This window comes from Tubulanus polymorphus, chromosome 3, assembly GCF_964204645.1.
Source record: "Tubulanus polymorphus chromosome 3, tnTubPoly1.2, whole genome shotgun sequence".
NCBI lineage: Eukaryota > Metazoa > Nemertea > Palaeonemertea > Tubulaniformes > Tubulanidae > Tubulanus > Tubulanus polymorphus.
This window is the reverse complement of record NC_134027.1, coordinates 16,946,423-17,009,208: the sequence shown is the minus strand read 5'-3', so window position 1 is coordinate 17,009,208 and position 62,786 is coordinate 16,946,423. Positions and strand designations below refer to the sequence as shown.

General features: G+C 28.9%; 1 protein-coding gene across 1 annotated transcript; it reads right to left on the bottom strand.

The window, feature by feature from the left end:
• Positions 1 to 22,808: 22,808 nt before the first annotated feature.
• LOC141902132 (uncharacterized) lies at positions 22,809 to 28,301 on the bottom strand. Its single transcript, XM_074789771.1, has one exon. It carries the CDS (start codon positions 28,299 to 28,301, stop codon positions 22,809 to 22,811), a length of 5,493 nt encoding a protein of 1,830 aa, XP_074645872.1.
• Positions 28,302 to 62,786: the final 34,485 nt, after the last annotated feature.

Genomic DNA, 62,786 nt, shown 5'->3' with positions numbered 1-62,786 from the left:
AATATCAAATATAGAGAAATAACTATACATAGTAATTATAGTAATAAGTGTGAGTGAAATAATTCGTATTGGAAACAGTGAATATTTATATTTTGTTTAAGTAGAACTTATTTTAATGACAGTTTTGTTATAACAATGAAGAAAGAAGAAGAACCCAAATTCAAAATCGAAATCAAAGAAACTAATAACTTATTTTCATTATTTAACATTGAAAACTATATCATTAAATGAAACATATTTAATTACTGAACTAGCCCTACTACATGGTGGGTACTTTAACACGTCCTCCACGGACAACTGCATTGACATCTGCGACATCTTCGGCGAGTACCCCTATTTCAACCAGGTTCATTTCAGTAGTAGTAGAAGAGCCGACTCAACTCCAGAACAGGTAAAAGTAGATCTGTGTGTCCAACATTTTCACTGAGAAAAGTATTAATACGCGCAGATCGATAGAAGGGGGCACGTGAAGTAATGTTCAGAAGTCGCCAATCGGCAATCGGCAATCAGAAACCTGATAATCGACCCTTTCTCGGGTCGATAATCGGCAATCGTTTCTGCAAACATGGCCTACTGTACTCTTTGAAGCGATACTCGCGCGCAAACAACGATAACACTCAAATAAGTTGACGATGCCAGTAATTAAGATATTTATTTCATTACACCTGAAACGATCGAATCCAATTTCAACATACCAAAAAAAAAACTGAGCATAATTAGCGACGGGGCTGGTTATTTTTTTTGAATGATAGTTTCTTCATTGTATACGACTAATGCACCATGGGAAGCTAATTAATTCGGTATTAGCTTCGGGGATATATACAATTTATTCATTTTCCTTAATGAGCTCGGGTAACCGCTCGCGGCCAGCAGACATGGTTACGCAATCGTGTTTAGACGTCTGGATTAACTTGCGCCATCACTTGGCGATTCGTTGTCGAGGTCGAAGTCGAGGTTGTTTGGTAGGGTCTGAAAGACGGTCCCGGCCGCCGCTGCACACGTCTTAAATATGGCCGCGGCTGCTCATTTTGTGTTTAAATGGTCAAATGAAAGAAAAAAGAATATAAGAAAAGGAAAGAGATTTTCTTCTATCTATCAAAGTTCAAATCTAGACTATTTCAACTTTGAAAGGTTAAGCTTCAATCGACTCATTTTGGCCAAACGAGATGACTAAACCAACTAATCTTGTTTTGCGAGCTATCGATAAAATAATACAGTTAGTTAGTATGAGTTTTTTTTACGTTGTGCCTATAATCTCAGTGGGAAGGCAGGAATATGGGCTCGGGGACCATCCCCTAAATCTGCCCCTTGGCCGCAAAAATGGTTTATCGGCCGATATCAGATGACACAGACTATTGTTATGCGACCCGAAGAAGGAAACCGTTGTTATGCGACCCGAAGAACGAACCGAAATATCTTGGGGGAGCGTATCCGTCCTCAGCTCCGTACAACGACACAAATTGGATTTTGACCCGAGACCAAAATAAATAAACAACTTATGTGTATATATTCCGTAATCTAGATACTCACAACTATTTTATTATTCGTGTTTCCTAAGTATCGACACCATTTACAAATCTTTGGCTCCTAATTTATCGAGTGTGTGCTCTCCGACTAGTTCAGCTATGTCTCTTATTTTTATACTTTTCAAAATTTGGTTTCCAAGGAACTATTCTCGTGACCAACGCCACCACATTTGGGGAGGGCCGACGACCAACCTCGGGACCTGATTCGCCCACCAGGCCCCCAAGAATTAATCTTCTTAGCGACCAAGGCTGGGTTTCATAGATATGGAATAAAAATAGTCCCTGGGAAGATCTTAAAATGTGTCAGTTATAACCATGTTTTCTCATTGTAACTATGGTGGTTGTCACCCAGATCGAGGATTTACCCCTAGGGATAACTTTAATACTCAGTCTATGAAACCGGGCCCTGGTTAAGAAACAAGCCCGGAGTTGTCTCAGTTCCCAAACATGTTTTTCGTAAATCGATTACGCATGAAATATCAAAAATTGCCTATCATAACACTATATTGACATAACTTGCTAAACCTAAGATCCATTAACTTAAGATCCCTAAATAGGGCCTATAGTTACTTTACCATAGTTGAATGAACCCTTAATATTACGTTCGCCAGACTGGCGGCGATGTTTTGCTGTCCGTTTATCTGTTTGTTTGCGTAAGAGTAAAATTTTCTATATTAGCAAAACCCTAAAAGGTTTGAATTTCTATGATTGTTTCATAGTTTCAAGCTAAAGGTCGAAGGGTCGAAAAATAAATTCTCGCACACTCGAATTTATTTTCCGACCCTTCAACCTTTAACTCGAAACAACTTATTCCCTATTACTCTTAAAATATTCATATATATAAATAGGAATGACTTCTAAAATCAATTTTAATTAAAAAAATTGTTATTAAAATGGAGAGTAAACAAATACACAGTGAATTCTTAGATAGAGTCAAAGATACTTCAAACGTAAAATCTGTAGATTATAAATTCAAAAAGTTAACAGAATTAACAATTCATAAGAAATATCTAATTACAAATATTGATACAGTTACTAATAACTATGGAGATAAATTAGTTATCCACTTAGAATATGAAGGATTAAAAGGAAATGAATATAAATTCAGAACATATTTACCAGATAGATTTCATAGATTATCAAGTGAAGATTTAGAAGAATTATGTTCAGGTGATTTCCATTTCATATACAAAGGTAAGAATGAAAAAGGGCACCATGAAATAGATTTCGAATAAGAAAATATGTAAAATAAATGGTGGAATGAAAAAAATACAGAATATTTGTTGATTCAAGAAGACTTACAAATTATAAATCACATAATTTACTAGTAATATTAGAGAATTTAAGAATTGTGTAGATTTAAAATTAGTAAATATTAGTTTATGTAACTCATTTTAGAATATATCGAATAAAACTGTTGAACATAGAGGCTTTTTAATTTGTAATAAAAATGAAAATGAATGGGCCTATATATATTTAAAACCAGGGTTATATAATTTAGATACATTGGCACAAGAAATTAATAGAAAAGCCTGGCACAAGTCAGGTATAAATTCCGGGTTTAATATTAGATTTTTAAAAAGTGAGAGTTCTGACAAAATAAAGATAAGTTGGCTGATATTGGAAAACATAAATTTATGATAAAAAAACCTATAGCTAAACTGTTGGGAATTCCTCCAGATAAATCTTTTACAAATATTGATGCTACACCAAACTTAATACCTTTTACACACTTTTATATTTATTGCAATTTAATCGATCCTACAAAACATTCGAAGCAACTAAAGATATAACTTGTAATTCTGGTTTATTAAACATTTAACCATTGAAGAATGTTAAAGAATTTGGAACGCAAACAAATTATAATTTAACAGAATGTGATTTCAAACCATGCATTCCTCAATTTAATAATTTTAGATTAGAAATTAGAAATCATAATGGATATTTAATTGATTTGAATAACTTTCCTGTGATATATGAATTAGTTTTAAGATGTAGAGAGTAATTTTTTCAAATATATAAATGAATATAACTGTTGGACCGAGTATATGTTTTGGGTTTGATTTTAAACATGGTAAAGAAATGAGAATTAGACTAAATGATGTGACTACTGATATTAAAAGTAAATCATTTAACAATGCATCAATGATTAATAAAGAAATTTATAATATAGATAAAGTAATTGATTTAATTAAAACGCCTTTAGAATATTATGAATTAAATCAAGATGGAATTATCGATGATATTAAAGATATATTATCTAAAATATATGATAATCATAAAAGTAGTAATGAAATAAATGTTGAATTAATCATTAATAAGATAACTAAATTTAACTATTGATTATTTGGAAAAACAAAAATATATTCCTCCTATATAAATGCATATTTTTTTGCTAAATAAATGGCTTATGCAATTATAACTATAATAGGATCGGCAATTGTTAACGCTTTAGCATTTACTGGTGGTGGTTATTTATTTAAGCATATTTATAAAAATGGATCATTATCAGAACAAAAAATACATAACTTAGCACTACAGAAATACAATAAAGCAGCAGAAGAATATAGAGAAAAGAGGCAAAACTATATGGATTACATCAATAAAGAATTATATGATCAGAAAATTTCACATAGAGATTAGTCGATGATGCAATGAGTTTATATAACGCAGTAACAAATAAAGAAAAATTACATCTATACAAACCTAAATTATCAGATTATTATACCCCATTTTTTATTTCTAAAATGGAAAATATATTTAATACATATGAAGTTACTTTTACTCGAGATGAATATCATATATATAAAGTAAAATCTAATATGAAATATTGGCAGAATCAATTAAATTCTGCTGTTTATTGTGCAACAACTGGTTGTGGTATAAGTTGGAATGATCATTTAAATAACTTAGATAAAAACTTGAATTATTCTGATTTAAAATTAATTCACACAATATTTAGATTTCACACATATTTTCAAATCAGAATAATATTAAATGAATTAGAATGTCCTTTTCCCGGATCTAAATATTTTAAAGAATTGGATAATAATATTAATCCATCTAAGTTTTATAAAATATGTAATGAATTTGATATAAATATTAATTCCGATTTTAGAGCGCATGGTAAATTGCAAGGTATTGGTGAAGAGTATGAAATAAAAAGAATTGATTATATACATAGAATTGGAGCTTATCATAATTATAAAATTGATAATAATAATGGTTTGATTAATTTTATTTTAGAAAATAGTGAAGGTTTTACAAAATCAGGTATACAAAGAATAAATCAATCAATTAGAACTTATTTGATATGTATTTTAGGTGCGCAAGTTGAAACAAGATCACCAATAGTTGGAAATGATAAAACTTCATTTGATACACAAAAACAATTCAAAGTATTATTTGAAGATTCCATTCATAATGATAAAAATAGATCGATTCCAGAAAACATAGTTAGGTACCAAAATTATCTAGATAAATCACATATTAGATTAAATTATTGTATAGGCCCTAATCTATTGATTATTTCTAATGATTTGGTATTAAAAATGGGAAATATAATTGGTTATAATAATTTGATAAAAACTGCAACAATAAATAATTCATTTGGATTGAATGATATAGATAAAAAGATTATTACTGCTCCAAAATTAATGGAAGGTGAAAAAAATTTAAAAAACATATTCAATCAACAGAAACTAAAACTAAGAATATCAAATTAAATAATGATTCTAAAATAAAAGATAACAATACTCCAAAAAATGGTGCCGTACGGCACCCACACGGTGATATAAAAACTGATATTATTCAACATGATATAACTAAAACTAATAATGATAATAAATCCCATGAAAATACTAAATTAGCTATAACTTGTATAGGAATTGTATTAAGAGGAATATTATATTTTGAATTTTAATTTTTTTATTATATAAATGGAAGAAGATATTCCAATGGATACTTTTGGAGACGCCCCCGGTATAAGTGATGAACCACAACCTGATTTTAATGAAACTAATATTGATAATGATGATGGATCAGCGTATAATTCTAATTTAGCAGATAGTGGTTCTAAAGCCACATCAACAGACGAATTTAATAGAAGAACTAAATCGAAAATAAATCCTGAAAATGAAAATCCAGATTTATTTTAGAATATAATGAATATATTTATAATTTGAAACCTATATTTGAAAGATCGGGATATAGTATAAATGATAGAGACACCAGACTTTTAGTAACAGAATTAAAATCTTTAGATGGTGAATATTATTATCATTTGAAAGATGATTATTATATTAATATCACTTATAAAAATCAAAACAAAATATTAGCGGAATCAACTTTGAGTAATTTAGAACCATCTTGAATTAAAAGAATAAGTAATAATAGTAATGAAATAGAAAATGTTTCACAAGAAGAAATAAATCAAAATAAAAGAGTATTTAAAGAAAGAATTAATGAATAATTTTAAATAATCAATGATAATTTAGAAACAGAAACAACTTCTGAACAGAATATAATTTCCAAAAAAAAGTAAACTTAAATCAAACGAAGTTCAACTGAAAAACTTTTACCGAATGGATTACTTGATGCAACAGATCAAGAAATAGAAGCTTTAAGTATGTTTTCTGAAAAAAACAATTAGATAAATAATAACTTTACGAAATGAACCCGATAAAATTGCGCGCGAAAAAAATATTAGATATAATAAAATTAAACCTTTTGAAAATAAATTATTTGACACCAGAAAAGAATTAGAACAATTAAAATTAGATAGAGAATTTAAAATTATTAAAGAAATTGAATTTAAAAAAAGAAATGCATATTTAGAAAAAGAAATTGATGATTTAGAATATAACATAGAATTTCAGAAAGAAAAAATGAAATTATTATTAAATCATATGATTATTGTATTAATAGATTAAAAGTTGTTGTTAAAGAGTTAATAATAAAACCAAATTCTGAAATATCATTGAAAGACAAAATAAAATTATTATTCAAGTTTGAAGGTATAACAATTCTTTCAATTCTAACAGCTGTAACTATGGTATTTACAACAATAGGTTTAGCAATATCAAATTCATTGAAATCTACACCAAGTCCGAATAAACCAGATAAACCCCCAAATGATAATAATTCTATAAAAGATAAAGTTAAGGATGGTTTAAAAAAATCAGCAAAATATTTATGGGAACTATCCAAAAAATCTGCTGCAGTTATTGCATCGATTGTCGGATTTGTTTTAAAATCTGCTGGGAATATTCTTAACTTTGCTGCTGCACATATAATCTTATTTTTAATTACAGTTGTAAGTGATATTATTTTTGGGTTAGTGAATATGATAGAAAATAAATAATTAATTTTTATGTTGAATAAATGAGTGGGAGTTATATAAATACTTCTAAGAATCCTAGAATATCTAATGCTATTAAAGCAGAAAGATCTCATCATATAACTACTCATAACCCTTCTAATATTAATCCTAATGAAACCTTATATGTTAGAATCACTAGATTAACACAAAATAATTTTTATGTTCCAAATAGTAATTATTTATCAGCTGATATAAATGTAACTGGTAATAATAATAATTATGTAGTTGATAATGTTGGAAGATATTGGATTAAAAAATTAACTTTAAAGATTGGTCAAGAAAAGTTTTTTTCATTAGATGATTATAATTTATTTATGCATTATTAAAATTTATGGTTAACTAAAGAAAATAGAAATAATATGACATTTCAAGGCATCCAATCAGAAAACCAAAAAAATAAATTAAGATCTGAAGCCAATAATGCAGTAGTAACTAATGACGTAGATAATTTGATCAAAAAGATTTATGGAAGCAAATATACAATTCCATTAGATTTTGAATTGATGAAATTAGAAGAAATCGAAAGAAATAAAACGTGCCAATATTGTAATAAGAAAATTGAACCTGTTGATGAAAATACTCATTATAAATCAAAATTACATCTAATTAATGTTTATAAAATGGTGAGTATGATACCATTGTTAAATAACCCAAAGAAATATATCAAATATTTTAATCCTAAACTAAACAATATTATATATTCTATAAGTTGTTATTTGATAAATTATTAGCTTATGCAGAATATAATCCTAAACAATGTATATATTATTATATTTTAGAAAAATAGATTTAAGTTATCTGATAAATAATTTTAGATATCATTTTGATTTTTATTATGATGATTTTGATAAATACTTTGAAAAATTAAGAAAAGAAGCTAATATACCTACTTATTATCGTTTTAAGAATCATGGTGAATTAGATATAAACAAAGATGATTATATAAGTAATTAGAAAAGTAGGCTTTCAGATCAGAGTACGAGAGTACGAGACACCACTCATCACCACAAGTAATTTTTTTTCCTAATAAATGGGGGAGAATGAACACCAACTAGAAAACAATAATGTCAATAAAAATCAATATTATTGTCAATATTGTAAAAAATACATCGATAAATCTAATAAATCTAAACATGAAAAATCTTCAAATCATATAAAAAATGTTATAGATTTTGAAACTCCAGAAAATTCCAATGAAAGAAAAGAACGATTAGAAAATATGAATGTGGATGAAATAAAATGTGAAGTTTGTAATGAATTTATAGTAAAAAGGAATTATAATAGACATCTCGAATCACAAAAACACCATCAAAATTTGAGTAATAATGTTTTAGGAGAAGATTATTTTGATAATAAACCTCAAAAAGTAAAAGAATCAACTTCAAAAACTAAATCCATTTCAAATAAACCTTACATGGAAAATGTTAGAAATTATATTGATTCACTAGAAATAAAAGATACAATTGAAATCTTAGAAACATTACATAGTAAAATTGGTCCTGCAGCTATTATATTTAGATTCTTTAAAGGTACAACAATAGAAGATTATAGTAAATTTAATGAAATAATGGAAAAATACTAGATTTGATAACAGATGTTGAATATCCAAAAATTAGTATCTCTGGGAAAGTAAGTTTTATAAAGTCAGAAGAAAAAATGAATTATAATATTCAAACACACTCTGAAGAAATAATTTCAAAAACACAAATAAAAGAGAAGTTAGAAAAAATATTAAATGAATTTAAATGTCATATTGAAGAAAGATATTTTGAGGGTTCTGGCTTAACATTGAATGAAATTATATATTTAGATTTAAATGTTTATAATACAAAAAGAAATAAAACATCAAAAAGTAATAAAATGTTTAAAAATGATTCAAACTTTACAACAGAAAAGGATATTAAAGCATCATCTTATATTAAATTACCATTTATAACAAAAGCAGTAATAAATGTTCAAAATGAAGATAATAAATGTTTTCTATGGTCAATTATTAGTTGTTTACATCCAACACAGGAAAATGTTTGTAGAATAACAGATTATCGGAAATATGAAACATTATATAATAAAGATTTTTGTAAATTAATAATGCCAACAGAAAAAGATTATAAATTGAAATTTACTAATCATAAATTTAAAAATATTGTTCCATTTGTAATTTATGGGGATTTTGAATCGTTGAATAAAGAATTAACTGATCAAGATAGAAAAGAAATATATAACAAAAAGCAATTATTAAAATCAATGGATAAAGGAAATGAATTAAATGAAGACACAATACAAGACCCACCAATTATAAATACAATTGAAAAAGTTCATCAAAGAGCTGCTGCTTATGGAATTTATATAAAATCAAATTATCCCGAATTATATGAAAGTCAATATATTTCTTTTAGAGGTGAAAATGTAGTTAATGATTTCTGTGATAAAATGATTAAATTAGAAAGTGATTTTGCAAAATTATTAAACAAAAATAAAAGAATAGTTATGATAAAAGAAGATGAAATTGATTTTAATTATGCAACTCATTGTTGTTATTGTGAAAAACATTTTTATTCATTTGATAAAAAAGTTAGAGATCATGATCATTTGAATTCAAAATATCGTGGAGCTGCTCATGAAGATTGCAATTTACAAGCTAAAAAAGTAAATTTCGTACCAATATTATTTCATAATTTATCAGGATATGATACCCATCTATTTATAAAACAATTATCAGAAAATTGGGTGCAATTAATCAAGAAATAGAAGAATATAATGCTATGAATGAAGCAAATGTAAGAAAATATGATTTTAAACTATTAGCTAAAACATCTGAAAATTATATTTCATTTCAATTTGGTTGCATTAGATTTTTAGATTCTTATAGATTTCTAGCAAGTTCATTAGATAATTAATCAAAAAGTTTAGTTGATAATGATTTTGTTATAACTCGATATTATTATCCAAATGACCAAGATTTTAAATTATTGAGATATAAAGGCGCAATGCCTTATTCATTTTATAAAACACATGATGATTTTAATGTAACAGAATTATTAAAAGATCAATTTTATGATAAATTAAAAGAGGAGTATGTGAAAGACGAAGTGTTTAATAGAACATTAAATATTTGGAACCATTTTAAGATGAAAAATCATGGCGAATTAGTTGATTTATATTTAAAATCAGATGTTATGATATTGGCTGACATATTTGAAAAATTTAGAGAAGTTAATTTGAATCATTTTAATGTTGATCCTTGTTATTGCTACTCTAGTCCTGGTTTAACCTGGCAATGTGGTTTAAAATATACAAATGTAGAATTAGATTTATTAAAAGAACCAGATATGGTTTTATTATTTGAAAAATCAATTAGAGGTGGAATTAGTGGTGTTATGGGAGATAGGTATTTTAAAGCAAATGATGAATATAAATTATTATATATTGACGCCAATAATTTATATGGTTGGGCAATGATGCAACCTCAACCATATAAAAATTTTATATTAACAGAAGTTGAAAATGGTGATAAAACTGATTGGGAAAGCGCAATTATTAGTTTAAAAGATGAAGCACCAATTGGTTATTTCTTTGTAGTTGATTTAGAATATCCTGAAAATATAAAGTTTAAAACAAGAAACTTACCTTATTGCCCAGAACATTTAACTGTAGATGATAGTTATTTAAGTGAATACCAGAAGAAAATAAAACCGAAAGATCATGTTTTACAGAAAAATTAATACTTACTCAAAATAATAAATACAATTATATTGTTCATTATAGAATGTTAAAATTTTATCTAAAACAAGGAATGAAAATAAAGAAAGTACATAGATATATTGAATTTAATCAATCGAAGTGGTTAGAAAAATATATAGATTTCAATACTCAACAGAGAACCATATCAAAAACAGATTTTGAAAAAGATTTCTTTAAATTGATGAATAATAGTTTTTATGGTAAAACATGTGAAAATATTAGAAATAGAAATGATATTGAATTAGTAAATAATTCTGAACGATTGAGACACCTACAATCAAGTCCTAGACATTTAGGAAATAAAAGGTTTGAGGATTATTTGACCGCGGTAAAATTAAAAAGAACGTCAATGAAATTTAATAAACCTATTTTCATTGGTTCAACAGTTTTAGAAATATCAAAATTACTAATGTATGATTTTTATTATAATGTTTTGCAGCCACTTTTTGGAGAAAAGCATATAGAAATTCTATATTTTGATTCTGTTACAGCAGACACCCCAATATTATTAAAATACAATAACCAAATATTAATTAGAAGAATTTCAGAAATAATTCCTAATCAAAATAAATCTTATATTTCGTATGGTGAAAAAGAATTAATACAAATAAATGGATTAATGGATGTTTGGACGAGAAATGGATGGAAAAAATTAAAGAATATAATTAGACATAAAACGAATAAGAAAATCTATAGAGTTAGAACTAAATTAGGATTTGTTGATATTACTGAAGACCATAGTTTGATTAAACAAAATGGTAATAAAATAAAACCAACTGATATAAAAATTGGAGATGAATTATTACACAACAGATTTTACCCAAGAATGAATCATATGTCATTTGATGAAATAATTGATAATATTTATAATATAGAACCCGAAACATTGGAAGAAAAAGAATATTTTATCAAAGGATTTTTCATGGGTGATGGTTCAGCAGGTGTGTATAATTATGTTAGTGGAACTAAATATTGTTGGTATTTATGCAATCAAGATTTGAAATTATTAGAAAGAATAAAGAAATTTTGCGAAGAAGTTAATTCAAATAAAACTTTTAAAATCATGGATGTTATGAAATCATCAGCAGTTTATAGAATACTTGTAAATAATCCTAAAGATTTTGCTATAAAATACAATAATGAATTCTATATTCATGCAATAATGAAAAGTAATACTTCAACTAAAGAAAAGATAGTACCAGATTATGTATTAAATGCAAAAAATAATTTAAGAAAATGGTTCTTCATTGGATTCTACGCAGCCGATGGTACTAAAAGTTTCAAAAACCGCAAAACAATATCTTTAGCTCAAAAAGGAAAAGTTGCTATATCAGGATTAAATATATTATGCAATTCATTAGGTTTTAATATGAATATTGGATTGATTAAATCTAAACCAAATTGCTTTAATATAAGCCACACAGAAAATGAGTTAACTGAAGAAGTTAAAGATTTATTTGAAATATATAACCCAACAGATTATGTTTATGATTTATCAACTGAGGTTGGTACATTTAACTGTGGATTTCCATTAATAGCAGTCAATACTGACGCCTACATACTAAAAATCAAGACAAATGATATAACAAAAGACTTAAAAACATTAAAACATCATTTTGATTTTGGCAATTATCCTAAAGATCATGAACTATTTAGCAATGATAATAAAAAGATTCCTGGTAAATTTAAAGATGAATTAGGAGGTGATGAAATGATTGAATTTGTTGGGATAAGAAGTAAAATGTATAGTTACAGAACAAAAGATCATGAAGCTAAAAAGTTAAAAGGAATAACAAAACATGTGGTTGATAAACATATAGAATTTCAAGATTATATAAAGTGTTTATATAACTCAATTGTAATGAAACACAAGATGAATTGTTTAAGATCAGAAGATCATGAGATGTACATTAATGAAGTTGAAAAAACTAGTTTAAATCCATTTGATGATAAAAGGCATATTTTAGATGATGGTATAAAAACATTACCTTATGGCCATTAAAACATAAAATCAATATCATCATACTCGAAATCACTATTAGCTTCTTCATTTTCATTTAATTGTTCAGGTTCTTCTTCCATTCCATTTTTCTCATTTAAATAAATTTCTATCTTGTTCCACATTTCATCTCGCTCTCTTTGTTTCTTTTTGTTTGTTAATTCATCAAATGGAATTATAATATCTAGGTTTAAATAATTTACAATCTTATTTAAAAAGAATTCATAATTTATTGAATCTGTTATTCTATTTTCCAAATGATACATTAATATTTGTTTAAATATTTTTTTTATATTTTCCATATCTTCTTCTGTTAATTTAGGTTTTTCATAATAATCGTTAAATAATAAATATAAATACATTTTCTTTTGTTTTGTGTTAAATGTTGGTGGAATAATTGTTTTTATAATATCTTTTTTAGTTATTTCACCATTTTTATTTTCTATTATTTTCATTTTTTCAAGCCATTGCATATATTCTGGTGTATGATCTTCTATAGAAAATATTTTAAAAATTTCATCTAGATAATTTAATTTTGGTTCTATAAGAAAATCTCTAGTTTTTTCTTCACCCCATAAATTCCTTTGCCATCCACAATCAACACAAAATAACACAGTACCTTCTTGTCTTAAGGTCGTATAATAACATTGTGGGCATTTTTGTTTATAATTTACTGGTAATAGATCTTCATTAAGCTCTTGGTATTTTCTTACGTTTTCTTTATGTTTTATTGTTCTATTATGTAGATTTGAATTACTTGTTGTAATAATCAATTTACAATATTTACAATAATATGTTTTTCTTGTTAATTCATTATATTGTTTTTTTAACTTTTCAACTGTTTCTTCATTATCTGGTAACGTTTTCTCATATTTTATTTTTTCTAATAAATTATTTTTTCTTGCATTGAATTCAGTTTCAAATTTATTAGAAATTTTATCTGTATGTACTTTACGAAATTGATGATTCTCCCAATCTTCTATATTTTCAGGGTTATATTTTATTCGACAAGGCTCACAGAAATGATCTTTTATATTATCCTTATCATAGAATAAGAAAGGTCTTTTCCAAATAATTTCAGGTTCAACTTCAACAGAATTATTATTACTTTCGTTACTGTCAACATTAACTATTAAGTTATTATTTTTACACTTCTCTAAATGTTTTTTGAAATAATTTCTAGAGAATGTTTTATTACAATTTGGACAGTTTATTTTAGGGGGTTTATAATTTTCATCATGTTTTTTCATATGTCGAGCCATATTACTTTTTCTTAGAAGTTCACCACAAATTTCGCATGCTATCTTCTCATCCATTTATTAAGGAAAAATTTTATTAAAATTAATTTTTAGTAATGAGCGGTAATTTTTTTATGTTATAAATAATGGTAGAATTAAAAGAATACAGAATATTTATTGATTCTAGAAAACTTACAAATTATAAATCACATAATTTACTAATACAATTAGATAGAGAATTCAAGAATTGTGTAGATTTAAAATTAGTAAATATAAGTTTATGTAACTCATTTTATAATATAACAGCTAAAAGTCTTGAACATTTATTTTTTTCAATCAAGAGTAAGGATAAATGGAATTATCTATTTTTAAAACCAGGATTATATAATTTAAATACATTAGCGCAGGAAATTAATAAAAAAGCTCGGATCAAATTAGGTAGTGATGCTGAATTTAACATTAGATTTTTGAAAAGTGATAATTCTAATAAAATGAAGATAAGGTTAGCTCATAATGAAAAATATCAATTTTCAGTTAAAAAACCTATAGCTAAACTATTAGGAATTACACCAGATAAATATTATTCAAATGTTGATACTACACCAAATATAATGCCTTTTACACATTTTTATATTTATTGCAATTTAATCGATCCTACAAAAACATTCGAAGCAACTAAAGATATAACTTGTAATTCTGGTTTACTAAACATTTTACCATTGAAGAATGTTAAAGAATTTGGAACGCAAATAAATTATAATTTAACAGAATGTGATTTCAAACCTTGTATTCCTCAATTTAATAATTTTAAATTAGAAATAAGAAATCATAATGGATACTTAATTGATTTGAATAACATTCCTGTAATTTATGAATTAGTTATAAGATGTAAAGAGTAATTTTTCACCTATATAAATGAATATAACTGTTGGACCGAGTATATGTTTTGGATTTGATTTTAAATGTGAGAAAGAAATGAAATTTAACATTAATGATGTAATAACACATATCAAAAATACTGCATTTTCTAATGAAACAACATTTGAGTATGAAACAACAATAGATAAAGAAACTTTAAATGTAGAAAAGATTACTGAGTCTTTAAGATTTTATGAATTAGATGAAGATTTTATAATCGATGATATCAAAAACATATTAACCAAAATATATGATAATCATAAAACTAGAAATGAAATAAATGTTGAATTAATCATAAATAAGTTAACTAAATATTTTGAAGATAGTAATTTTTTTGATTAATAAATGAGTGATAATAAGTGGATAATAACTGGATTATATAATGGCGCATTACTATCAGTTGGAACGGTTGGTTATTCAATGGTATTAAAAAAAGTATTCAAAATGGGAAGTGTTAATGTTGATAGATTTGATATAAATGATATTTTAAAGTTAACATTAGCAGTTACTTTATCTAATTTAACTATTGATTATTTGGAAAAACAAAAATATATTCCTCCCATATAAATACATAATTTTTTTTGCTAAATAAATGGCTTCTGCAATTATAACTATTATAGGATCAGCAATTGTTAACGCTTCAGCATTTACTGGTGGTGGTTATTTATTTAAACATATTGATAAAAATAGTTCATTAGGAGAACAAAGAAGACATAACTTAGCGTTAGAGAAATACAATAAAGCTGCAGAAGAATATAGAGAAAAGAGACAAAACTATATGGATTACATCAATAAAGAATTATATGATCAGAAGATTTCACATAGAGATTTTCAATCAGTTGATGATGCAATGAGTTTATATAACGCAGTAACAAATAAAGAAAAATTACATCTATACAAACCTAAATTATCAGATTATTATACCCCAAGTAAAGAACAACAGAAATATGAAATAATATGGATTTTAGGTGGAACAGTTATTGTTATATTTGTTGCTTATAAATTTACTAATTAGTAATTTTTATTCTAAATAAATGGAAGATAAAGTTGATAGTATTGATATTATTCCTCATGATATAAATAAAACTAAATTAAAAACATATTTAGAAAAACAAATATTAGAATTTGAAAGTGACTTAAAGATAAAAAAGAAAAAATATTTAAAAAGTAAAATTATATATTATTTGATTATAAGTGGTTCGGTTACAATTAGTTCTGTAATAACATTTCTAGCAATATTCAGCCCATTAACACCTTTAGCTATATCAATTGGTGTATTAGGATTAAGTTCAAGTGTTTTAACTGGTATAAGTTCAAAATTAAATATAAAAAGTAATAAAGAAAAAATCAAAACTAATATAAAAGAAATTAATAAATTAAAGAACACATTAGATTATATAATAAGTTTAAATGGTCATATAACAGTTGAAGAACAAGATAAATTATTAAAAGAATTAATAAATTATTAATTTTTTAATTATATAAATGGGGTTTCCAAAAGCTTTCCAATATAATAAATCACATGAATATTATAAATATAATACTCCAGCAATAGATTTTAGTAACATGATAATATATAAAAATTTAGTTTTACCTTCATTGATTAATTTAGAAATTTATGTTACTGAAACAAACTATTTTATTTCTAAAATGGAAAATATATTTAATACATATGAAGTTACTTTTACTCGAGATGAATATAATATATATAAAGTAAAATCTAATATGAAATATTGGCAGAATCAATTAAATTTTGCTGTTCATTGTGCAACAGCTGGTTGTGGTGTAAGTTGGCATGATCACTTGAATAACTTAGATAAAAATTTGAAATATTCTGATTTAAAATTCATTCATACAATATTTAGATTTCATGTATACTTTCAAATTAGAATTATATTAAATGAATTAGAATGCCCTTTACCTGGATCAAAATATTTTAAAGAATTAGATAATAATATTAATCTATCTAAGTTTTATAAAATATGTAATGAATTTAATATAAATATTAATTTCGATTTTAGAGCGCATGGTAAATTGCAAGGTGTCGGTGAACAGTATGAAATAAAAAGAATTGATTATATGCATTGAATTGGAGCTTATCATAATTATAAAATTAATAATAATAATGGTTGGGTTTATTTTATTGAATCTTATAGTGAAGGATTTACAAAACCCGGTATACAAAGAATAAATCAATCAATTAGAACTTATTTGATATGTATTTTAGGTGCACAAGTTGAAACAAGATCACCAATAGTTGGAAATAATAGTACTTCATTTGATGCGCAGAAACAATTCAAAGTATTATTTGAAGATTCCATTCATAATGATAAAAATAGATCGATTCCAGAAAACATTGTAAGATATCAAAATTATTTAGATAAATCACATATTAGATTAAATTATTGTATAGGCCCTAATCTATTAATTATTTCTAATGATTTAGTATTAAAGATGGGAAACATAATTGGTTATAATAATCTAATTAAAACTGCAACAATAAATAATTCAATTGGATTAAATGATATAAATAAAAAGATTATTACTGCTCCAAAATTAATGGAAGGTGAAAAAAATAAAAAACATATTCAATCAACAGAAACTAAAACTAATAATATTAAATTAAATAATGATTCCAAAATAAAAGATTACAATACTATAGAAAATGGTGCCGTACGGCACCCACACGGTGATATTAAAACCGATAAAATTCAACATGATGTAATTAAACTAAATGATGATAATAAATTCCATGAAAATACTACTAAATTAGCTATAACTTGTATAGGAATTGTTATAGGAGGAATATTATATTTTAAATTTTAATTTTTTTATTATATAAATGGATGTAGAAGGTGGAGAAGATATTGGAATGGATCCTTTTGATGAACCTAACATAACTGATGAACAACCACCTGATTTTGATGAAACAAGTTTTAATGATGGTAATGAACCAGAATATAACAATAATTTAAATATGCCTGATTATATTAAAAATGCTGAATCACAATTAAATCCTGAAAATTTAGACCCATATTTAGTAAAACAAGATTTAGATAATTTAAACAAAATACCTAAATTAGAAGATTTAATTGAAAAATCTAATTTTAACATAAATAATGAAGACGTTGGACTTTTAGCAGATCAATTGAAATTTTTAGATAATGGTAAATGTTATTATCGTTTGAAAGGTGATTATTATATTGATATCACTTATAAAAATAATAAAAATAAAATATTATTAGAATCAACTTTAGAAAAATTAAAACCAGATAGAATTAAAATAATAAGTAATAGTAATGAAATAACTGATGTTACACAAAAAGAAATAGATGATAATATAGATGTATTTAAACAAAGAATTAATGAATTATTTGAAATAATCAAAAAGAAATCAGAAACAGAAACAACTTCTGAACAGAATATAACTTCCAAAAATAGTAAACTTAGATCAAATAAAGTTCCAATTGAAAAACTTTTACCGAATGGATTATTTGATGCAACAGATCAAGAATTAGAAGATTTAGATATATTTTCTGATAAAGCAATTAGAGAAATTATTAGTATAAGACTTGCATCTGATAAAATTGCACATAATAAAAGTATAAGAGATCAAAAAATTATGTATTTGGAAAAAGAATTAACTGATAAAAATAAAGAAATAGAACAATTAAAGTCTGATTTAGATCATCAAGTAATTGATGAAATAGAATATAGGCAAAAAGAATTACGTTTAGAAAAAGAAATTAGTAATTTAAAAGATAATTTAGAAGTACAGAAAGAAGAAATTAAATTATTATTAAAATCATATGATTATAATATTAATAGATTAAAAGTTATTTTTAAAGATTTGTTGATTAAACCAAATTCTGAATTATCATTGAAAGATAGAATAAAGTTATTATTTAAATTAGAAGGAATAACAATTCTTTCAATTCTAACAGCTGTAACTATGTTATTTACAACAATTGGTTTAGTAATATCAAATGCTTTGAAATCTACTCCAAATAAACCAGATAAACCTCCAGGAAATAATTCTATACAAGATAAAGTTAAGGATGGTTTAAAAAAATTAGCAAAATATTTATGGGAACTATCTAAAAAATCTGCTGCAGCATTGCCAGGAATTATTGCTTCAATTGTTGGTTTTATATTGAAATCTGCAGGAAACATTATTAACTTTGCTGCTGAACATATTATTTTATTTTTAATTACAGTTGTAAGTGCTATTATTTTTGGTTTAGTAAATATGATATCAAAAAAATAAATAATTAATTTTTTTGTTAAATAAATGAGTGGGAGTTATATAAGTCCTTCGAAGAATCATAGAATATCTAATGCTATTAAAGCAGAAAGATCACATCAGATAATTACTCATAACCCTTCAAATATTAATCCCGATGAAACTTTATATGTTAGAATTCCTAGATTAACACAAAATACTTTTTATGTTCCAAACAGTATTTATTTATCAGCCGATATAAAAGTATCTGGCAATAATAATAATTATGTCGTTGATAATGTTGGAAGATATTTGATTAAAAAGTTAACAATAAAGATTGGTCCAGAAACAGTTTTCTCATTAGATGATTATAATTTATTTATGCATTATAAAGATTTATGGTTAACTAAAGAAAATAGAAATAATATGATATTTCAAGGAATTCAATCAGAAAACCAAAATAAATTAAGATCTGAAGCCAATAACGCAGTAGTAAATAATGACGTAGATAATTTGATTAAAAAGATTTATGGAAGCAAATATAAAATTCCATTAGATTTTGAATTGATAAATAATAATGCACCTTTATATAAATACGCAATTCAAGAAGATATTATATTTGAGATAACATTTGCTCCTGTAAATGAAATTGTATTATCTAGCGTTGTTAAAGATATGAGTTATAAATTATCGAATATATGTTTAGAATATAACACAATAACTAATGAAAATATTGCTAGCACAATTCAAACTCAATACAATCAAGGATTTTCATTATTATATGATTATATTGATGATGCACTATTAATGCAAATGATGAAATTATTAATGAGAATATTAACTTTCCTAGAAGATCTATTAAAGGTATATTAATATTTTTTACCATTGGAACGTATACTAATGGCGCAATAAATGTTGATAATTATTATAATCCTGAAATAACAAAAGTAGAAATAACTATCGAAGGAATAGCAAATAAAATATTTTGTCAAGGAATGAGAATGAATGATCAATGGCCAGAAATTAGAAAACATTTTATGAATGAAAAAGTAAAATCATTTGAAAATTGTAATATTAATCAAATTGATTATTATACCGGCAATAAATATGCATTATGGTTAGATTTTAGAACAACTGAAGATAATTCATTACATGGTTCTGGAAAAAAAATACAGAACACTAAAGATGGAATACAATTATTCATGAAAAAGAATAAAGGAATCAAAAATTTTAAAATGCACATTTATATTATATCTGACGCACAATTAAATATTGTAAATTCTCAATTAGATAGTATTCAATATTAGAAATATAAAGTTAAAATTAAGGATATATAAATGGGTGGTAAAAAAACTCCTAATACTAAAGAACAATATTTAAGAAATTTATATTACAACCCTGAGAGTTCGGTTGCTTATTCTTCTACTAAAAATATATGGCGTAAAGTAAAACAAGATAAATTAGATAAGATAATCCCACAAAATTTAGTTAAATATAAAGATATAAATGAATTTATGTTAGAACAACCAACATATACAACACATAAAAAAATTGTTAGAAAATATAAAACTCGTAAAACTATGGTAAGTTATGTAGATCAACAGTGGCAAGGAGATTTAATTGATATGAAAAATCTTAAAAAAGATAATAATGATTATTGGTGGATATTGAATATAATTGATATTTTTAGTCGTTATGTATGGAGCTTCCCACTTTATAGAAAAGATGCTGCACAAACATCACATGTTTTAAGAAAATTTCTTTCAGGTGGTAAACTAAAACCAGAAAAAATTCAATTTGATGATGGAAAAGAATTTGATAATTCATTAGTTCATGGACTTTTAGATTTTCATAATATTAAATATTTTTCAACAAAATCGGATAAAAAAGCAGCAGTTGTTGAACGATTTAATAGAACATTAAGAACAAGAATGTGGAAATATTTTACAGCAAATAATACTTTTAAATGGATTGATGTTTTGCTAAAATTGATAGAAGGATATAATAATTCTTATCATTCTTCTATTGGAATGAAACCTATTGATGCTAGAAAATCTGAAAATGCTGAAATTGTTTGGAATAATTTATATGGAGCATTTCTTGTAGATGATTTTGGTGAACCTAAATTTAAAGTTGGTCAAAATGTTAGAATTTCTAAGTATAAAAAGATATTTGACAAAGGATACGATCGAAATTTTACTAGAGAAATATATAAAATAAAAAAGGTAATAACAACAAAACCATATGTCTATAAATTAGAAGATTTAGATGGTGAAGAAGTTGATGGCTACTTTTACGAAGAAGAATTAAGTTTAACTACTGAAAATCTAAAACAAGAATATAAAATTGAAAAAGTATTAAAAACAAAAAGTATTAAAAGAAAAAAATATTCTTTAGTAAAATGGGTTGGATGGCCAGATAAATTTAATGAATGGATATTATCAAGTAAAATTAAAAATATATAAATGAATAAGGAATTATTTATATTTGAGCCTCATAATATGTTAATTTCTGGTGTAACAAATTGTGGAAAAACTTATTTTATATTAAATTTATTAGAAACTGTTTACAAAAACTATTTTGATAATATAGTATTATTTTGTCCAACATATGAATTTAATCAAACTTATGATAGAAATATTACTAGAAATAATAAATTTATTATATTAGATCCTAAAACAGTAAAAGAAAATTTAGATAATTGTATAAAAATAGCAATTGATATTTATAAAGGATCAAATACATTATTTATCATAGATGATTGTGCAAATTTACATGATTCAAAAGTTAGAGAAAGTGAGTTATGCTATTTAGCTTTCTCTGGGAGACATTTTGGGATAACAACTTGGGTTTTAAATCAAAAATATAATTCAATTGTTAAAGACTTTAGAGAAAACATTAGATTACTTTCTTATGACTTGTGAAGATCAACCGATACGTAAGATTCATGTTCCGTGGCAAAAAATCATTAGGACATTTATTTTCAGACGTCACAAACACGGATGCACGATTAACTACAAACAAATAGAAAATTACCATAAATAAATTTGTATAATTATTGACATAAGAGAATATCTTTATATTAGCAATTTACCGTAATATTTGGCTGTCTAAACCTTCAATTTAAATCTTCACCCTTTACTCAAATACAGCAACACAACCTTACAGGTCTAAATCCATATAACAAGTGACCAAAAATCTCAATATCTGATATATCTATTGAACTATACAAATTCTCAGGCTATAGAATTACCATGACCAGAAACCATGAAATAACAACCATAGAAATATATCAAATACAGTATACAGAATACAATAAAGCAGAATTTCAGGAATTATTCCTTACATACCCGCCCCCTAATTGAGAAACTCAATTAACATAATAACGATAATGTCCAAAAACAAAAACCTATTCTTGACTGTTAAGCACGATGAATCTAAAGTAACAAAGAGAATCTAAAGTTTAATTTCATTTTCGACGAGAACGCACAGCTTATCAATAGGACGCTGAAAAATAGTACCCTTTGCCGTTCTTACTGAAGCCGAACGAACAAAACCTTTTCGATCACGATGGACTTCTGAAATACGCGATAGAGTCCACGAGTTACGGATGGATCAATCGACGATGAAGACAATATCTCCAACACATACGTTTCGTTTCGCAGTATTCCATTTACTGCGAATCTGCAGGAGATGCAAATACTCAGATGTCCACCGCTTCCAGAAAACATTCGCAATATGCTGAACTTGCCTCCAACGACGTCGAGTATATAAATCGGATTTGTCAAATAGTCCGGGAGGAAAAGTAGATCCTTTGTGTAACAGTAATAGGTGTTAAAGGTTGTAGATCATTTGGATCATTTGATAACGTAGATATAGGTCGACTATTCAAAATCGACTCGACCTCACAGAACAATGTGGATAAATTATCATCATTTAGATTTGAACCTTGTTCTTTCATCAATGAAAACAAGATTTTACGGACGGAACGAATGAGGCGTTCCCATACACCTCCAAAGTGACTCGCACCTGGAGGATTAAAAATCCACTTGACATTGTTCTGCAATAAGAAATCATGGATTTGGTCCTTATTCCAACAATCAATATTCCTCTGTAGCTCTCGATTGGTTCCAACAAAATTGGTTCCATTATCAGATCGAATTAGACGTACATTTCCACGTCGTGCGATAAATCTGCGATAAGCGTTAATACAACCAGATGTGTCCAGAGTAGGCGAGACCTCCAAATGAACAGCCCTAGTTACCAGGCAGGTGAAGATAACACCATAACGCTTCTCAATACAACGACCCCGTTTTACCTCAAACGGGCCAAAGTAATCTGTTCCCGTATTAGTAAATGGCGGATTGTCAGGCAACAATCGCTCTTGAGGAAGATCTGCCATCTTCTGATTACAAACTTGACCACGGTACTTTTTACATAAAACACATTTCCTCGTTATATCCTTAACCAGTTGATTAGCCCTTAAAATCCAGTAACGCTCGCGCAATCGGGCTAACATTGAGCTTTTACCAAGATGCCCGACCGATGCATGAACACTCAACATTATCAATTTCGACACATGAGAACATCTAGGCAATACAACCGGATGTCGTTGTTCATATTCAAGAAAATATGCTTTTCTCAGCCGACCACCAACACGGATTATATCGTCTTCTAAAACAGGATCTAGTTGATACAATTGACTACCTCTGGGAATCAACTTTCTATCATTTGAACGGAGAATCACTAATTCTTTCCTGAAATAATCTTCCTGTACGCATTTAATAATTGCCAGCTCGGCTCTTTGAAGATCAACAGTACTCAGCTTATTGGTATTCAATCGTTCAGCATTAGCGTTTTCACCAGAAAGACGTTCACTTACTCTCAACAGCAAACAATCTTTCAACCTTAAAAACCATGCAACGGCACGTTTGAGTCTATGCCAGCTTGAGTAGTAGTTAAATAGATGTTTTATAGGATCATCATCAGAAACCGAAAGTACAGCATTAGAAGTCTTCTTCAACTCAACATCATCATCACTCAGGGACCGTAAAACACCGTGTTGACGTGGCCACTCAGATATTGGCTTCCAAAGGAACTCCGGGCCGTGTAACCATACTACTGAGTTTTGTTCTATACAACCCAGTGACAAACCCCTAGACGCATAATCTGCTGGGTTCAGATGACCATCTACAAACTTCCACTGCTGAATACTTGAACCATCTCTAATTAAATTCACTCTATTCGCTACGAAAGTGTGATAACGAGCAGTTTCATTAGCAATATATTTCAGTACTGCAGTGCTGTCGCTCCAAAAATATACATTTGAAACACTGTACTCCAATTCTTCCAACATCATCTTATTCATCTTAATCAGTAATGCAGCTGCAGCTAATTCCATCCTAGGAACTGTCATTTTCTTCAAAGGAGCTACTCTGCTTTTAGCAAATATAAAACAACAATGTACTTGACCATTTTCATCTTCAAGGCGCAAATATGATACAGTGCCGTACCCAACATCACTTGCGTCCGCAAAATGATGCAGCTGACAAGATTTCGAAGAACCATGAAACCATTGAGGTTTGAAGCATCGTGATATAGCCAACTCTTCAAGGCCAGGTAAACCTTCCTGCCATTTCTCCCAAACTTTCAGATATTTTTCAGGAATTTCTTCATCCCATGAAAGCTTCTCTCTACATAAGTCCTGTAGCAGAATTTTCACCGGCAGTACATATGGGGCAGCAATACCCAAAGGATCATAGACTGTGCTGACCGTTGACAAAATCCCTCTGCGTGTATTTGGTTGATGCTTAGAAGTTATCCTGAAGCCATAAGTGTCGTTCTCTATATTCCAGTGGACGCCCAATGCTCTTTCTGTTGGCGAACCAAAATCCAGACTCTTCAACTCCTTGCAAGATTTAGCAAGCTCTTCTTCTGGCAAACTTTCAATTACAGAACGATCATTACTTACAAACTTGGTGAGTCGAAAGCCCCCTTCTTTACACAGAGATATCAGTTTCATCACAAATTCTGGATTTTGACCATCTTGTACACGAGACTTCAAACAGTCATCAACATAGAAGTTTTTCAAGACTGTATTGGTAACTTCTACTTCATACTTGCTAACGTTGTCAGTGGCTGTCCGGCGTAAAGCCCAGTTAGAACAACTCGGGGATGAGATTGCCCCAAATAAGTGAACTAACATACGGAATGGTATGGCTTTCTTGTTCAAATCACCATCCGGCCACCATAAGAATCTCAAGCAGTCTTTATCATCCGGTGCAACCCTTACTCTATAAAACATAGATTCTATATCTGCCATTATTGCGGTTCTTTCTTGTCTGAAACGTATCAACACACCAACCAAAGTGTTAGTCAAATCTGGCCCTTGTAACAATTGAGAATTCAAAGACACTCCACCATAAAGTGCAGGACAATCGAAAACGACACGGACTTTTTCAGGTTTTTTGGGGTGATATACCCCGTGATGAGGTATATACCATATACGACCATTTTCCAAACGCAAATCTTCATTAGGAACCTGTTCCGCGTAGCCTTTAGCCAATATATTGTCCATAAAGACATTATAGTCATGTCGAAACTTGTCATTTTTCAACAGCTTATTTTTCAGATTTGACAGTCGTTTCTCAGCATGCCGAATATTATTGGGAAACCTCAAATTCTTGTCACGCCATGGCATTGGTAATTGGTACTGTCCATTCTCTATTTTTACATTGGACTCCATCATCGTCATAAATTTATGATCTTCAACTGACCATTGTTTTTTATCTTCAGCAATTCGCTCAGGAAAGTCAAAATCTATAGCTTCCTGAACCAATTGATCAAGAGAACTCACAGCACAGCTGATTTTGTCAACAGTGTCGGTAACTATATCATCGTCTTCATCACCAGATCTAATAACATTCCAGGCGACCCATCCTAGTCTAGTTCTGGAAGCATGTGGTGATCCAGCAGGGCCTGTCCGTAACTCGAACGGTGTGTATGCATCCGCAATATTATTGCCAATCAACAGACCAATTTCTGCATCTATCTTAGGCAATTTAACATCACTCATGTGCGACCATTTACGGATGTCATCTTCTGTAGGCACATGCAGTGGTGAAACTGGCATCTGCTCTGTAGTATAAACAGCAGGCATGAAAACTACGTCTTCAGTTTCCAAACCTCTGACTTCTAAACAATGAACAATCTGAGTATCAAGCATTGTAGACCTCGCCATAGTGTCGAGATTCAATCTCACTTTCTTGCCAATACCGCCGATCTGCTTCAACAACGACGAAGTACAAAAAGAAATACTACTTCCAGGATCTAGGAAGGCGAAAGTTATCACTTCTGGAATTCTTCCCTTCACTTTCACTCTAACTGGAAGTATAGCCATAGTACAGAATCCATCTGTCTTCTTTTCACCATCATTTATGGCGCCACAGGGAATTCCATCTTTTACATCTGATATCGTGTTCTGATTCTGATCTCTTCGTGTCATAATTGCTGGGTTTTCAGGAAGTGACCTAGAATCATCATGCAGTACACTTGGATGCAACCGTTTACATATATCACAGTTCATCTTCAATCTACAATTTCTCTTCTGATGTCCAGATCGGAGACAACCCCAACAGAGGCCTTTTCTTTTAAGAAAAGATATTTTTTCTTCAAAGACCACATTAGACAGGTCTTTACAATCATTTAATACATGATCGCCAGCGCAGTATATACATGGTTTCTTCAATGCAAGATTAAATGAGTTTTGTTGATTCGTATGAGAAATGCTCCCCGTCTGTGCAGCAACAGTATTTCGGCTACCCTGTGATATTCGCAGAGACTTTTTGTCTTTCTTCTGATCTAACGCAGCAGCCATCATATCTTTACCAAAAATCGGGTCGTTCACCTTTTTTGACTCCTTCCGTACAAAACTCACTAAGGTATTCAGATTTATAGTATTACCAGCAGAGCGCGTTGTCTGTACTATAGTTCTCCATCTATCTTGAAGCGACCATGGTAATTTACCCACCAACTTCCTCAGATTGTCAGGGTACTCAAGAAGTTTCAATGCATCTATATCTTTCACAGCATTCTCTACTTCTAACAAGAAAATCGAGAATTCGTCCAAGCCTTTACTGTTGTCTGACTTAATCATAGGCCAGTTTATAGCTTTCTTTAACAAAGCATTTGCAATGATCGCCGAGTCACCGTATCGTTCTTCAAACTCTGTAAGAACAGCTTGATATCCTCGTGTTGAACCAATATAGCTAAGACCTGTTACAATTCTATTTGCCTCACCAATTGTGAATTGTTCGAGAAAGTTTAGCCGTTCATCGTCGTCGTCCGTATTCTCAGCAATTCTAGAATTGAACTGACGGATGAAACGCCGGTATTCAAGAGGATTTCCGTCAAATTTTTTTATTTCAACAAACGGCTTTTTGATATGCTTCACAATCGAATCTATACCTCTTGGTTCCGCATTAACAACGCTTCCGACATCAGATGGCATGAACGTAGTAGCACGTGGATTCAAAGGTCTGTAAGAACCATCATTTTCAACTATTTCATTTTTCAGAAGTGTAGGAAATGGTTCAGGAAGGAACGATTTATCATCAATCATTGACTTATTCGATTCCCTATCTAAAAGTGTTTCAATCACGTTACTCTTCGCTTCACTAACTTCCAGCTGCGTATTCAAATCTAAAAACTCTTCTTGTTGTTTCAGCCGCAATTTCTCAAGCTCAAGAGTCTGTTTTTTCTTCATACTATTCAGCAAGACATTAAGCTCAGCTTTTCTCTGTTCTTCTTTCAAACGAGCAGATATTATGGAGCTACCCTTACTCAAATCAGAGCGTACTGAACTAGCTTTTGATCTAACAGACTTCCTTGATTCAGCAGACCGTTTCGATCTTGCGAGTACCGACAAAGTATTTTCAGCCGCCATTTTGACTTGGTTGAAGTATGTATTCATCTCGTTACTTTCGACCGACAAATTCTCTTTTTCTTTAGAACTGAGTAGAAGACAGTACTCATCTGAAACTTGCAAGAAATTCTCGTACGTCTTGATCCAGTCTTTGTATGAATTCTGGACAACATCATAGTCACTGTGCTCAATAACTGACAGAAGAGTACTAGACAGGTTGTTCAGCTTCTTCAGGAGACTTTTTCTATCTTTCAGTTTATTCTCCTTCTGGTATTCGACACCTTTTTCGGTCAGCGACCTACTTCTTGTTTCTTTTGGCCTAACATCTTGTTGGCCAGTTGCTGCTGTAGCCATTATTACGTTAATAAAATGTGAAGATCAACCGATACGTAAGATTCATGTTCCGTGGCAAAAAATCATTAGGACATTTATTTTCAGACGTCACAAACACGGATGCACGATTAACTACAAACAAATAGAAAATTACCATAAATAAATTTGTATAATTATTGACATAAGAGAATATCTTTATATTAGCAATTTACCGTAATATTTGGCTGTCTAAACCTTCAATTTAAATCTTCACCCTTTACTCAAATACAGCAACACAACCTTACAGGTCTAAATCCATATAACAAGTGACCAAAAATCTCAATATCTGATATATCTATTGAACTATACAAATTCTCAGGCTATAGAATTACCATGACCAGAAACCATGAAATAACAACCATAGAAATATATCATATACAGTATACAGAATACAATAAAGCAGAATTTCAGGAATTATTCCTTACAAAAACTATTTTGATAATATAGTATTATTTTGTCCAACATATGAATTTAATCAAACTTATGATAGAAATATTACTAGAAATAATAAATTTATTATATTAGATCCTAAAACAGTAAAAGAAAATTTAGATAATTGTATAAAAATAGCAATTGATATTTATAAAGGATCAAATACATTATTTATCATAGATGATTGTGCAAATTTACATGATTCAAAAGTAAGAGAAAGTGAGTTATGCTATTTAGCTTTCTCTGGGAGACATTTTGGGATAACAACTTGGGTTTTAAATCAAAAATATAATTCAATTGTTAAAGACTTTAGAGAAAACATTACATTTCTAGTTTTATTCTACAATAAAGATAGAAAATCGATGAAAAATGCACTTGAGGAAAATGATATTATTCCACATGATTTACATAATGAATATATGGATGAGTTGAAAAATATTAAAAGATCAAAATTACTATTTAGATTACAACACCCATTTAAATATGAATTTATTTAAATTCAATTAGTTTGTTAATCTAGTTGAATTCTAGTTATTGGTAGTTCTAACAAAAATCAAATAGATTTAATAATATTTTAACTAGCTTGTTAATCTATTTTAATTCTAGTTACATTCTAGTTGAATTCTAGTTGTTAGTAGTTGAAACAAAAATCAACTAGATTTAACAATATTTCAACTAGCTTGTTAATCTAGTTGAATTCTAGTTACATTCTAGTTAAATTCTAGTTGCAACATCACACAATTAATTTTTTTGTTATATAAATGGGAGGTGAAAAGAAAATAAAATCTAAAAATGGTGATGTTTCAATTGAAAAAACTTTAGATGATTTAGGAATAACAGAAACAAAATTAACTCCAGATGATGATGCTTTAAATAATGTTACAACAAATAATAATTATGAATATTATCTTTATTGTAAACATCAATTAGAAATATTAATAGCATCTGGAAAATGTAAAAATTTTGTCGGTAAAAATTTAACTTATAATGAATTAGATACAATGAAATCAGATGAAATTATTAGATTATTTAAGATTTATGAAGCCGCGAGAACAGCTAGAATTAATGACGCGATATCAGAAAATGTAGTAAAAGGTTATAGTAAATTATGTAATTATATACTACCAATTGAAAATGAAAATAGATTATATTCCGATTTAAAAAATGATTATTTAGTTATGACTGAATTAAATAAATGGATTGGATATTTATCATTTCAATTAGGTGGATTTATGACATTATTATCAACCGGGGTTATAACATTTTCAAATATTGAAAGTAAAAATATTTCTATAATAAATGAGCGAGGTGAAAGAAGTGAAGGAATTAACTGTGAAGAAAAAACCGAGAACTCAGAAACAAATTGAATGGTCTCGGCAATTAGGAATTAAATCACAAGAATATAAAAAAGCTGTAAAAGAAAAAATAAGTAATAAAAATGTTAATAAAAATGGTGAAAATATTGTTATTTCTACTCCTTCTAATAGTAGAATATTTGATAAATATTTATATTTTACAGTTGGATTTGTAATTGTATTCATTTTGATTGGGTATGATTGGTATAAGAAATCAAATAAAATTCATGATATTAGTAATTCTGAACCAACTGCTATCAAAAATGAAAGTACTTCTGAAATTCCAAAATTGATAATAAAAAAAATGGATTAATATTTTAGAAAAAAAGCAAAAAAAAAATAATTGAATATCTCACTACTTTTGTCTATCACTGTGTGGGTGCCGTTTATGGCACCATCTATGTGGAGCAATTAAATTGTCCAGATAAGTCATTTCGGATTCTAGATATTCATTATTTTTATTAATTTATTTTGTTTTTATTTGAATATTTGAATTTGAATTTGTTAATCAATTAACATAGTAATTGATTACTAATTTGATTAAAAATTATATCATAATTAAGTTAAAAATACATAATTCATTTATCAGTTTTCATTCTTACATTCTTTTCATTCGGAATAATTTATAATTTCAAATTTCACATATTTTTTTAGCACCAACAACATTTACTTAGGTGTTTTAGCTAAGTATATAAGGCAATTCATTCAACCACTGGAGTAGCTCTGGCCAGCAGAGGCATTTTGAAAATGCACCTTCGTCCACTCTCCGGGTTTCTCCTTCGGTTTCGAATTTCGAGATTGGTAGAAATTACATTAGGCGCCTTTAATATAATGTGATTTCTACCAATCATTGAAGGAGATCCCGGTTGACGTGGGTCTCCGGGGGTGTAAGTAGAAATGACGGGGGATAAGCGTCCCGTGGCGCCTTTCAATAATGGGATGCTTATCCCCTGAAAACTCTGTAGGTCGAGGATAGGGCAATTTTGCTAAAACTTACCGTAAAAACATTGAAATATTCCTTTTAATCACGAGAGAATGATGACTATCCTCCTGTCGTCACGGCTGAGCTAATTTAAATAAACCTCGTTTTCAGCAACTAATGAAAACGTAGTAATTCAATACCAGCTAACTGGCTTGTGTGTGTTGTATGTACTGCGTGCTTATTATATAACAACAACGTTGTGCAACACCTGTTTGATTGATCAATATTCAAATGAAGCACTCTCTTATAATAATATGTAACAGATGTATTGTATGATTGTAGTTGTTTATAAAACGACTAAGGTTATTTTGGATTCTAGATATTCATTATTTTTATTTCTTATTTAATCAACAATTTCTAAATCATGATGACCGTCTTCATTTTTCCCATGATATATTATTTTAAATCCTACTAAATCTTTCAATTCCTCCATACTCAATGAAACCCATTTATCAGGTAAAAACACTTTAAATTCTCGTGATGTACTAACATTACAGTAGCTTAAATTAGCTGATACTTTCTCTCCATATTTAGTTTTTATCTTTTCTAATTTCAATATTTTATGTTCAATTTCTTTTGTAACATCAATTAACTTTTTTATTTCAAATTGTTTTTTTGCTGGTTTTATTCTGTTATTTATTGTTGCTAAGAATGCTTTTCTATCTCCCATTTATTAGGAAAAAAAATTACTTGTGGTGATGAGTGGTGTCTCGTACTCTCGTACTCTGATCTGAAAGCCTACTTTTCTAATTACTTATATATATACAGTTTCAGAATAATTATTCTAAATATAAAGTATATTTATATATATTTGTACCCCTGTGTAAACATAAATTATAAACATAGTTTTAATATATAATTTATTCATTATTATTTATTTCATTTAATAATTTATTTATCTATGTACTAGATGTACGAGTAAGAATCCAAGAATTCTTACTTTCTTACTTTCTTGGCAAGAATCTTGGATTCTTACTCGTACGTCTAGTACATAGATGTATAAATAGTTTCTATAATATTTCAAATTTTATTTTATAAATCTATATTCATATGGAAATTGAAGCCTCAGAAGTAATTTGGAACCTTTATTATTCTTTAATGTATTCATATATTCATCATGTAATTCAGTAGGTATAATTTGATTTTCTTCCAATGATTGTTGCATAGATTTTCTATCTTTGTTATAAAATAAAACTAGAAATCTTATATTCTCCCTAAGATCTTTAACAATTGAATTATATTTTTGATTTAAAACCCATGTTGTTATCCCAAAAAGTCTCCCAGAGAAAGCTAGATAACATAACTCACTTTCACTTTTGAATCATGTAAATTTGCACGATCATCTAAAATGAATAATTTATTTGAACCTTTATAAATATCAATTGCTATTTTTATACAATTATCTAAATTTTCTCTTACTGTTTTAGGATCTAATATAATAAACTTTTTTATCTTAACTATATCCCTATTATATGTTTTATTCATTTCATAAGTGGGGAAGAATAATATTATATTATCAAAATGATTCTTATAAATAATTTCTAACAAATCTAATATGAAATGTGTTTTACCACAGTTGGTTACCCCAGTAACTAACATATTATGCGGTTCAAATATAAATAAATCTTTATTCATTTATTCTTTTAATTTTACTAGATAAAATCCATTCATTAAATTTATCATCATACCCTTTATATTTCACCAAAGAATGCTTTTTTCCTTTAAGAGTTTTTGTTTTCAATACTTTTTCTATTTTGTATTCTATTTCATCTGGATTTGGTACAAGTAATAATTCTTGTTCATAGAAATAACCTAATATTTCTTCATCTATTAAATCTTCTAACTTATAAACAAAAGGTTTAGTTAGTATTATCTTTTTAATCTTGAATATTTATTCAGTAAAATTTGGGGTATAACCTTTATAAAAGGTTTTTCGATATCTAGATATTCTTACATGTTGTCCTATTTTAAATTTTGGTTCTCCGAAATCATGTGTAACAAATGCTCCATATAAATTATTCCAAACTATTTCTGAATTATCTACTTTTCTAGCTTGTATAGGTTTCATACCAATACTTGAATGTTTAGAATTATTATAACCTTTCACTAAATCATCTAACACATCGATATATTTATATGTTTCATAAGCAGTAAAATATTTCCACATTCTAGTTTGCAATGTTTTATTAAATCTTTCTATAATAGATGCTTTTTTATCTGAATGTGTTGAAAAATAGTCTACATCGTTATGAGATAATAGTTTTTTAAATGTTTGTTATAGAATTCCTTACCTTCATCAAATTGTATCTTACCTGAAATAGCTTCTTTGAATATATTCTTAAAAGCATTTGTTACTTCTATACCAGTTTTATTTTTGATTGGAATTGACCATGCGTATCTACTGAATATATCTATAACATTTAATATCCAGAAATATCATTTGTTGTATTCTTCTAAGTTCTTCATGTCAATCAAATCAGCTTGTCATTGTTGATCAATATATGAAACCATAACTTTTCTTGTTCAATAAGTTTTATCCATTTTCTTGTGGATTTGATATGTTGGTTGATTTTGTAACCATGATTTCAATTCACTATATTTTATATTTTCTTTATCAGATTTAATTTTATCCCATAATTCTGTAACACTAGAATATGATACTTCACTCTCTGGGTTATAATATAACTCTCTTAAATATTGTTCTTTTTTCATCTTCTTTATATCCATTAATAATAATTTAGATTTAGTTTCAATGATTTTTCATTTGGCTTACTTTCTGGCATAATAGGTTTATCATCGGAATCATTATTGTTATCATCAGATTTATACTTATATTTATATATTACACCGGAGAATATAATAACTGTGATTAACCCAATTGTAATATATAAGTAATTATTTCTTCCACTATTAGAAGAATCAGATGGATTATCATTCGAATCAATATCAGATAATTTCTGTGATTCATTTATATCAGTTAATTTCTTTTTCTTAGCTTTTTTTTAATTCTGCAGATCTTTTACCTAACCCCCTTGCCCATTTAATTTGTTTCTCAGATGTAGGCTTCTTCTTAACATCAACACTCATTTATTTTAGTTAATTTTTGTTCTGATTCAATATCTTAGTGTGGGTGCCATACGGCACCATCTTCTGATTTATTATCTTTACATACTATAGGTTTGATGTTAGAAAATGTTATAACACCAGTAGAAATTAATGTCATTATTCCACCTAATTGAAATAAAGCGTAAGAATTATAGTATTAGTTATTGTTTTTTTAGTATTTTTTATTTGTGATATAAAGTTTTCTCCTTTTGAAAAGAAATAATAGATTTTTGAAAAAAATAGAATAGAAATAATGGCTTGTTGAAGATATGTAATTTTTAATATATTTTATTTGAAATATATTAATCTTTAACCACTCAATAAAGATTCAACATATTGTTCATTATTTGGATCACTATTCCATTGTTCAATAAATTTCTTTGCCTTTGTTTACTGTTCTAAATATAACAGTAAATCTAGTTTATTAAATTTTATTTTATTTTCTTTCTTTTCAAGAGGCCTTAGATTCTTCCAATTCCAAATTACTTTTTTATTGTATTCATCACTCATGTTAAATTTAGATATTGGTAACACATGATCAATATAAAAATAATCTCCATAATTATTTGTATTCATTTAACCATTGAACTTATATATAATCCATGATTTTAAGAATTCATCTGAACAATCTAGCGAATTATATAGTGTTTCTGAGTGTTTGTCTTTACTGAATAAATTTGATAATCTAGAACTTAGATATTTTTTCAATTTTAAATTAAAATCTGTTCGGCGCCTTTCTTTTTGATAAATATTAATATATTCTTTATAATGTTCACGATTATTATCCCTCCATTCTCTCATATATTGTGTTTTATAATCTCGATGATTTTCTCTCCATTTTTTATTTTTAACTTTGAATTTTTCAATATTATTCATATAATATTCTGTTGAATAATTTGGATTATTTGCTTGATATTGTTTATTATATAGTTTACTACAAGTTTTACAGTAACTTTGCTTACCATCTTTAGAATATTTATCTTCATAATATTCTGAAGATTGTTTATTCAATTCACATTTAGAACATTTCTTATAGTATATATTTATAACCCCAGTATTATTGATAGTTTGCGATTGTTCCGGCTCCATTAATAGTATATATTTTTATTAAAATTGATTAACACGTTAGAATCCTTTTCAATATTTCATTCTCTTTTGTTTCTTCTCTTTTAAATTTAAAGTATTCATCTAAATTGCAACCATTAGCAACTGTGTGTATACCATCATCTAAAATATATCTTTTATCATCAAATGGGTTCAAACTTATTTTCTCTATCTCTTCAATAAACATTTCATGATATTCTAATCTTAAACATTTCATCTTATGTTTTCTAACTTCTTCATTGAATATACAATTGATGTAATCTTTGAAATGAATATTTTTTTCTACTACACTTTTAGTAATTCCTTTCAATTTCTTTGATTCATGAGTTTTAGTTTTATATGAATACATTTTAGATCTAATACCAATGAATTCAATCATTTCTTCACCACCTAATTCATCTTTGAATTTACCAGGCACCTTTTTATTATCATTGTTAAACAATTCATGATCTTTAGGATAATTACTAAAATCGAAATGATGTTTTAATGTTTTTAAATCATCAGTAAAGTTATTAGTTTTTATCTTTAATATGTAACTGTCAGTATTTTTTATTATTAATGGAAATCCACAATTAAATGTACCATCTTCAGTTGTTAAATCATAAACATATTCTGTAGGATTGCATATTTCAAATAAATCTCTAACTTCTTCTGTTAGTTCATTTTCTACATGTGTTAATTGAAATACATTTGGTTTATCCTTTCTAATATTAACTAACATATTAAATCCTAATGAATTGCATAATATATTTAGTCCTGATATGGCAACTTTTCCTTTTTGTGTCAAAGATATAGTTTTCTGTTTTGTATAGTCTTTTGAACCATCTGCTGCGTAGAATCCAATGAAGAACCATTTTCTAAGATTATATTCTGCATTCAATACATAATCCGGCACTATCATTTCTTTAGTTGAAGTATTACTTTTAACTATTGCATGAATATAGAATTCGTCATTATATTTTATAGCAAAATCTTAAGGGTTATTTACAAGTATTCTATAAACTGCTGTTGATTTCATATGATCCACTATTCTAAATGTTTTATTTGAGTAAACTTGTTCACAGTATTTTTTAAATTCTTTCTAGTAATTTCAAATCTTGATTGCATGAATACCAACAATATTTAGTTCCAATAACAAATTTATACACACCTGCCGATCCATCTCCCATAAAAAATCCTTTGATAAAATATTCTTTTTCTTCTAATGTTTCAGGTTCTATATTATAAATATTATCAATTATTTCATCAAATGACATATAATTCATTCTTTGGTATAATCTTTTATGTAAGAATTCATCTCCAATGTTTATATCAGTTGGTTTTATTTCATCACCATTTTGTTTAATTAAACTATGATCTTCTGTAACATCAACAATTCCTAATTTAGTTCTAACTCTATAAATCTTTTTATTTGTTTTATGTCTAATTATATTCTTTAATTTCACCCATCCATTTTTTGTCCAAATATCCATTAACCCATTTATTTGTATTAATTCTTTTTCACCATACGAAATATAAAGTTCATTTTGTTTTGGAATTATTTCTGAAATTCTTCTAATAAACATTTGATTATTATATTTTGAAAATATTGGGGTGTCAGCTGTTACAGAATCAAAATATAAGATTTCTATATGCTTTTCTCCAAAATGAGGTTGTAATACGTTATAATAGAATTCATACATTAATAACTTTGATATTTCTAAAACTGTAGCTCCAACATAAATTGGTTTATTAAATTTCATAGATGTTCTCATTTTAACTGCAGCTAAATTTTCATCAAACATTCTGTTACCTATGAACTTATGATATGTTTGTAAATGTCTAATTCTTTTACCATCACTAACTAACTCAATATCATTTCTATTTCTAATATTTAAGTCTTACCATAGAATGCATTATTCATTAACTTGAAGAAATCTTTCTCAAAATCAGTTTTAGCTTTAGTTCTCTCTTTGGTATTAAAATGTATATATCTATGTACTTTTTTTAGAACCATTCCTTGATTCAAATAAAACTTCAACATTCTATAATGTACTACATAATTATATTTATCTTCCTGAGTTACCATTAACTTTTCTGTATGAATATGATTTTCGGGTTTAATTCTTTTTTGATAATTTGATAATTCTTCATGTGTTACAATTTTATGTTCGGGACAGTATGCTAGATTTCTAGATTTAAATTTAATGTTTTCAGGGTATTCTAAGTCTACAACAAAGAAGTAACCAGTATCTGAATCATCTGCAATATCTAGGATTTTTTTCTTCAAATCAAATTTATCATTATTTTCATGTTGTAAAACTTCACTTATTTCAAATACTCCATAAGGTTGTGGTTCCATCATTGCCCATCCATATAGATTATTTGCATCTATATATAATAACTTATAACCAGGGTTATCATTTACATTGAAATATCTATCACCTAATACACCTGAAACTCCTCCTCTTATAGATTTTTCAAATAATAATAATTGATCTATATTTGTTAACAAATCCATTTTTATATCTGTAAATTTTAAACCACAATCCCAAGTTAATCCTGGTGATGAATAACAATGGCAAGGATCAATATTGAAATATTTCAGGTTTACATCTCTAAACCTTTCGAATATATCAGTGAATAATAATAAATCTGATTTTAAATATAAATCTACTAATTGTCCATGATTTGTTATTTTAAAATGATTCCAAATATTCAAAGTTCTATTATATACTTCATCTTTAACATATTCATTTTTTAATTCATCATAGAATTGTTCTTTTAATAATTCAGTTATATTGAAATCATTATGATTTTTATAAAAACTATGGAATTGCTCCTTTATATCTCATTAATTGAAAATCATCATTATTTGGGTAGCGTTGTTTTAATATCTTTAATTCATTATCAACTAATGATTTTGATTAGTTCTAATGAACTGCTTAAAAATCTATATGAATCTATAAATCTTAGACACCCAAATTGGAAAGATATATAATTCTCAGATGTTTAAGCTAACATTTTTAATTTATAAGTTGGTATTTTATCTTTTGATCTATTTGAATTTAATCTTTCTATTTCATTATTGATTTCTTTTATTTTATGACATAGCTGTTTGATGAATAAATGAGCTTCATATCCTGATAAATTATGAAATATTACTGGAACAAAATTGATTTTCTTAGCTTGTAAGTTACAATTCTCGTGCGCCGCACCTCTAAACTTTCCATTCAAATGATCATGGTCTCTTACTTTTTTATCTTTATAATTAAATATCTTTTCACAATAAAAACATTTATCAGCAAACTCAAATTCTTCTTTATCTTCTTCTGTCATAATTATTTCTTTATTTGTATCTAATAGTTTACTAAATTTGATTTCACACTCAATTAATAAGTCACAAAAATGATTGATAACATTTTCATTTCTGTAATGATAATATTCACTTTCAATTAGTTCTAGATAACCAGATTTTATATATAACCCAAAAGCTGCAGCACTTTGATGTATCTTTTTAATAGCATTTGTTATTAGAGGATCTGAATAAGTAATTATATCATTTTCATTAGAATTTAATTTCTTTCTTTTACGATATATTTCTTTTCTCTCTTGATGAGTTAATTCTTTATTTAATGATTCAAAATCTCCATATATTACAAATGGTACTTTATTCTTGTAATTATATTTTTTGAATTCTAATATTTTATCTTTTTCATTTGGCAAAACTATTTTACAATAATAATGATTTTCACATAATTGTTTATGATTTAATAATGCACTTTCAGTTCTGAATTTAGTTATACATTTTCTACATAGATATATTTTATTATCAAAATCATTTTCTGATTTGAAAAATAAATCAATTCTTTTAATCCACATATAATGTTTCTCATAATATAATATATCTATAACATCATTTGAATCATAATCTTTTGATAAGTATAGAGGTTCTAATGTATAATGTTTTATATTGTTACCTTTTGTTTTTGGTAATTTGACTAAATCAAACACATTTATCTTTATATTATTATCTCTTTCTATTTTTGGGATATTTTCAATTCTAACATGATAATTGTCTATCTTATAATTATTTTCAAATGGTTTATAATGTGTTAATCTAAAACTATGTTGTTTATAATCTTCAACTGGGTGTAAGCAACTAATTATTGCCCATAGAAAACATTTATCATCAAAATTTTGTACATTTATTACAGCATTAGTTTTAAATGGTAATTTGATATAACTTGATGCATTTATATTATCATCTTTATAATATGATAAATTATTTTCATCAATTGGTTTTAACTTATTATATTTTTCGTTTTAAACATGTAAAGTCATAATTATTATTTCATCAAATATTAAACCAGATCCTTCAAAATATTTCTCTTCTATTTTAGTTTTTACTACATTATAACATTTATCTAATTTTTCATCTATCTGTTGTTTTGAAATAATATGTTGTGAATGGGAATTTATATTATGTATTGGTTTATCTTCAGATTTTATAAATTTAACTTTAGAAGATATACTAATTTTAGGGTATTCAACATCTGTAATTATTCTTATAATATTTTTCATATTTTCTAAATGTTTTTTATTTTCTTCTAATGTTTTACCTTTATGAAATTTAAATTCAATTGCAGCTGGTCCAATATCACTTTTGAATGAATCGGTTATTTCTATTTCTTTTCTTTTATCTAATGAATTAATATAATTTATTACATCTTCCATGTATGGCCTTTTATTGTTTATTTTATTTTTTATTCTTTTAATTGTCTTCTGTTCTTATCTTTACCATTATCAAAATAATCTTTCCCTAAAATATCATTATTCTTATTTCTAATATTACTTTCAGATTTTAAATGTTCTTTATAATATCTTTTATCACTGAATGATTGATTACATGTATCACATTTATATATTTCTTTTTCATTCTTTAATTCAGCTAATTTAGTTTCTAATATATCATCTTTATATTCTAATTTCAATTTATTCTGTAAATGTGTTTTAGTTTTATTGTGTCTTGCTTTTTGAGATTTATCTATATTAATTTTACATGTCGGACAGTAGTACTTATTTGCTTCCATTTTAATAACAAATCTTTTTATTAAAATTGATTTTATATTATTCGAAATCTATTTCATGGTGCCCTTTTTCATTCTTACATTTGTATATGAAATAGAAATCACCTGAACATAATTCTTCTAAATCTTCACTTGATAATCTATGAAATCTATCTGGTAAATATGTTCTGAATTTATATTTACTTCCTTATAATCCTTCATATTCTAAGTGGATAACTAATTTATCTCCATAGTTATTAGTAACTGTATCAATAATTGTAATTAGATATGTCTTATGAATTGTTAATTCTGTTAACTTTTTGAATTTATAATCTACAGATTTGACGTTTGAAGTATCTTCGATTCTATCTAAGAATTCACTGTGTATTTGTTTACTCTCCATTTTAATAACAAATTTTTTATTAAAATTGATTTTAGAAGTTATTCCTATTCATATATATGAATATTTTAAGAATAATAGGGAATAAGTTGTTTCGAGTTAAAGGTTGAAGGGTCGGAAAATAAATTCGAGTGTGCGAGAATTTATGTTTCGACCCTTCGACCTTTGGCTTGAAACAACTTATTCCCTATTACTGCCTTTAAATCAAGATAATTGATTTCTCTCAAGTCAGATTTATCTATCAGGTGACCACTCTTGATTCGCCTTGTTTTTAAGTGAGTTTATTCAACCAAGAAACCATTAAAGCCGCGATCACACGAGCATTTTTGGCCCGTGCCAAATTTGGTCCGGAACTACTGTTCACACGGGTGCCAAATGGGCCCGAGCCTGTTTGGCCCGACCAAAAACGTCGGACCAGGCCCGAACCAAATTTTAGCACCAGACAAATGATTGCATTTTAATTCCAAGTGGTAACGGAAATGATCCACTTCGCTTTGTTTCAGCATTGTTTAGTATCGAGTGAATGGTTTGCGTGTGAACGCGCTCTCAGGCCGGTCCCTGATCCGTGTCAATGTGGCCCGGGCCAAATCGTCTCCGTGTGATCGCGGCTTAAGATGACGCTCCGCGGTATAGCAGTAACAGTTCCGGCCACGTAATTTACAGGCACCATTCATAAATTTTTCAAATTTTTTTAAGCATACATGCAGTATTTATGTCTGACCATGGTAGTTGACAGACCGCACGAAGAAGCAGCTCAATATTTCAGGAGGTTGTTTATCAGCACAGTAGATATGATTACGTAAAATGTCTGGATTGCGGATAGCGTATACCTGCACGCCACCTGGCGAATAAGTAACGACAAACGAATCAGACAATTCAATAGGTAACAAGCCTCTAGGGAGGTCGTGAGAGGTCCCCTATCGGTTTTTGGAAGTAATCGATACCAGAGGATGCGTTAAACCATAACGCCGAATCGATTTATGGTGTTTTAGTGGAAATAGCGGCGAAAAAAACATTAGAAAACGCGGCGGCCAGGCACTCTACAATACCATCTTTTTGGATAAAGTATTAGATGAAATATTTTTCTGCTGTTGTGAAAATATATTTATTAAGGTTTCTAACATATAGATACAAAAAAACATTTTCACTGCAATTCCCCTAAACCAGAATTAAGCATTTTCAATTCGAATTATTACCTTAACCGCGCCCAGGGCATTAACCCATTGGCTGTGCGAAAAACTAGCAACAAATCACAAGTCACGCAGTACAATCTCGTAGCTTTATACACTCATATTGGGATGATGACGTAGTAGAAGCTGATGGCTGTCAGAGCCCGGCAGCGATCCAGATAAATACGTAGTTGCAAATTTTAAAAAGAAAGAAATTTCCGAGGATTTCGCTTATTTCACAAAACATTCAACGAATGGTAGAAGATATTTCTGAGTTTAACCCCTTTAGTGTCGTAGTTACAGCCGCTGTTCAGGTTAACGCTCCGGGCTACGTTCGCAGTCAGCAGACATGGTTACGCAATTGTGTTTAGACGTCTTTATTGGCTTCGTCTCGACTGTCGGTCAAAATGGCGGCTAGCACTTAACAACAGGGTTACACAACCACCACATTTACCTGCTGTCTGCAATAGAGTCGAATCGAATAAGTTTCTCAATAAGTAGCCAGCTTCACATTTTAAACCGGGAACCGGGAACGGGCTACTGGTTCAAAATGAATTTGCAACTGACATTCTGGACCCAGTTCCACAGTTGTGAGTTAGAGTTAACTCTGAGTTAAAGTTAGTTCATTTTCAATGTTTTAACCCAGGGTCAAATCTTAACTCAGAACTGTGGAACTGGACCCTGAATAAGATGAAACGGGAACAGTTGCGTAGCGACTGGTGAAACAATTGAAATCGGCACAGACATGGTGGTAATTTAGACGTCTCCGGATTAGCCTGGTGGCCGAAGTCAAGGTTGTGGCGAGCTCTTAACAGCAGACACCATGGTTACGCAATCATCACATTTACCTGCTGTCTCCAATAGAGTCGAATCGAATAAGTTTCTCAGTATGTATCCAGCTTTACATTTGGAACCGGGTACGGGCTGCTGTTTCAAAATGAATTTGCAACTGACATTCTGAATTAGATGAAACGGGAACAGTTGCTTAGCGACTGGTGAAACTATTGAAATCGACACAGACATGGTGGTAATTTAGACGTCTCCGGATTAGCCTGGTGGCCGAAGTCAAGGTTGTGGCAAGCTCTTAACAGCAGACACCATGGTTACGCAATCATCACATTTACCTACTGTCTCCAATAGAGACGAATCGAATAAGTTTCTCAATAAGTAGCCAGCTTCACATTTTGAACTGGGAACCGCGAACAGGCTACTGGTTCAAAATGTATAGGAAAGTGACATTTTGAATTGGGAACCGAACTGGGAACCAGGAACCGGTAGCTAGCTACTGGTTCGACTCCCGATTTAGAATGATTTTGAATTGGGAGCTGAACCGGGAACCGGGAACCAGGAGCCAGCTTCACGGGGGTAATCAGAAACCTGATAGTGGACCATTTCTAGATTCGACAATCGGCGATATGATGATATAGGCAATCAGATTTCTGATTGCCGATTGTCGACGCGAAAACTGGTCGACTATCAGGTTTTTGACGGCAATTTGAAACCGAACCACTCACCTCATTTAAGAAAATCCTCCACGATGGAACTATATTGACCTTTTTTTCTGGAGTTGAACCGAAGAGCCGGAAGACCTAGTGGCCGTGGAGGTGGCCGATAAAGCCGGTATATAGCTTAGATCTCGGTAAGTTCAAATTTTCTATCAGCCAATTATAGGCCCATGTGCATCTAATCTATATCTCAATTTAACATGCTCAGTCAGTTTTAGTAGTAAATACCTCATTTGGCCTTAATAGGACCAACAGAGCACAGATGAGTTGACCTAAAGCATCGATTTTTAGTCCATTTTATTGAAGGATTACCAAATGCCTGGGCAGTTGCTCGAAAATTGCCAGTTTACCAGTAGATATGTTGAATGTACAAAAATCGTATGTTTTTTTGATGCTAATGATATTTATTTTAGAACGTTTCCGCTCCCTGGCCTTCTTCAGCAGAATAAATGAAAAAACAGTACAAGCAGATTTAAAGCAATTCAAATAATTTTTCGACAGTTACCAGGAGTATTAGGGAATAAGTTGTTTCATACCAAAGGTCGAAGGGTCGAGCTCATGAAAATTAAAAACTAAATTCTCGCACGCTCGAATTTATTTTTTTTTACTCACTCGCCCCTTCAACCTTTGATATGAAACGACTTATTCCCTATTACATTAATAATATTCATATATATATATGAATATGAATAACTTCTAAAATCAATTTTAATAAAAAATTCGATATTGAAATGGAAGAAAATAAGAAGTACCACTGTCCAACATGTAAAATCAAAATAGATAAATCTCAAAAAGCAAGACATAATAAAACTAAATCACTTAGAAAATAAATTGAAATTAGAATATAAAGATGATTTATTAGAAACTAAATTAGAAGAATTAAAGAATGAAAAAGAAATATATAAATGTGATACATGTAATCAATCATTCAGTAATAAAAGATATTATGAACAACATTTAAAATCTAGAAGTCATATTAGAAATATTAATAATGATATTTTAGGTGAAGATTTATTTTTATAAAGATATTGATAAGAAACAAAGCAAAATTGAAAGGCTGAATCCAAGAACATGTCTATCCCACTTTTGAGCCCAAACGTCTACTTTTACTTAGTAGCCACTTGAAAACAATAAGCAATTAACGATATCGGCTACTTTTCCTGTAGTATACATTTCAAAACAGTCACTCTGAAATAGTATTCCTTTCAATTCGGTTGGTTTTCTATAGTAACTGTTTCGAAGAGTTTACTATTTAAAAGTGACCATTTTAAAACATCTGGTTTCGATAGTGCACACTAGCAGTAGAGGTGATTGTAAAACCACCCGCCTGTAAACAGTGACTTTGTGATAGTAACTCCTACCGTAGCAGCTACTCTCAAAACACATCGTTTCTAAAAGTCAACTATTGAAAAGTGACCATTTGGAGATGGCATGGTTATTTCCTGTTCAAAATAGCAGCATCTGTTAAAGATTTGCAGTGATACGTGACAGGTTCAAAACCCCATATGCTTTATATACAGAACTCTGTATGCTTTGAATACAGTTCTGTGAATAGAAAATCAAAATTTTTGAGTTGCCAAGAATCCCATACATTATATTACGCTCAACAAAATGGCAATATCCAATAGGAAAACTATTGATTCATATATCATCATCATGGATTAAATCCATTAATACTAAAATATAGTGCCAGTCCTAGAATCTTTAGAATTTTAAGATTTTTGTTTTACATTTCCGATTATAAAACATTCTGGTGCGTTCATAAATCTTTGATTTTGTAGAAAAGAAAAACAAAAATAAATTTGTCTCTTAGGCTTAATTTGTTTTTGAGGGTATATGAGAGAAGAATATACAAATAAAATCATATGTTCATAAAATTAATTATGAAAAAAATGTATCTAAAATACTTAGAATTAACCTTGAATTTATTGTTAATTTCGATACAAACGATTTTTAAGTAATCCATGTGATGTTCACTTTGTCATGCTGTACTCTGCTTGTTCATTGATGAATATTGAATCGTTTTATCGCTTGCTAGATCAAAATCTTATTTCGTAGTTATACGGTTTGGTTGAAATGAAATTACCAACTTATTATAAAAGATCAAAGGATTAGCGTATAAGAGTTGAGTGTTGAGATGTTCACGTAATTTTGAAATCAGCAATTTCATTTGATAGAGAATACTTCGTTTGGCTTAAGAAGTGAAAGAAATGTGATAGGCTGTAATTTCAGTTTCACATACTTTCCTACTTAGAGTAAATTGTTTATATAGGTCATCAAAAACCCAGCAGCAGCTATCGGTCAGCAGATCAATTACACTGGCTAACTAGACAGTGATTGATGAACGAATGAACTAACTGCACTAACCACCAAAAGACTACGAACCAAAAGTAATTACCCCTTAATAGTAATAAACTTAGCACCGCAATATCTCTATGAGACTTTATTTTATTTTTTCTGAATAGATGAACCAATGAATCGCTGAATTATAAGATAATCATCAGTTTCCTCCAACTAAACTCTTTTTCTCAAATTATCATAAACCAACGTTACCAATACTTGAATTTGGAAGCGAATGCGGGCTAGAACCAACAAAGGTACCGGTTTAAGGTGCAGATATAGAGGGTATCCCTCTCATAGGGACCAACACGGTTGTATATCCCTTTTGTGCTGAAACGGAAATAATTTTCGATCTTAACGGCTACAGGACCCGAAGAAGTCGAATGAAATACTCTAAACCGTGTTAACTGTAGATAAATGAAGCTGACTAAAAGCCCTTATCACTAGAAATGTCTACATTCTACCTGATGATGGCTGTTAGTCAACAGTCGAAACGTTGCGGTTTCACCTTTAACAAATTTTATCATATTTAAAATTCTATCACGGGATTTCTTCATTCATGACCCCGGTGACGATCAACAAAGGTTACCGTAATCCAAATGAAATCTTGAATACCATACAAAGTTTCTTTTAAAAGATTTGATCAAATATGTGCTCAATTTAGATGATTTCTTTAGAATGTTTGAAATCAACACGGATATAGCATACTTTGTTTAAAAAAAAAGATCAATGATTTCAGGGAAATTCGAACACTCCGAAATGCACATCTTAAGATGCAGAGACATCCAGGCCCCCATTGAAAATAAACCACCATTTCAATAATGAGAGGTTATAGCCTGAATTGATGATTGCGCTTTTAATCTAAGAATATACTAAAAATAAATGCAGACCTATGCTTGAAAATAGCTGCATTTGTCGGCATTAAATCATATTGCCATGAAAAGAAGGAAATTTCGATTTATTTTAACACTACATAACTATTGACAATTTGTAAACAAATTTAACTCCAATTTCGACTTTTATTGGTAAGAGTTGGGAATCGATCATCACATTTCACATCCTCAAAGAGTATCTACAATATCTTCAGATCTTAACTGAGTCACTCTAAATAGAACTATACCCCAAACTATAGCATGAGTAGAGTTTTCAGTATGTTTATATTGTCACGTATCACTGCAAATCTGAAGCATATGTTGCTACAGTGTATTTATAACAGGGAATCTGGCAAGTGATCTCAAAATGGTCACTATTCAATAGTTGACTTTTAGAAACGATGTGTTTTGAGAGTAGCTGCTGCGGTAGGAGTTACTATCACAAAGTCACTGTTTACAGGCGGGTGGTTTAACAGTCACCTCTACTGCTAATGTGCACTATCGAAACCAGATGTTTTAAAATGGTCACTTTTCAATAGTAAACTCTTCGAAACAGTTACTATAGAAAACCAACCGAATTGAAAGGAATACTATTTCAGAGTGACTGTTTTGAAATGTATACTACTGGAAAAGTAGCTGATATCGTTAATTGCTTATTGTTCTCAAGTGGCTACTAAGTAAAAGTAGACGTTTGGGCTCAAAAGTGCGATAGACATGTTCTTGGATTCAGCCTTTCAATTAAAAGGATAAAAAAATAAATTAAACAATAAATGACCATACATGGAAGATGTTAGAAATTATATTAATTTATTAGATAATAAAACAGAAATAGAGATAACTGAAGCATTTAAAAGTGATATAGGACCAGCCGCAATTGAATTTAAATTTCATAAAGGTCAAAAACGTTAGAAGAAAATAAAAAACATTTAGAAAATATAGATGCAAAGCAGCGATAACGGGTTTTCTGCTGTCTTTGAATCCTGTTCATCGGAGGATTTCGACAAAGCATTTGATAAGGCACAACACCAGCCATTACTAACTAAACACGTTATTAGGAAACAGTATCAATGATAGGTCGCCGAAATGGCTCAGCAGTTTTCTCTGAACGAAAACTTATAGCCAAAATCAACGGAACGCCTCATCTTGGAATAAGTCGGTCTAACTAGTGGAGTCACGCTAGGTAGTATCCTAAGTCGTCTACTGTGTAATGTCCTGACAAATGATATACACAGTAATCCAAAATATACCGCAAATCAATTGTGACAAAGTATTGATGCGAATGACCTATTTAGTTCATCGACCATGTACCGAACACTATTATTGTGCCCCAGCATTTGGGGGTTATTCTACTTGAACCCCAACATTCAATATGTCCACCAGATTCTGGTGATGATAAAGTCATTTTAATTTTTCCGCCAACTTCATTTCTTCTTTCATATTCATCATTAAACATCATTAAGTATGCGTCCCCTTATTGAAATTAGGTTAACTATCTCAATATATCGATGTAACTAGGACGACCTTATTTAAAATGTCGTGATTTTTATGTCGATTTTTTGCGATATTGTCTCAATAAATTGCCATACGTATCGGGACATTTTAGCTAAAGGAGTGATAATTATGTCGACGGTACGCGGTTATGTTGAGATACAGACGTCGACATTGGTGAAAGGCGTGATCCGTATAACGATTTATCGTGATATTAACACGATATATCGACTTAATTATGTCGGTAAATCGCGATATATCACGTTTGTTCGACATAATTTCGTCGTGATAAAAGGTCGCGACGGTTTGGTACGGGTCCCATATATACAGAAGTACGGAAGCGATAAAGGGCCTCGAGTTGTCGCGTTCCAACTCGACAAGTCGCCATATTTATGTCGACATATCGCGATATATCGCGTCAAGTCGACATGAATATGTCGACATATCGTGACGAAATTGCCGGCGACAGAATCGCCCAGTGTTTCCGGGTACGGCGATCAGTTGCCTCGAGTGCTGTATTAACCAGCCAATCACGGCTCTTTGATTTATTAAAGGTGGCGCTAGTAGCTGGTCGTTTCAAAATAAGCGGCGCTGTGCGCCGATTTCGCCGAAATCGCCCAGTGTGTCCGGGTCTGTCGGCGATCAAATCGGTCATAAAATCGGCGGCGATTTCGTCGGCGGACGAAATCGCCCAGTGTGTCCGCGGCTTAACCTAGTATAGGCTACTAGCCTATGTAGGCCTATGTATATGCGTAGGCCTAACATCCGGACAGATTGGTCGTAGGCCTATTGAATAACAACCCACCTAAATATCGTAGACTTTGTTTTGAAGTTCAATCCAATGAGTCCGTTAATAAACGCAACAATTATACTGTGTTTGTTTGAGACAGTAAAGCTCAGTACCGGTAGGCCTAAAGCCGCGTCAAACTCGATAAACACTTCAAGCGACACAGCGAACGATCCCTTTCCCCCACAGCGAACGCTTACTCCGAATGTCAAGTGCGAGTCCAGCATACGGAAAGGATTGTGTTATATACTTGTATTTAGTAAATACCTTGTGCATTTGACAATGATCGGTATGTACTGTAGGAAATATAGAGTATTGATGGTATTGATATAGAGGTTGAAGCCCGCGGCCGAATAAAGTAATATATTCTTTTATTTTGATACCTCGTCGACATAACAGCTTTTCTCCGCTATATCTCTTCGGCGTGTTTCGTTTAGGCCTACGACTCCCCGGTACACTTATGATTTATCTAGTAAATACACGGTTAATTTGATAAAGAAAAATAGGTATTGCTAAACTAACTGCATGACGCCCGCAGCCAAATCACTGGTAGTAATAAATTAATTTGTACTCGATTTGATTCTCATGATGAGGTGAAACTCGCAGCTGATGCCCGGAACGACGATGTAGTGACACACGTCGATTCGTCGATGTTTACGGCTCGACAGTGCTTTTAAAATCTAAAGTAGTAAATTTCCTGTATATCGGTAATACGATTTGATGAGGAAAATGTGCTATTATTAAAATTAGTTTTTAAAAACTGCAACAGAATGTGCAATCTTTGGGTAATAAATTTGTTAATTTATGCTTGAATTGATAATTGATGTGACAAGAAACGTGCGGTAGATTTCGGATAGAGGACTTAGAAAAACATGTCGGCTCTTTGAATGCGGCTCAATTTTCGATGTTTACGGCCCGACAGTGCTTTTGTAACGATGATTCTTCAAAATAAGCACGGGGTATTTGTAGATCGAAGTGAGCTGAATGATATCAGACGGATTGTATCGACAACAGCGGCAAGGTAACAAAGCCTTTGTTCTTTTAGTAAAAATAGTGTGGAAGAAAATAATAATAATAATAATAATAATAATCACGCGGATATCACTAGGGTTTTCTGTGAAATAACAGAAAACCCTGAATATGAAAAATATTGTAAAGATAATTACAGACGTAGAATACCCTAAAATTAGTATATCAGTTAAAGTTAAATTTATAAAATCTGAAGATAAACCAATATATAATATAAATTCTCACTCACAACATATTATTTCAAAACAGCATTTAGATGATAAATTAAATAAATGTTATAATAAAAAGTAAAATAGAAGAGAAATATTTTAATGGATCTGGTTTAATATTTGATGAAATAATATTTATGACCTTACATGTGTACAATACAAAATATAATAAATTAACTAAATCAAAACCAATTGATGAAAAAAATGTATCATATTATAAAGATGATAATATGATTGGGTCAAGTTATATTAAACTACAATTTAAAACTAATGCTGTTATAAATGTACAAAATGAAGATGAAAAATGTTTTTTATGGTCAATAATTAGTTACTTACATCCAACAGAAGATAATACACATAATTTTAGATTAACAAATTATATACCATTTGAAAATAATTATAAAATAGACAGTCATCCAGTTAGAATTAAAGATATTCCAAAAATAGAAACCGATAATAATCTAAAAAATAAATGTATTCGATTTAATTAAATTACCAAATACAAAAGGTAACAATATAAAACATTATACATTAGAACCTTTGTATTTATCAAAAGATTATGATTAAAATGGTGTTATATATATATATTATATTATGAAAATCATCATATGTGGATTAAACGAATTGATTTATTTTTCAAATCCAAAAATTATTTTAATAATAAAATATATCTATGTAGAAAATATATAATTAAATTTAGAACTGAAAGTACATTATTAAATCATAAACAATTATGTAAAAATCATTATTATTGTAACTTAGTTTTACCAAATGAAAAGGATAAAGTATTAGAATTAAAAAAATATGATTACAAACATAAAGTACCATTTGTAATATATGGAGATTTTGAATCACTCAATAAAGAATTAACTGATCAAGATAGAAAAGAAATATATTATAGAAGAAAGAAATTAAATTCTAATGAAAATGATTTTTCAGCCCCGCCAATAACAAATACTATTAAAAAGATTCAATATTGAAGTGAATATTATAATTATAGAAATGAAAATGTTATTAATTATTTTTGTGACTTGTTAATTAAATATGAAATTAAATTTAGTAAACTATTAGATACAAATAAAGAAATTATAATGACAGAAGAAGATAAAGACGAATTTGAGTTTGCAGATATATGTTATTATTGTGAAAATCTATTTAATTTTAAAGATAAAAAAGTTAGAGATCATGATCATTTGTATGGAACGTTTAGAGGTGCTGCGCATGACAATTGTAACTTAAAAGCTAAAAAATCAATTCTGTTCCAGTTATATTTTATAATTTATCAGGGTATGATGCACATTTATTTATCAAACAGTTATGTCATAAAATAGATGAAATCAATAATGAAATAGAAAGATTGAATTTAAATAGATCAAAAGGTAAGATACCAACTTATAGATCTAAAATGTTAGCTAAAACATCTGAGAATTATATATCTTTCCAATTTGGATGTCTAAGATTTATAGATTCATATAGATTTTTCAGTAGTTCATTAGATAATTTATCTAAATCATTAGTTGATGATGAATTAAAAATATTAAAACAACATTACCCAAATAATGATGATTTTCAATTAATGAGATATAAAGGTGCGATTCCATATTCATTTTATAAAAAATCATAATGATTTCAATATAATTGAATTATTAAAAGAACAATTCTATGATGAATTAAGAGCGGAATATGTTAAAGATGAAGTTTATAATAGATCATTGAATATTTGGAATCATTTCAAAATAATAAATAATGGACAATTAGTAGATTTATATCTAAAATCAGATGTATTATTATTAACTGATATATTTGAAAGGTTTAGAGATGTACATCTAAAATATTTTAATATTGATCCATGTCATTGTTATTCTAGTCCAGGTTTAACTTGGGATTGTGGTTTAAAATTTACAGATATAAAAGTGGATTTGTTAACAAATATAGATCAATTTACACTATTAAAGTTATTATATATAGATGCAAATAATCTATATGGTTGGGCAATGATGGAACCACAACCTTATTGAGTATTTCAAATAACTGAAGTTTTACAGTATGAAAATAATGATAAATTTGATTGGAAGAAAAGAATTCTAGATATTTCAGATGTTTCAGATACTGGTTACTTCTTTGTTGTAGATTCAGAATATCCTGAAAACAGGAAACATTAAATCTAGAAATCAAGCATACTGTCCCGAACATAAAACTGTAACACATAAAGAATTATCAAATTATCAAAAAAGAATTTAACCTGGAAATCATATTCATACAGATAAGTTAATGGTGACTCAGGAAGATAAATATAATTATGTAGTACATTATAGAATGTTAAAATTCTATTTGAATCAAGGAATGATTCTAAAAAGTACATAGATATAAGTAATTGTAAAAGTCGGGTTTCATACCAGAGTACGAGAGTACGACACACCACTCATCACCACAAGTAATTTTTTTATCTTATAAAATGGGAGATAGAGTTCCAGACAGAAAAAAATGATGTTAATAAAAATCAATATAATTGTACATATTGTAAAAAATACATTGATAAATCTAATAAATCTCGTCATGAAAAACTGCAAATCATATAAACAATGGTATAGATTTTGAAACTCCAGAAAATTCCAATGAAAGAAAAGAACAATTAGAAAATATGAATGTGGATGAAATAAAATGTGAAGTTTGTAATGAATTTATAGCAAAAAGGAATTATGAAAGACACCTCGAATCGCAAAAACACAAACAAAATTTAAGTAATAATGTTTTAGAAACAGATTATTTTGATGATAAACCTCAACAAGTAAAAAAAAACCAGTTTCAAACACTAAATCTATTTCAAATAAACCTTACATGGAAAATGTTAGAAATTATATCGATTCACTAGAAATAAAAGATACAATTGTTTTTTTAGAAACATTACGTAGTAAAATTGGTCCGGCAGCTATTATATTTAGATTTTTTAAAGGTACAACAATAGAAGATTATAGTAAATTTATTGAAATCAAGGAAAAAATACTAGATTTGGTAACAGATGTTGAATATCCAAAAATTAGTATTTCTGGAAAAGTAAGTTTTATTAAATCAGAAGAAAAAATGGATTATAATATTCAAACACACTATGAAGGAATAATTTCAAAAACACAAATAAAAGAGAAATTAGAAAAAAATATTTAATGAATTTAAACATCATATTGAGGAAAGATATTTTGAAGGTTCTGGCTTATCATTAAATGAAATTATATTTTTAGATTTAAATGTTTATAATACAAACAGAAATAAAACATCAAAAATAATAAAATGTTTAAAAATGATTCAAACTTTACAACAGAAAAGGAGGATATTAAAGGATCATCTTATATTAAATTACCATTTACAACAAAAGCAGTAATAAATGTTCAAAATGAAGATAATATATGTTTTCTATGGTCAATTATTAGTTGTTTACACCCAACAGAAGATATTACGCGTAGTTTTAGAATAATATATTACCGGAAATATGAAGCATTATATAAAATTGATCAATATCCTGTAACTATAAAAATTATTCCTAAAATGGAAAAAGTTCATAATTTAAAAATAAATGTATTCAAATTAATGCAATTACCAGAGACAAAAGGTGAAAATTTTAAAGATTATACATTAGAAGCTTTATATTTAACAGAATATTATTATGATGAAAATGTTATAGATTTGTTATATTACAAAAAAGATTACAAAGAAAATGAACATTATATGTGGTTAAAACAAATTGATTTATTCTTTAGAACAACAAAAAGTGATTACCGTCGTAAAATTTATGTATGTAGAAAATGTTTATCTAAATTTATGACTGACAATGGTTACTAAGACATAAAGAATTATGTGATAATAAAGATTTTTGCAAATTAATAATGCCAACAAAAAAAGATTGTAAGTTGAAATTCATTTAAATTCATATATATCATCATAAATTCAAAAATATTGTTCCATATGTAATTTATGGGGATTTTGAATCGTTGAATAAATAAAATCAAAAAAGTTCATCAAAGAGCTGCTGCTTATGGAATTTATATAAAATCAAATTATCCTGAATTATATGAAAGTCAATATATTTCTTTTAGAGGTGAAGATGTAGTAAATGAATTTTGTAATAAAATAATTGAAATAGAAAATGATTTTGCAAAATTATTAAACGAAAATAAAAGAGTTATGACAAAAGAAGATGAAATTGATTTTATGAAATTGATTTTCTATCTACGCGGAGCAATTGAATTGTCCAGATAAAGGATTTCGGATTCTTGATACTTAATTTTTTTTTAATTTTTTTATTTCTTAATTATTTAGTCAACAACTTCTAAATCATGATGCCTGTCTTCATTTTTCCATGGTAGATTATTTTAAATCCTTCTAAATCTTTTAATTCCTCTGTACTCAATAAAACCCATTTATCAGGTAAAAATACTTTAAATTCTCGCGTTGTACTAACATTACAGTAGCTTAAATTTGCTGTTACTTTCTCTCAATATTTAGTTTTTATCTTTTCTAATTTCAACATTTTGTGTTCAGTTTCTTTTGTAACATCGACTAACTTTTTTATTTCAAATTGTTTTTTTGTTGGTTTTATTCTGTTATTTATTGTTTGTTGCAAATGACAAACGAAGTCAGTCGATACTTCTCATTGATGCATTTATTTTCAAATTACGACGACAAAAATAAACGACGAATATTACACGTTTCTACAAAAACAAATATTATAAGGGTAGGAAATGTTCTAAACAGTTACCGTAATTAATTCATATAAATTTGCACAAAACTTACAATGACGACTGAGGGAGATTTCAATATAGCAAGCACACAGACAAGCACTGATACTCCGAGTAGCTCTAACGACCAAGTGCCAAAAATATTACACAAAATGCGGGCGCAACCCGGAAACGGATATGCCAATAAACTTTGAGGCGGGAAAATAACAATACCAGACAACAACAACAATACAACACAATACTACAGAATACTGGAATACTGACAAGAGAACGAACAAAAGAACGACCAACTACCGTTACACTTTATACAAACAAATACTTTACATATAACATATACATTGACTTCACATTCCCGGCCTCATTAAATTAATTAAAGGGAATTTAATCAAATGAAACTCGTGGAAACGTGAATTACTATTAATTCAACGAGCGAAAACGTCTTAAATTTACTTTTCGCAACCTTCCAAGAAAACACATTTATGGACGGGTCGTATAATCTCACCATTTTTTGTTTTAACACGCACTTTTCTAACGTGACCCTCTTTATCTGGGTATGTGTTCAGTACACGTGCCATAGGCCATAAACTTCGTGAGACTTGATTATCCACAATTAAGACTAAGTCTCCAACCGAGAGGTTTTTACGTGACTCAAACCATTTTGAACGTTTCTGGAGTAGCGACAAATATTCTGCTGACCACCTACGCCAAAACACGTCAGCGAGATATTGAATTTGGCGCCAATGTTTTCGCGAATAATTCTCAATATCCGTAAATTTCCCAGGTGGTAAATCAGGCCCATATCGAAGTAAGAGCAAATGATTAGGTGATAGTGCGTCTAAATCGTTGGGTTCATCCGATGCAGTAAGTGGACGCCCGTTTACAATACATTACACTTCGCAGAACAAGGTACTCAACCCTTTGTCATCTACGATTTGTTCACTTAATATGCAACTTAAAATTTCGCGCACCGATCTAATCATTCGCTCCCACACACCACCCATGTGTGAGGCAGTTGGTGGATTAAAAACCCATTCAATTTCACGCTGCAAAAGGAACTTGTGAATTTGATCTTGATTCCATTCGGATACCGCCTTTTTTGTACCATTATCATTCCTGATACGTAAGGGGTTACCGCGTCGACTGATAAACCGACGGAGTGCACAAATAAATGAATCGGTAGAATGGCAAACTTCGATGTGAATAGCCCGACAGGTGAGACACGTAAACAAACAACCGTAACGTTTAACTTGCGCCCGCCCCGTTTGACGAGAAACGGCCCAAAGCAATCGATCCCCACATTTGTAAATGGTGGTAATTCGGAGTAACCCTATCTTCTTGTAGGTCAGATATCTTTTGTCCTACAGCCTTAGCCCTTTGTTTCCTACAAGTAATACAGGCATTTAATCTACGCCTAATAGCCGATTTAGCGTTAGTAATAGGGAATATGTTGTTTCAAGTCAGTGGTCGAGAGGTCGAGCTCACTCAACCTCTCTCCCTCTGACTTGAAACAACATATTCCCTATTACTCCTAATAATATCATATAAATGAACATTATTTACATGAATTTCATATATTTTAAAATAGATTATATATTAATTAACGCTAGTAATAGGGAATATGTTGTTTCAAATCAGAGGTCGAGAGGTCGATGTCACTCAACCTCTCTCCCTCTGACTTGAAACAACATATTCCCTATTACTCCTAATAATTTCATATAAATGAACATTATTTACATGTATTTCATATATTTTAAAATGAATTATATATTAATCATAAAAGTGTGAGTAAAGTGTGAGTAATAATTCATATTTTAACAGATTTCGAATAAAAATATAAGTAAAATAAATGGATAATTAAAAGAATATAAAAGTGTGAGCAAAGTGTGATTGAAATAATTCATATTTTAACATTGAATACTTATATTTGAATGAGTTTTAATGGAAGTTTTGTTATAAAAATGAAGAAAGAAAAAGAAAAACCTAAATTCAAAATCGAAATAAAAGAAACCAATAAATTATTTTCACGGTTTAACATTAGAAATTATATTTCAGCAACAAATTTAGTGTCCGCAAGACATTATAAAATCGATAACATTACTCTGATTAATCAAATATCATCAAATGAAACATATTTAATTACTGAACTAATTGATACTTTTGATAATGGTGTTAAAAATCCTAAAATATTTAATACAGTTTTAAATTTTAAAGGAACTTTAGATGAAAAAGTAATAAATATTCTTAAAACTCCTTTCAATGAAAGAAAAAGTGATATAATACTTGCTAAAGATTACAATGATTTGATTAACTTAAGAATTGAAAAAAGACAATTATATTATTTCAATTTTGATAATGAACGAATTATCTATAATGAAAATTCATCAAATATTGGAATTCAATATGAATTAGAAAAATCATTCAAAGATGTTGCAGTTCAATGGAATTTAGATGATGAATTTAGAAAATTCAATCCTAAAGAAAAAGTGTATGGTTATTGTGGTGGCAAATATTTAAAATCACATAAATAAAAACATTATCAAACATATCGAATATGAAAAGAATAATAATTCTATATTGAAATAAGATTAAGCTGTATGTTTCAAATATATAGTAGTTATAGCATTGAGAAATTAGTTAATGAATAACTGTTAGGTAGTAAGTTTAATTGTTATCTGATTTGAAACTTATGAAAGTTAAATATTTCTAAAATATTAAATATTTATCAATTCATTAATTTTTTTCTTAAATAAATGGATGATTCCAGCATTCCAACTCGGAAAAGTGATTTGAAACATTATTTAGTTGCTGGAGGATTAATATTGGCTGCATTATATTTTTACTATAAGAATATTTCAAAAGATTTGATGACTGAAAATAATAAATCGAGTAAAAAGATAAAGAAGTTAAATGGAAACAATCACAGAAAGAATAACAATAAAAAAGTTAATGATTTAAAAGAATTAGAGGATTAGACCAGCACCTTTTAATTTAATTTATTCTATATATTTTAACTACAAAAATGAGTGAAAATAAGGTATTTGAAATATTACATCTAATATATAAAAATCAACACAATATTAAATCAATTATTATGATTTCAGGTTTACTTTCTTTTTCAATTTATAGTATAAAACAGTTGTTAGAATTTTATGATTCTTGTAAAATAAGATACGCTGAATTAATAGAAAATATGAATTATATTTCAGATAGATTGAATAATATTATATGCTGTGAAATATGTAATAAAAGATATAAAATAAAAGATCATTAAGGAATCACATGTATATTCATGAACTTGATGAAAAATTATATGAATCAAAATAAGAAATCGACTGTTAAATTAGCTGAAAATATAAAATATTTTAGTTGAAATGTATGAAAATGAGTAAATTATACTTATGTTAAAAAAGGGGGTTTGTGGTATCAATGTATTAAATACGTATTCAATACGTATCAAATACGTATTAATGTATTAAATACGTATTAATGTATTAAATATATATTATGCTTTATTTCTGAAAATGAAGTCACAGAAGTAATTTATGTTTTAATTCATTCAAGATATTGTAATTCTTTACATTTGACTAGAATAATACAAGAGTGATATTAGTTGGTTGGCTTATTCAATTAGAGAAACAATGAAATAATACAAGAGTGGTACTAACAGTTAAAGTTATTTAATTTCTTATTAAATCTATTTGAATTCTAGTCAATTCTTGTTAACCAATAGCGTGAATAGAAATCAAAAAGATTTAAATGAAAAAACAATAAGTTGCTTTATCTAATACTAACTTATTTAACTTATGTTTTTTTTAATTTAAATCTTCTTGATTTCTATTCACGCTATAATATCTTTTTTTTTATATTTAGAGTTAAATTATTATTTTTGAGTAATGATATTTGAAATTTTCCAATTACTCATACAGCTTAATCTTATTTCAATATAGAATTATTACTCTTTTCATATTCGATATGTTTGATTGTCTGATAATGCTTTGATTTATGTGATTTTAAATATTTGCCTCCGCAATAACAATACACTTTTTCTTTAGGATTGAATTTTCTAAATTAATCATCTAAATTACATTGAACTGCAACATCTTTGATTTTTCATTATCTAATTCACATTGAATTCCAATATTCGATGAATTTTCATTATAGATAATTCGTTTATTATCAAAATTGAAATAATATAATTGTCTTTTTTCAATTCATAAGTTAATCAAATCATTGTAATCTTTAGCAAGTATTATATCACTTTTTCTTTCATTGAAAGGAGTTTTAAGAATATTAATTATGTTTTCATCTAAAGTTCTTTAAAATTTAAAACTGTATTGAATACTTTAGGATTTTTAACGCCATTATCAAAAGTATCAATTAGTTCAGTAATTAAATATGTTTCATTTGATGATATTTGATTAATCATAGTAATGTTATCGATTTTATAATGTCTTGCGGACACTAAATTTGTTGCTGAAATATAATTTCTAATGTTAAACCGTGAAAATAATTTATTGGTTTCATTTATTTCGATTTTTGAATTTAGGTTTTTCTTCTTCTTTCTTCATTTTTATAACAAAACTTCCATTAAAACTCATTCAAATATAAATATTCAATGTTAAAATATGAATTATTTCAATCACACTTTGCTCACAATTTTATATTCTTTTAATTATCCATTTATTTTACTTATATTTTTATTCGAAATCTGTTAAAATATGAATTATTTACTCACACTTTACTCACACTTTTATGATTAACATATAATTCATTTTAAAATATATGAAATTCATGTAAATAATGTTCATTTATGTCCCAAACCAGAGTTGGACATAGAACTTATCAAATCGAGGACAAGACGGCTACAATCATAAAATGTCTAACGCACTTTATTTTCGAATGTGTGAAACGTACAGGTTACAGATACACAGTGAATACGAGCGAGTGGTTAACTGAAAAATACACAATTAAACCCTAAAAATTTGATAAATAATAATTCAAATTACGGAGAAAAAAAGGCCTCGATAAATGCAATAAATAGTTGACATTTAGAAATATATAATTTTAACTTACAACTCTTTTTAGTTGTAGAGAGCCTATGTCTTTCCTTTATCAGAATACCGTGACGAATGCCCAGAAGTACTGTTGTACAGAGCAAACGTAAAGGAAAATTAAACCACCCATGAAACAGCTTACCTACACTACACAATATCAGTTTATATGAATTCAAACCACACAAAACAGCTCACCAACACTACATAATACCAGATTAATATGAATTCAAACCACACAAAACAGCTTACCAACAGCTTACCAACAGCTTACCAATACTACCTAACAACAACATACTAACATAAAGCACGCAAAATAAAGACCAAAAAAGATAATAAACTAAATTCACTGAAACTTAACAGACCTGAAAGACAAACTGTTGCCAGTGGGCAACATTTATATGAAATTATTAGGAGTAATAGGGAATATGTTGTTTCAAGTCAGAGATAGAGAGGTTGAGTGAGCTCGACCTCTCGACCTCTGACTTGAAACAACATATTCCCTATTACTAGCGTTAATTAGCGAACATTTCTTTCTAATGTTTGATAAGACGTACTCACACCCCCTATGCGCATACACTCTGTGATAATAATCAATAATTTATGTACATAGGTGGCTATTTTTTGGAACTATGATTGGGTGTTTACGTTTATCCGGTAATATCGAGTGCCTTAGACGGCCACCTACACAAAGGAGTCCGTCAACCAAGACAGGATCTAACGGGATAAGGGAACTTGTCCTTTTAAGAGAGTGACTGTATTCGTCAGGGTAGTACCGTTTTTGTACGTAACCTAATATTGCATTCTCTGCACGTCTCAACTCGGAAACTGTTAGACGATTGGATTTCACCACAGAGTCGATTTTCCGAACTCTACTCAATAGTCGAGATTTGAGCCTCAGGATCCAGGCTACACATTTCTTGAGTTTGTACCAAGAAGAAAATTGACTAAATGAGTTAAGTAGATGGTCTTCGTCCACCTTAACCGTGTTAACCGTCTTTCTTAACTCTTGATCGGAAGGCTCTATATCAAAATTCACGTCATCTGGCTGTTTGGGCCATTGAGATTCATCTCTCCAAAGAAACTCTGGTCCCATTAACCATCTCGACGAGTTAATAAGTTCAGTAGGCTTTAAACCGCGAGATCAGCTTCATCAGCTGGGTTGAGGCGGCCATCGATGAAGCGCCATTGACATGGTTTAGAGTGTTCTCTTATTGCTGACACCCTGTTTGCTACATAAATTTGAAACCGTTTATCCTCGTTTCGAATATATTTGAGGACTTCTGTGCTGTCCGTCCAGAAATATGAGGGTTCGATAGGTATGTCGATCTCTTTTAGTTTCATGCCGTCGAGTCGCGTTGATAAAACTGCAGCGGCCAACTCAAGTCGTGGAATGCTCACAGTTTTCAGAGGCGTCACTCTAGACTTACCGAGCACGAAACTACAATGTACCGTCGTGCCATCGAATAACCTCAGAAAACTAACTGCACCGTATCCAATCTCAGCAGCATCAGAAAAATGATGTAACTGAGCGGATATTGGATCATCGAAGCCTGATGGTTGAAAACATCTACCGATGCGTAAACCTTCTAAACTAGGTAATTCTTTTAGCCATTTCAACAAAAACTCATCGCACCAGGCGGGAATTATGTAATCCCACCCTAACTGAATCCTACACCTCTCTTGTATTGTTACAAGTAGTGATGGTGGGGTACTATAGGCCCGTGGTTAAATTGTGGTTGTGGTTAATCCAAGATGGCGGTGGTTATGTGATCCAAGATGGCGTCCGTCCAAAATGGCGGCGGTCACGTGAGCCCTATGATTCAAAAATTGCGGTGGATGCTCCCAACAGCTGTTACCCGATTACTTATGCGATAATCCGCGTTCGAATAGATTAAACAATACCAATTAACGACCGTTATATATTTCAAACAATGTTATTTATTTCAAACCAAGATATATATGTAATATATGGATAGCGTTTAAATTTTTACATTTTATGCATTGGTTACGATTATTGCTGAACGCCTTGACACACACATCGTGAATAACGCATCCAAAATATCTCTCAGTTTTGCAATGTTCCATCCATATCACGCACAATTTAACGCTGCAAACACGCGATAAACACTTAAAACACATCTGTAAATCAGATGATGTTTCGAGGTCATCTTTGCATTTTCTACAAAATGTTCCGGCAATACAGGACTGATAAACGTCAGGTGACTTCCAATCTTTACAGCGGCGACACATTGTTGTTCGGATCCTACGCGTCAAGTTATGAATAGCTGAACAATCTTCCATCGGGCAGTTGAAATTCTTTGAGTTAGGTTCACACCTTTTAACCGTTATCTGCCAACATACCGAACAAATACATTTCTTACAGCATTTCGTCAGTTTTAAGTCCAAAATATGTAAGAACAGTCTACAATAACCGTGACAAACTCCATATCCTGGTTCACAGTTGAAACTAATAATCATCATTTCGTTTAATTCTATTTCGCTGCAATCAAAAAATGATTTTTCTACGGTGATCAAGGAATCCGTCTTCCTTGCAAATATCAAAATGATGTTATGAAACAAATCAAGCACATTCACGTCAGGATATTTGATTGTTGTTAGTTACGAGTTAGTTTATGATGACATATGGTAACCAAAATATGAGGGGTTTAGAAGTACTCCCCGTTGTGATATTCATTAGTGTCCGATTCAAAGAGAATGATATATTTACAATCGACGTGTCATCGTTGACAGGCCATTGTTTATTTACATCGTATTGAATTATCGACTTGTATTGTATAGATGCTTTCTACTATGATAATATTCATGTTCAGTCATATATTTTCGACTTGCATTATATA

Coding starts and splice junctions, on each gene's coding strand:
- LOC141902132 (XM_074789771.1), bottom strand. CDS start 28,301: ATGGCTACAGCAGCAACTGGCCAACAAGATGTTAGGCCAAAAGAAACA.